Genomic DNA, 72,089 nt, shown 5'->3' with positions numbered 1-72,089 from the left:
ATAGGCCTTGCATTCTACCTCAGTATTTTCGTAAAAATATATTTCAATTAGAAAATTGGTTTTATATATATAAAGGAGTTTTTCCCTGCGTAGCATGGATGCATAGGCGTCAACATATGCAAAACTTTGTGGTTTCACATTTGCACACACTAGTCTGGTCTTCAATTTAGAGCTTGAGTGACATTTAATCTGAGCCCTGTTTTAGCCAGGCTTGTTGGTAAACACGTGTCGGCAGGCAGTCCCATGCACAAACACATTTTGCGAGATAGACAAACCTCCCGGGGTATACGGAATACGCGGCAAATATATGAAAAACTTTACATTTTCCTACATTAGCATTTTAATGGAGTCTGAGAGTGTGCCATAATTAATTTGCCTGCGGATGCATGTACAAACATGCTGCCAGCAGCTCTCTCATCACGCCGCCTCTCTCTCTCCCTCTCTCTCTCTCTCTCTCTCTCTCTTCCCCTCCCCCCCTCCCTCCCTCCCTCCCTCTCTCACTACATATTCTTACAAACCACACGCAAACTAGAGGGACTAACATACTTCGGATAAATAATGTACATTCCGTTGCCGTCCTCAAAGAAAGAGAGACATAGATGGAGGACAATGTATAGTGAAGATGAGAGACAGAGAAGAAAGGAAAGGAAGTCTGAGAGGGATGATGCAGCTCATTTCTGGAGGCTGGAGATCTGATTGGCTGCAAGTGAATAATCGTCGGCCCGATAATAGAGCTCTGAGGAGAGAAGCCTCTTCAGACGGTCATTACGCATGCTCATTAACTGCTGTTCACACCTTGAAGGCTGTCTGTCTGTCTGTCTGTCTGTCTGTCTGTCTGTCTGTCGGTCTGTCTCCTGAGCAGATTCTCTTCCCCCATCTGCTGATTATCTCTCTCTCTCTCTCTCTCTCTCTCTCTCTCTCTCTCTCTCTCTCTCTCTCTCTCTCACTCACACACACACACACACATTTTTATTACATACATTGGTACTTTCTTTATCTGTATTTCTCTCCACCTGCCTCCCTCCCGCGCTCACCCTCTCTCATCCCCTCCCCCATCTCTCCTGTTGCTTTGCCTCCGGTTCCCCTCTCACTCCACTCTCATTTTTTCTGCCTCCCTTCTCCCACGCATTTGCTCTTCCACTTTATCATTAGCTCACATTCCCCCTCCCTCCCCCCTCTCTCTCTCTCTCACCCTCTCTCCTGCTTGCCCAGTTCATCATTATCTTGCTTGCTCCCTCTCTCTCACTCTCATTCTTGTTCGCTCACCCATTTTATCATTATCTTGCTTGCCCCAATTCTCTCTCTCTCTCTTTCTCGCTCTCTCTCTCTCTCTCTCTCTCTTTTTCTAGTTTATCATTATATTGCCAACCTCCTCTCTCTCTTGCCATGCCCCACTCTCTCTCTCTCTCTCTCTCTCCTTATCTATTTCTCTCTTTCTCTCCTACCTGTGGTGAAGTCCTGCTGATTTTCCAGGTCAAAAAAGTGGTCAGCCTGCTTTTCCACAACACCTTTTTTACTTTACAGTGTTACAGTTGAATCACCTCTCATGATCCATCAGCCTCAGAGAACTCCGGCTCTGTATTCATTATGGACCTCAATGTGATGTACATACATTATACATGATTTAATCCCCACATCTTCAGCAGAATACGAATGTCAGGCCCATTCTAGTCGTCAATTCATACAAAAGAAGGAAACGTCATTTGGTGAAATGCTAGGTCTGGCATGTCATTACGGGTTTATGAATTTGGATACAATACTCGCTTAAGGGCTAATTCTAAGAAAAACAGCAACAAAGAAAAATGTGCGTTTTAGAATGAACTTTCATTTTCAGACATTGGGATTAGTATCTTTGGCAAAACTTTCTTTGATTTTGTTGAATATTTACCTGCCCCTTCTTGTGTTTGTGAACAGCTGTTCTCTTGAATGCTTTATCTATGATGATTTGCAGCTGTGTGAACCCCGCTTCCTGGCCATTTAGCAGGAAGCACTACAGGAAGCAGGTAGATCTACAGGAAGCAGGAAGGCCTGCAGGAAGCGGGTATGTCTGCAGGAAGTTGGGAGGTCTGCGGGAAGAGGGAAGTTCTACAGGAAGCATGAAGGTCTACAGAAATGTAGTAGGTCTGCAGGAAGCAGGTTTCTTTCCAATATGTCGGCACTGCCACAACCCTAGTCTGGAGTCAAACCTCTCATGATCTTCCAGAAGCTGTGATTTGTTGGCATACAAAATGCCAACAATTAATTCTGCATGTACAGTATGCGTAGCCTGGGCCCTACCTTCTGGTTTTGGTTTGTTTTTGCTCGTGGATTTCATTTCATGACCTGCCATTATTGTGGCAGACATCAAGGCTATAGAATTCACACAAATTGCAAAGTTGTGCAGACTTATTCCATTGTGTCATGAGTAGTAGTCCAACACCATGCATGCACCATGCTTCTTGTTGTGCTTTTAACGACAAAAACCTGTGATTGATACGTAAGTTCTGTCCTTTAATAACTGTCAGGGAAGAAATAAATAAGCATGGCTGACTCCCAGGATGTGTGTTGGCTCAGATTATTTGTCGACGGTGAAATTTCAACAAGGTTCAAAATGAATAGTTTTACAAGCATACAATACAGCATCAACATCAATAATTAAGAATCTTTGTCGAGGTGCATTTTGCAACACTTTCAATGCTACGCACCCAATGAAATGCAAAATTCGAAATTTGGGCAGAACACACATGAGTGAACATAAAAACCATGTGACAAATGTACTGGGATGTTGCTGAGCAGTTTTGGTAGAAGTGCCTTTTACTTAAGTAAAAATAAAAAATACCCTGACACAAAACTACTCTAGTAAACGTGAAAGTACCATATTGACATTCAACTTCAGTAAAAGTATGTAGGTACTTCGTCTCAAATGTACTTAAAGTATAAGAAGTCTGTGAGTAAACCTTACAAACACTACTATAGGTGGTGTGATAGTCAGGATATGAACCTAATGAATCATCAATGAGCAATTCAAAATCAGCAGTTTGATAGATGTAGCCTTTTATTTATTTCAAGGCTGAAATGTAGTACACTAAAAAGTATCGATATTTGCTTTGTAATATACTGGAGTAGAAGTTGTATGTCTCCAAAACTGAATATACTTACATAAGTACCAATACAGAAAAATCAATATAGATAAGAGAGTATTTGTTCTTTGTGATTGTACTCATACTTTACATGACTTTCCACCATTGTACTTGGGCTTGTCTGATCTATTTAAGCCTTTTTGTTTTTTTTGGCCGAATAATCAACAGCAATCCATATAGGGCCAGATTCTGTCTTATTGGCAAGGGTGTTGGAATTTGAAAAAAAATCTGTGTATCACTCAAACAGTTTGTTCTTTACATAGAAACAAAACAGATTGCGCAAAGCTAAAGAGTGTCTTTGTGCTATCCACTTAACCTGCAAACCTTTCAAAACGATGCCAAGATGTCTTGAGTTGTTACCATGCACCTCGCAGCCAATGAGAAGTTGGCTTGAGAGTCAATTGGTTCAATCAACTCTTCTATCGATAACCAATGAAGTAACTCTGAAGACAAGCAGGGAACTGCTCGGAAACCGACATTTACATAACTAGTCAGGCTTCAAAGCATGACGGCAGGGAGCCGAATAACCCCTCTCAACAAGGTTGAGGACCCTCAGATTATGAGTAGTCCAGTCTACTCAACCAAGGAAGGGGAAGGTCTACAGGACGGTAGTGAGACCAGCTATGTTGTAGGGTTAAGAGGCGGTGGCACTGACAAAAAGGCAGGTGGCTGAACTGGAGGTAGCAGAGTTGCGGATGTTGAGATTTTCATTGGGAGTGACAAGGGTGGACCGGATTAAGAAGGAGTACATTAGAGGGACAGCTCAGGTTGGACAGTTTTGTGGAAAAGTGAGAGAGGCCAGACTGAGATGGTTTGGACACGTGTGTAGGAGAGATGACAGTTACATTGGCAGAAGGATGCTGAGGATGGAGCTGCCAGGCAAGAGGAAAAGACGAAGGCCAAAGAGAAGGTCAATCGATGTGGTGAGGGAGGACATGCAGGTGGTTGGTGTAAGGGAGGAAGATGTGCAGAACAGAAGGTATTGGAGGCAGATGATCCGCTGCGGCGACCCGTAACGGGAGCAGCCGTAAGAAAAAGAAGAAGGAAAGAAGTCTACTCAACCAAAGTAGCACTTTGACCCCCCACTGCCAATTCCAACCGTGAAGCGATAAAAATGAAAAGATGGGTCCCGCCTTCGAAGGTTCATCAGAGAATGAGTACCACTGCGATATCTGTGAAAACCCACTTTTTTTTTTTCTCGACACCTGACATTTTCCAATCCTTACCTTGACGTCTGTGTGATCCCACACAAGGGCTTGATCTATCTTTAAACTTTCCAGGCTCCTCGCATCACAAGAGCATCAACAATTTGCCACGACGCTTTGCCGCTCTCCATACTCGCAACATAAAATGGTGTTTTTCTTCCTCTCAAACGCTACCCTCGTACGTAACCTCCTCACTTTGAAAGCACAAAGCAAAACGTGCAGAGTTCACAATGTTAGTGACAGCAGGGCCCGGGTCCAGACAGGGAAAAGCCTAACAATGCCAGGCTTACCACTCATAAGGGCACAGGAATTCCCTAATGAGCACCATCACAACATCGCAGGCTACAGCGCACTTATCTCCATTATAAACTCTAATTAACACAGTTGGGGGAAGGAAAAACATGAGGTTAGGGGTTGTTTTTTTGGGGGGGTTTTTTCGTGCGGGTGTGAGAGTGTGTTGTGCTTGTATGTGCGTGGGGGTTAGTGTTTACGAGGATGGGTTGACCTTTACTCGCGGAGCCTTCCGGCATAATAGTTTGGTGGGCAGAAAATGGTGAGAGGCCTTTGTAAATATGTTTTTCCTTGAAGGCCGAGTGTTGTGTGTGTGTGTGTGTGTGTGTGTGTGTGTGTGTGTGTGTGTGTGTGTGTGTGTGTGTGTGTGTGTGTGTGTGTGTGTGTGTGTGTGTGTGTGTGCGTGCGTGCGTGCGTGCGTGCGTGCGTGCGTGCGTGCGCGCGGCATGTACCAAACGGATAAAGTAACGGTTGTTCACACCTTGAAGGCTGTCTGACTGTCTGTCTGTCTGTCTGTCTGTCTGTCTGTCTGTCTGTCTGTGCGCTGTGCGCCATGTACCAAACGGATAAAGTAACGGAGCAATTAACACCATAACACACTCCAGCTGCCCTCTGTTGCAGTAAAGGAAATGATTTCTTGCCTAGCTCACACGTCTTTGAACCAGACCGTAGCCGCGTCCTAATCCACGGTGTATGTTTTGCTTCTGTTCTAGGTTAGCACATTGGAGCAGGGGGGAGGCTGGGTCGCTCCTGGGGCTCCACCTGGCAACAGGTGTCAAGGTGTCCTTGAGCAGTCGATGAAAACATTGTGAAAAAAATAAATGACAGTTTAAAGGTACAATAGGTCTTTTTTTATTTGTATTTTTTTTTTGCTTGGTGCGCAAACAGACCATGATATAAGCGCAGCGGTCTCTCAAATGTTGTGGATCAGTGTTTACATTTTAGCTTTTACAGTTTAGTGGAGTTGTTTCTGAGCGGTGTTGGTGGAAAGTCTGTATAATTTAATTGTTCGTTGGTTTTTTTTTTGAGTAATCGGTCTCGATCTGAACTTGCTGTGAATCGACATGATTCATTTCGGTACTTTTGAGTAGTTTGAGGTCAGGTGCTGGTAGATGTCTGATGTAAGAAATGGAACAAACGATTGAAAGAGATTGAATAGCAGGGTGTATTAGGAGAACTGGAAGCGCTTTGCCCAAATGGCTGCTTATTTACTTCAATGAAAGTTGCTGATCCCACTACAGAATATTCCCCACTATCCAGATTCAGGCATACACAGCATGTGCAATTGTGTATTTCTGTATCCCTGCAAGTGGTGACGCGTGAACATGAACGCTGGCTGTAGCACTGAGCAGCTTGTTGGAAAAAGGGAAAGGAATCGCCAGAAAGCATACACAACAATCCTCTCTTCATACTTCACTCTCGACATATAGATTGTTTTGTTTTTTTTCCTCCATTGAAATGTGTATTACATTGTTATTCAAATAATTTCACTCTTGACATATAGATTTTTTTTTTCCGCCATTGAAATGTGTATTACATTGTTATTCAAATAATTTCTATAATATTAGACTGCTGAACATTATTTGAATGAGTAACATTAGTAATAACTAAACCACTAACGATACGATACGTCATTTCATTGTCTGCTGATTTCTAAGAGCTGACTTTTTGTTCTCACCTGGCACGTTCTCAAGGCAAAGAGCAAATGCACGATCCTGTGAGGACGTGACACACACAAGATAAGCTTCAATGAGCTCCAGGAGGCTTTAAAAAAATATATAGAAATAAAAAAGATGAATCCAGTCATCAATTCAGCAAAGGCCCTCACTGCAACTTTAGTTTGATCATGACCAAAGATTTGTGTTTTTAAAGTGTACTTTCATGGGGTTACTAACTCTTGAGAGACATGGGACATCAGTATTTCCACATTTACATGCATCTATTTACAAACTAGTTAAAGATAAAGAGGCGCAGACTTTTCTATCTGTTCAAATGAGCAAGTCATTTACAATCACTGCATTTCATATCAACATCTCAGGCCTTTGTCATTGTCTGTACTTGTCTGTATTTCCTGCGTCTTCCTTTAATTTCCTTGCCCATATCCCAAATACAGAGTCAGTTGGTGAATCGTCTGACCGACCTGGACCTAGATATCGTGACCATTCATGGCGTCGTTGACGAAAAGCCAAAGGAATCTGCAAGACACGGGTTTCTTGAAAACATGCTTTGTACATGTGCTGTCATTTATGAAGCCAATAAGTCAGGAGTTGCACGCTGATGTTTTCAAAAGGCTTCGTGTCAAAATCAACCAATCAGCGATCAAGTTGCTTCTTTGCCAAGTAGCAAAGAAGCCAGCCAGAAAAAATTACATTCTTCAGAGTGCGCACACGCATACAGTATAATTCAGTGTTTCAGTGGAAAATCAGTCAGGGGAAAGGGTGCTAGACATGAAACGGCTCCCGTAGAGAAAACCCTTGTGTGTGTGTGTGTGTGTGTGTGTGTGTGTGTGTGTGTGTGTGTGTGTGTGTGTGTGTGTGTGTGTGTGTGTGTGTGTGTGTGTGTGTGTGTGTGTGTGTGTGTGTGTGTGTGTGTTTTTGTGTGTGTGCGTGTGCGCGCGCGCGTGCGACAGAGGCGATGCTGCTTCATCATCCCTCTTCAAGCCCCTCACAGCCAGATGCATTTTAATACTGGAGACACTCGCTGTCAGGAAGAGTGAGCTATATAGGGGGGGGGGGGGGGGGGGGGGGGGGGGGGAGAGAGAGCGAGAGAGAGAGAGAGAGAGAGCGAGAGCTTTCTATTTATAACGCATTTGCCCGGAGAGGAGAGGCGCTGTTGTTAGGAAGTATGCTCCAGGCGGACATGATTCTTCTGCAGTATAAAGACTCAGGAACACACAGACGTGTAGTTTTTAATCTCATCATTGGAATAAGTAATGGGTGTACACAGCTCCCGTATTAAGGGTGCAGGGTGGAGATGCTCATCCGTGGAACTTGAAGTGATTGAAGCATTTAGTAAAGATGCTCTAATTACACCCTAATTTGAGTATGCAACGTTTCGTATCTGACCCGAATCCCAAAGCTGATCAAAACGTGTGTTTAACAAAGTTATATCTGGAATAAGTTCATACCTTTTATCTCATTGCATTACATTATGTCATTTAGCAGACACTTTTGTCCAGAGCAACTTATAATCCATTTTCAGCCGCTACTACTCAAACCATCCGAGCGTCACAGTCTTCGTCATTAAAGCCTCCAATAAGAACAAGCGACCCCTCTTTAAGAATAACGAGGTGAGAGAGCTCTGCGCAGGTAGGATCCAGGTGCAACCCCGGAGAGACGGATCTTCACTTTGCCACTAAACATAGTCTGATTGTGCTCAATCCGAATTGTTTACCATCTTTGTTCTCCCTCAATATGCGTGTTATTGCTTCTGTGACCCCGCCGCTCGCAAGCTATCCCCGAGTAATTAGAGGGGCGTCGCTATTGCACTTTTGCACTGACGGAACGGATTTTATGGTAACAGATCCGTTTCCGCTTAGCACTCCGGGCTGAAACACCTCTGAGATCCCAGAGTAGTTGTTGTATCTTATATAAGACGATGTTCGAGGCTGTTGACAGGCTTTGGAGTATGTGCATTAAGTATTACGCCGTTAAAGGTTTCTTGTGCAAAACGGAACATATTCACCAACTTTGACTTTGAAAAGGTTATCAACATGTTCCGACATGGATCTGTATTTGATCTTATAGATGGCTGTGTTCATAACGGATTGTAAGCAAAATACATTTAGACATCTATTATTATACTATACATAGAGTGGCATAAAATGAAAAGTCCATTTAATCCTTAATTGCAATTATTTGTTTGACAGTTACTCATAATGACAGCTCTAGTTGTTGTAGAATTAAATTCATATGTGAATCCCTACAACTCATTATGCGGTGCATTTCTTTACTATTAGCGTTGAATTTTTATTCATCTAGATGCTTCTTAAGTGCCCCTATTTGAATTCATTGAGATTTTATTATCTGTTATTATTAGTATTAAAATGTGATAGGACTACTATACAGCCAAATATTTTTTATTTTTATTTCATGCAATACCCTCTTTGCGACAAAAAGTCAGATTTATGTCGATTTTGGGCCTATTGGACAGTCTCAGATCCTAATATAATACTAACTGAGCTCTACCTCGAGCAAGTGTGAGCAGTCTCGGAGATCATGTATTTGAATTCTGTGTGTGATTCCAGGAATGTGTTGCTTTTGATCGCTCATTAAACTGAGCACCCCAGGCCTCGACAACACACTCCGTAGGCCGCGACTCTGCTCCAGATCACGTGAGCACTTTTATTTTGGGACCGGTTGGCACTGAGGCGAGGCTGCATGTGTCCACACTTGTCCGTCTTGAAGCAGAGGACTACACGGGTAGCTCCTTGGACAAGGCATCATACCTGTTGCCTGGAGAGCCCTTCAGATCTCACAGTGAAAGCACCGACACACTGGTTTTCGCAACAAATTTTGGAACCGGCTACTTTGCTTACCCGCTGCCAGTAACTAAGCTGTGGAAGAAAAGTTTGACTGTTTTGTTTTGTTGACAGTAAGGGTCCTTCTGCCTGTGTATTAAATATCGAAGTAACTCTTTCACTATTTAGAAACTCCTTTGATGGCTTGCCTGCGTCAGAAGAATGCTTTGGATTTGGTATGCTTTTAACTGTTGACGTGATTTTATTTCGGTCATTTTGACCTTTTAGTTCTTTTTATCTTTTCAAATTTTCTTTGTCTTTTCAAATCATGGATGGAATTTTATTGCCTATTAATTTTACCCGTTCGTGATAAGCACTTTATATATAAATATTCCCCCTCAAACAGCAAAGAAACAGAGCAAAAGGTCTAAGGAAGTAGGATATTATCTTTGCTGTTCTTATTTGATTTACCAACCTCCCTCCCTTTTTCCATTTCTCTCCTCAGCTTCGGACAACAGCCAGCGCTTTCAGGAGACGTGTTTTGCCTTTGCATTAACTCCACAGCAGGTCCAACAGATCAGCAGCTCCATGTAAGAAGAGCAGAGCCTCCATTACTGACCATCCACGTCTAGCTCCTCAGCCATGCTTAGTGTGCTGGTCATTGTTGTTGTTATTTTTATGTTTTTATTATTACCATTCTCTTTTATGTTCATAATACTTTTGTAATACTAAGTCATTGCTGATCCACAGTTGTGAAAGATCATTTTTAGAGAAAAATGTGTCAGAAAAACAAGGCAACTATTTTTGTTTTGTTTTTTCCAATATTTGTTTTTATTATATATATAAAGTATATATTTTTTATATGAATATATAATATGTACACTCACTGAGCACTTTATTAGGAACACTACAGGTATACATATACTGCGTAGGGCCTCCCTTTGCTCTCAAATCAGCCTCAATTCTTCTTGGCATGGAATTCCACAAGATTATGGAAACATTCCTTTTAGATTCTGGTCCATGTTGACATTATTGCGTCACGCAATTCCTGCAAATTTGTCAGCTGCACATTCATGCTGCAAATCTCCCAAAGGTGTTCTGTTGGATTCAGATCTGGTGACTGGGAAGGCCAATGAAGAACATTGAATTCATGGTCATGTTTATGAAACCAGTTTGAGACGATCTCGACTTGGTGGCATGGTGCATTATCATGCTGGAAGTAGCCTTGAGAAGATTGGTAAATTGTTGCCATGAAGGGATGCATATGGTCAGCAACAATACTCAAATAGGCTGTGGCATTCGAGCGATGAACGATTGGTATGAACCGGCCTAAAGTGTGCCAAGAAAAAATTCCCTACACCCTTACACCACCGCCACCAGCCTGCACTGATGACACCAGGCAGATTGGGTCCATGGATTCATGCTGTTGCTGCCAAATTCTGACCGTACCATCTGTGTGCCTCAGCAGAAATTGAGATTCATCAGACCAGGCTACATTTATTCAGTCTTCAACTGTCCAGTTTTGGTGAGCCTGTGCCCACTGCAGCCTCAGCTTTCTGTTCTTGGCTGACAGAAGTGGAACCTGACGTGATCTTCTCCTGCTGCAGCCCATCCACCTCAAGGTTCCACGTGTTGTGCATTCTGATTTATCTGTAACCATAATTGTACAGAGTGGTTATCTGAGTTACTGCAGCCCTTCTGTCAGCTCAAACCAGTCTGGCCATTCTCCGTTGACCTCCCTCATCAACAAGGCGTTTCCGTCCACAGAACTGCCGCTCACTGGGTGTTTTTGGTTTTTCGCACCATTCTGAGCAAACTCTAGAGACTGTTGTGTGTGGAAATCCAAGGAGATCATCAGCAGTTACAGAAACACTCAAACCAGCCCGTCTGGCACCAGCTATCACGCCGCCGCGGTCCAAAACACTGAGATCACATTTTTTCCTTATTTTGATGTTTGATGTGAACATTAAGTGAAGCTGCTGAGCCGTATCTGCATGGTTTTATGCATTGCACTGCTGCCGCACGATTGGCTGATTATATAATTGCATGAATAAGTAGGTGTACTGGTGTTCCTCAAAAAGTGGTCAATGAGTGTATATAGTAACTGTGTGTGTGTGTACAATATAAAATACAATTTAAAAAAACATAAACCTCTAAATAATAAAATAAATGTATCACAAAAACTATTCATGAAAAAAAAAAATATATATATATAAAATCATGAAATATTTTATCAAATGTTTTATATGAAAATGGATAGGATATATATTCTATATATACAGTATATGCATATATCATGTAGTTTTGTCTGTGTATGTAATCCACCTCCCCTAAACTGCAGCAGCCCCACCATGCCACTACAGCCAGATTGCTCATAGTTTGGTTGTGCGTCTTGGCAGGGACATCTCGGGCGCCAAATGCGACTTCTCGGTCCAGGTCCAGCTGCGGTTCTGCCTGTCAGAAACGAGTTGTCCGCAGGAAGACCATTTCCCGCCCAACCTCTGCGTCAAAGTCAATGGGAAGCCTTGCAACCTGCCTGTGAGGATCGCCTACCTGTCTCTCACACACACACACACACACACACACACACACACACACACACACACACACACACACACACAATGATGATAGTCACAATTAGCCAACACTGACTGCAAACCCCTGTCTTGTTACAGCAGCCAAATATTAAAACAGCCCAAGCATCTCAACAATGTGCTGTGAAAAACACTTCATATATATATATAATGTTTTTTTTTTTTTTTTTTTTAATTCTCTCTCTGTCTTTCTCTCATCCTGCAGGGTTACCTTCCTCCAACCAAAAACGGTGTGGAGCCCAAGCGGCCCAGCCGACCCATCAATATTACCTCCCTGGTGCGGCTGTCCACCACGGTGCCCAACACCATCGTGGTCTCCTGGACCGCAGAGATCGGACGGGTAGGGCTGTTAAAGAGAGTATTGTCTTGTCAAACAATGTGCACCTGCCCTTACCTGGCTGTTCTCCATTGGCTGTGAGCTGATCTGCCGGCCCCCTGCTGGACGTGCAGCCACTTTGCCTGGGAGATTTCTGTTTTTCTTTTTATTCGAGTTTTTAGTTACATTGATTTGACCTTTGCGTTATTGTCACATGGATATTGTTATTTTTGGAAGGATCCTTGGTGCTTTCAAACAATATTTAATCTAAGAAATTTGACAACCTCTATATTAGTGTTCGTATGGACATAACTATTCACTATTAGTATTGTATTGTTAGTTGTATGTGTGTAGCTATTCACTCCAGACTTTCTAGACAAATTTAAGAAAAAAAAAAAAAAAAAATTATATATATATATATATATATATAAATAATGGTCATCGAACCAAGTAGCTCTTACATTAAGGATCGTATTTTCCACTACATGCAGCTGTGGGGGATTGACACCTCCGTTCAGTGTCCATTACACTTAAGGGTTAGGTTATGGTTAGGGTTGTATTTATATACGTGTGTGTGTGTGTGTGTGTGTGTGTGTGTGTGTGTGTGTGTGTGTGTGTGTGTGTGTGTGTGTGTGTGTGTGTGTGTGTGTGTGTGTGTGTGTGTGTGTGTGTGTGTGTGTGTGTGTGTGTGCGCGCATGCGTCCACAGAGCTACTCCATGGCGGTGTACCTGGTGAAGCAGCAGTCGTCCACAGTGTTACTACAGAGACTACGATCAAAGGGCATCAGGAACCCAGACCACTCCAGAGCACTCAGTAAGACCCCCATTGATGGAAAAGCCTATTACTCTCGGCAACACCGCGTCCGTCCTCATATACGGACCTGACAAATACCCATCGATTCACTAATTTTAATTAAAGATAAATTGTATGCAGGTCGTTATTTAACCACACATACTTCCTTGGCACGGGCCGAGAGCATTCCTCGAACATGAGCTCATGGAAGAGTCTTTTTTAGAAACTAGAAAAGAAAGAAAGGGCTGGATCTAACGCTCCAGGGGTATTATGGGACGGATGATGTAACCCGACTTTTAAACCGGATGCAACCGGCAAGCCGAGGGACGTAAAATAAGTAATTTGCCATCTTTGCAAACACGGCCTGGGACAGAGCACCGGGGTTTTACCGGCGGCAGTGTCGAGGTTCGGTTAAAACAATCGCTTAATTAGGCGTTTTAAAGGGATAGCAAAATAAAAAAAAATAAGAGGATCAAATCGTGTAATTATCCCGGAGAAAGTTTGTCCCGGTCTGCGTCTCTGCTCCCCGGAGGAGGCAGTGGCAGCTGCGGCTCCCCTGGGACTGGCCCTCCACCCCTGGTAACAGGTGTGTGTGTGTGTGTGTGTGTGTGTGTGTGTGTGTGTGTGTGTGTGTGTGTGTGGCGTGGGCGTGCGTGTGCGCGTGCTCTGCACTGCCGCGTTGCTTCTCCAGTATCTGAGCCAAACCAAAGAAAAAGACAAAAACCCATTTCAAAATGACCTGGAAACGGGGTTTATGGTGATTTTTTTCTTTTTGTGGATTTCTCCCAACGGGAAGAAACGCACCGGACGTAGATAAAGCGATGACGCGAAATACCAGTTCCTTCTCAGCGCGCTTTGAATTGCGCTTTGCGGGTCATTCAATTTTCAAAATAAAAGGACTAAAATCTCCAAAAAACAACTGCCAATGGCCAATCCCCAGTTTCCGATATATTCATCCTGTCACCCAAGCCTAGCTCACATCAAAAAACAAGGCAGTATTAAAACTATTACACAATAAAATAAAATAAATGGCAGGAGAAAAATTAAATTCTTTAGCCGTGTAAACCCGAATTACGAGTTTTCTGAGCAACTTACTGCCATATGCATCATATTAGCATCTAGGGCGGATGCTCTGGTGAAGGGATGAAATGACTCCCTTATTCTCAAAGTGCTTTATCTCGTTTGTTGTCGTTAATGACGCAGGAGTAATAGTGGGTCATTTTAGGCTAGAGGTTTTTTTTTTTTACATTTTTCATTCAGGACAGACATTAGTCATTTTAATGTATTGATGTAAATAATTGTGTTGAAGAATGTTTAATTATTTTTTTAATAGCAATTGTGAGAAATGAATGAATAGTTTTGAAAGCATCATGAAGTTCTAACAGCATCAGAAGGGAAGTGATGACGATGCTGCGGCCTGTATCTAATCTATACAAATCTCTGATGTTTTGCCGTTGACATCATCATTATATCATCTTTATGGATGGCACACACTGTGACATTTATCGCTGTGTGTACGGATTCATTTGAGTCATATGTTTGATATTTGGGAACTAGTGCTGTGTGATAATTCAATGCAATCTACTATCCTTCACCACAGGTTCTGAAATATCTGAGGGAGTTAAAATCACAGGGATTTGGTCCAGTAATCCTACTTCCCATACGCATATCAGTCACTGTGATGAAGCTTAGTGCCTCTTCAGCATGGGATATTGAATACATAAATAGTTTATGTGATTTTGACTTCTTCTCTCTCTGCCATGCAGTCAAAGAGAAGCTCACCGCCGACCCAGACAGCGAAATCGCCACTACCAGCCTTCGAGTGTCGCTGCTTTGTCCGGTAAACAAACCAACAAAAAGAACGAAAACTAAAAGCCTTCCCGGCTCCTGGTGGCTTGTAGTCAATGCGCACTGATCCAACAGTGGATGGTGTTCTGTCCCGACATGCCCTCACTCCCTTATCCTCCGTCTCTTCTGTCTCCGAACCCCCATCACCCTGTCCGTGTCCCCTTTGTCCCGCGCGGTGTCAGCTCGGTAAGATGCGTCTGATGATCCCGTGTCGAGCGCTGACATGCTCCCACCTCCAGTGCTTCGACGCCACGCTCTACATCCAGATGAACGAGAAGAAGCCCACCTGGGTGTGTCCCGTGTGCGACAAGAAGGCCCCCTACGAGCACCTCATCATCGACGGGTATGCAGGAAAACTCGTAACAGCACCATGTCAGTAAATGAATACACATTACTGTTGTCCAAAAAAAACACATCTGGAGGCATTTACATCTTTCTTGGAAATTGTTTTTGTTTTTTACTTGCATTTATGCCTCGAAGTTGGTCTCTGGTCCCGTTGACTGATTGATGTTATTCTGCAGCCGGCCAGCAGGGGGCCACAGTGAGCCTTACTTCCCATAAATCACTTCCAGATATGAGTCCTCTTCAACCCTATCAGACCTAAGATCACTATTATCCACTTAGGACCAAGAAATGTGGCTTCAACATCTTATCATATGATATGTTGTTGTTACATGTTCTGGGCAGTGTGATCTTATTTGACAATATTTATTTTTCTAATATAAATAAGACTTGGAAGAACATCGAAGAAGCAAATGTCCTCAACATCGGGCCAAGTCCCCCCCCTTCCGAAGATTCAGAACAGATTCATTACGCGCAGCTGTCTGAAATCTATCTGGGTCAGGAAATATCTCCAAAACAAAACATCCAGAGCCGTATTAAAAATGTCAAATATTAACAAGAAGCTATTTGTTTTGGGGTTTTTTTTGCTTTTTTTTTTTGCTTTTAGATCCACTGCAAACCAAAGAAATTGATTTGTGGATAACGAATGGTACTTTGAAATTGTCCATTTTTCAGGAAGAAACGGTGCATTTTTGAAAGGGAAAAAAAGCATTTTCGGCCACAACTGTAGCCGTGGCCTCATCTGAAACGTGGTCGGACATTGGAGAAAGGCGGGGGCCTTTATCGGAGGGTCTATCGCTTCCATTAACAGAGCGAGTGTAAAGGGAGTGTTGTGGCTCTGTCCCTGTACGTGGACAGAGCCTTGAAATGTAAACGAGTGGAACGTATAACGATGCTTATTGATGATGTGATGCACTAAGTCGGAATTCATATGCCAAGACCAACACAGGGTCCACAGAAACATGAAGGTGTGGCCGAATGGGACCGTGCCTGACCCGTGTGTTTATTCTTTGTTTTTGCACGACTAGTTTAATGAGAATAATGAATGCTGCTTTCCTTGCATTTTGAGATTTCAGAACACTGCCTCTTTAAGTGCCATTAGGGCTCCTTCTGCTCTTGTTAAGTTACGTTGTCATTTGCATTTTAATATGAGAACATTGAGACCTCGCCCCCACCCCTCTTCCTGTGCTGCCTGTTGCTGGCTGAATGTGACACACAGTTTAATGGAAACCTTCATTTATATGTACTGTTATGTGGATGTACGCTTTTTACATGTTTTCCTAACCCCTTGAAGAGGTCACTCTGTTGATTTCAAGGACATAATAAGGAGCCAGGCCACACTTTGCATTCAGAACAGTTGCAAACCTTTCGCCATGGGAACTTGCGCCACTCTGCAGGAAGAAAAGCCTCCGGTTCTTTGAGGGGTGACGGAGGTGGAGAGCTATTTTCGCTCTAGAGCTTCTCATAAAGGTCCTGTGATGTTGAGATCAGGGGACTGGGGAGTGTAGTGTCTCGTAATTCTGAAACGTAAGTTACTGTTTTCAACTCGAAGCCAGATATGGCATCCTCTTCCGTAGGGTGTGAGGGGTAAGTGAGGCAGTGAACGCTGTCTCTCACTGGGGTTCGCACTTTTTTTTGGAGTAAAAACACACATGGATGTAATCTTCTGCTGTCTGGTCATCAATCAGACTTAGGATGCCTTTTACTGCTTGGGATGGCATGGCTCATAGAGGCTCTAATTTCCCTCTGAAATGTCCCCATAGCTAATGCTAATTGCAAGATTTTAATTTGTCCGATAATTTCATGGGAGCCGATCATTTATATTATATTTACATTTTTATATTATATAATATTGAATATTTACCAATCTACTACTTGTGTCTAATATTCCAATTACGTGTAGTTAAAGATTGGCTGTGTCCTTATCTCCCAACTATTGTTCTTCCGAAAGCTAGGGCCACATTACGCCGTTTTTGGAGGCCGATTCGGCAACGATTTGAGATGGGGCTGAGTCTTGCTAGTCCGGGGTAGTTGCGCTATAGAGTCGTAGCTGTCATCTTTATGTGTGTGTTGGTAAAAGACTCAAATCTCTCTCTAGTCACTACTGTACTATACAATACTCACAATTCAATCAAAAATGTTTGATGTTATTGGGGCTTGTCTGTCCGAAATTATTTGGTGTGCGTGTTCCAAAGCCTCAAATCGCAATGGCAATTGCCAGTAGTTAGTTGGCATCAGAGGAAGGAGGAGGGTGGATGTTTACGAAAATGAAAGATCCACTCGCATGATGGCGAAGCCAAAGAAAGTGGAAAATGGGCGAGTGTGGACTTCTGAACTGGAGGAGCGACTTGTGGATTTGTGGCAGAGCTCCCTTCTCCATCCACCGACATATTCTGTGTTTCTGTCTTCTGCAGGTTAAGCTGTATGGCATCCATGTGCTCTTCAAAGACAGCAGTTGTTACGTGTGCGCACAGAGGAGACCGAAACTCTCCAAATGTCGGTCACTTTGTGCGCACTGCTCAATCTTTTCTTTGCCGCTCACAGTTGAATAAATAGCGATGCGATGGCAGCATGGAAACACTCACCATGTATTCGTGACATGGACATGACGACACTCTTCGAATGTGTTTGCCGTCGCTTGTTCACTTCTGGTCTCACTCTCCTTAGCGTAGTGTGACTTTAACGTTTCTTCTCCTTTCGGCTTCTCCTCCAGCCTCTTCATGGAGATCCTCAACAGCTGCATGGACTGCGACGAGATCCAGTTCAAGGAGGACGGCAGCTGGGCCCCAATGAGGTCAAAGAAGGAAGTGCAGGAGGTTTCCTCGGCCTCCTACAACAACGGACTGGACGGTGAGGGAGTGATTGGATTGGGGGAGAGCGGAAAAATCCCAAAAACAAAGCAATATAAAAGTCATCTGAGGAGTGTGAGAGGCTGTGAAAAATAGATGTTGTTTGCCGTTTCCCATCTCTTCCTGTGGCTGCAGGAAAGCACGTCCCAACATGTACCCTTGTGAGATTGAGCTACCCCCCCCCCCCCCCACACACACACACACACACACACACACATACACACACACTAGGGATGCACCGATTTTTCGGCCGTACATCGGTATCAGCTGATTATTTTCCTTGTTGACTGCCGTCAGCCTATCAGCCGATAAGATGGCTTTCACCGATGGCAGTGGCCCATGTTCATCCAGTGTTTCCCACATGTGGGAGCTGACGGTGGTTTTGATGGTGGTTGAAACAGTTGGTACTTGTGATTATCGCACTCTTCTTAGAAAATACATCCAGCGTAGATTACAGGAGCTCCTCGATGCCAAGGAGGAAACCATGTTTATTGTCCCTCAACAACTAATGCTGTGTTCAGGTGGAACGCGATAGACGGGATAACGGCTTTTTCTGAACGGCACGGGGGAAGGGGGGGAAAAAAAACCCCGGAGCAAGGGAGAGGTATGACGGTAAAAATGAAACAAGCGATATGTTGCTATGGTGCTGACTCCAATAAAATATATTAAACCAAATTATTTTGTGTCTGTCTATATGTAACAATTTTAGTGCTGTTTAGTTATTTTATTGGCGTCTCATTGTCCCTATCTGCATCAGACTACGTAACATCCAGTTCATTCCGTCACAAAGGAGGGCAAAAAGTTTAAATATTTAACTTGCGTCAAGACGGGTCGTAAATATTCCTGTATGCGCTAACCAGCTCAGGGAGTCTTGCCTTGAACTTCTCCCAAATGAAATGAAATGAGGAGAAACACTCCTCGTGCCCCACACGCAGAGTCACAAAACCTCAGAGGTGGGCGACGTCGGTGCGTCACAACTGGTGCAGCCCTCTCACGCACACACACGCGCACACACACACACAGATAACCCACTCTGTCCATGGCACCCCCCAGGTTCCTGTGGGTCGTCTGCGGGTGCTGAGCAGCGGAGCTCCTCCTCTGGCCACGGGGGGAGTAACGGGGGAGGCGGCGGCAAGAAAGTGGAGGTGATCGACCTGACGCTGGACAGCTCCTCGGAAGACGAAGGCCCAGACTCCCCTCCTCCTCCTCTGCCTCCGCCGCCGCTCCCGCCCCCCCCGAAGCGGTCGTGCCCCTCGCTGTCGCCCACCTCCCCCCCAGCCGTCAGCAAGGGGTGAGTTAGAACCTTCAACCTCCAAATACGTTCCTTGGCCATCAGTGTGACTGCCACTTTGTTTCTGGAGGCACAGTTAGTGAATATTTTATCTATTAAAAACAGTTGATCTTGTTAATAATAAGTATACATATGATAAGCTAATACTCCGGCTGATACAAGACAAATTCCTCATCCATGAAAAAACAATCGACACAATCTGATTCTGTTTCTAACTGAAATGACTAACTGCTAATTAAAGTGCCAATATGGAAGATTTTCATTGAAATAAATGTCTGTTAAGTCACTCTCGCCAAATGAGGTAACACAAAGGTGGTTGAGCCTTTGGCCCACTGGTGAAAGACCTTGCATTTGCAGTATCCTGAATATTAAGAACCTGTCTATGGTGTATGTCTGTGGCGGCTTTCCTGCCACACTACATTCACATGCATTCACCTGCAATTACTACGTTTCGCCATAAGAGCCGCCAAAAACAACGAAACTGAAATCTTCACGCTTGTCACTGAAATAACAAAATATGATATCACTTAGCGACGGGTTAATAAAAATATATAGCTATTAAAGACAGTTAATTACTAAAATGTAATTGGTACAATATGTAACCTCTCCGCATTAAACGTCTAAAAATGACTAGACCTCTGTTATACTGTATATTTTGTTGAGTTGTGTACTTTCATTATCCCAGATGTTTCCAACAATTTTTCGAACCCAGAGAAATCCGTTATTTTAATATGACAACGGTCCGTTTCATTAGTTCGTCTGTCATGGCGTCTATACCCTTTGCCCCCTCTACTTGCTATAAGTTCCGGCGCCACACAGGGAACTCTGGATCATACGTGAGAGAGTTAGGAGGGGTTTCGACGAAGCAACTAACCTTACCGAGCCCCTGTATTGTACTATTGTCTGTGTTGCTCTACTATTACTCTACCAACTATTGTTTGATGGAGCACCGTTATTCATTGCCGTTGGCTGCGCGTTCTGTCGCCGAAGCTGTCCCAGTAAAGCGTAAACGTACGGGTGAAGACAACAACTCCCGTGATCCCACGCTACCTCACGACGCCATCAAGCTCCGTCTTTTGTTGTTGATCTGATTGAGAGACCCCTAGCGGCAGAAATAACATATTGTACCTTTAATACAGTTTACAGTTTAATTTAAAAAAAATTACATTTTAATATTTTTTATAGACAGTGATTAATGACTTTGTGGAGAACATCCATAACAATACGTATATCCACTACCTCCTGGTCTACATGGGAAATGGATTTAGGTAGTAATTTTTTTTTTTTTATATATTTTTTTTGAGCAGTGGTAATTTGGACTTTCATAGTAATTCTAAGTCATAGTAGGCTGAATCATCTCCTAATTGCGCCACGTTCCACGGGTCTCCTTTGAAAAGATTTCCCTCCGCGGTTGTTAGCGGGGTTGTTAGCTCTTTGTTGATTTTCTCCTTTTCGTAACCATAGATGCCGCAATGGCTCCAATCATCATTATCTTCAAGCGACATCCTTGCCGAACGGCATCCTTATTTAACACGCCCTTGCCCTCGTATCACTGTTTTCCCTTTGTAATGGGTTGTTATTGTCGTTGTACTGAGGAATTCTTTATGTTTGGTTAAAATGATAATCAACGTGCCTCTCCAGAGTGTTGAACCTGCACCACCAGTCGCCCCCCGTGAGCCGGGCTCCCAGCATCCCCTGCGTGGACCCCAGCTACATCCCCCCCGTCCCCCCGCTCATCCAGGACTACCGGCCCTACTACCACACGCCCAACGACCTGTCGGGTAGGAGGATATAAGACTAGATGCTCCAGTTGCTCCTTCTTCATCTTCGCAGCCTTTTTTTTTATCAATACAAATTGTTGACTGTCTCATTTCCAGATCTGAACTTCTTTTCCTTTCTTCAAGGCGACAATCATCAGGTATGACTCCCATTAGAGGAAGTGTTGTTGCTATCTGACTTGCATATTAAATTAAAGGGACTCCATGTTACATATTCCACAAGTCGTTGTGCTGCATGTTTTGGCATCTTCGTCATTACCATCATCTTCATCACCTCCTGTTTCGTCGCCGCCCCCCCCCCCCCCCCCCCCGTGCAGCATTACAACATGGTGATGGCTGCGGCGGCCTCCGCCTCAGAGGACCACGAGCTGCTCCTTAATCGCTTCCTGCCGTACAGCGCCTCCTCCGCCTCGGCCGCCACCTCGCCCTCCTCCTCCTCGCAGCTGTTCCTCGACCAGTCGGGCGCTCCGTCGGCTGCCTCCCTGGTGGCAGCGGCGGCAGCGGCCAACGGAGGCAGCAGCTCGGGCAGCAGCAGCAGCCTGGTCTCCTCCGGCAGCCTCCGAGATGCCCACCCCTCCTCACACTCGCACTCGCACCCCGGGGTGGTTTCGAGCCGGAATGGCACCGAGGCCGCGGCGGCAATCTACGGCGGGATGCCGGATGTCATCTCGTTGGACTGACTGGGCGTGTGCGGTGGTGGGGGGTGGGGGGCTTCCCGGCAGCGCCGACCCTTGGGCGGACCCGATACAAAAAGCTTGACTGAGCTCCGGGATCCAGCTTTCTGACTTGCAGGGTAAACATCGGCGGCAAAGAGACAACGCCGACCGGAAAGGGGCGCAGGGCTGTGGAAGAGAGCGCTCGGCAGTGACTAGACTCTCTTCACCGTTAAGCGCCCATTTTGTACGCACGTCATGTTGCTAAACTGAACCTCAAATAAGAGACCTTGACCTCACCAGGCTTTATCCATGAAGTTGCGTCTCTGCAAAGCTGGTACCGACCTGGTACAACTGCTCCGGAACAAATATATAAACCGGGGGGGACTGTACCATCACAGGCCATAGACTACTATGAACTATTAAAAAACATTTTCCTTAAAAAAAAAAAGGCTGTTTTTTTTTGTTTTTGTTTTTTCCCAGGGCAAGGTTCATCGTTTTGTTTTGTCGTCAAATAAGGTACGACTGACTAAAAAAAATATATAAAATATAGTCTTTACCCAATCTAGGAAACAATGTTGCCTGGAGGGCCGCACTAGGCCCTGCGGGCGAGAGGTTTCCCACCCCTGACATAAAGGAAGGATGGCTCATTTTTTTATTGAGGAGATGGTGCGGTGGCGCTGTGTACAGAAATCAAAAGTCTATATCCCCTCTGTTATTTTGTACATTAAGTCCAGACACTTTTCCGTTGAGTGGGTTGCTTTAATTGAGCTATTTTGAAGGGGACCGAGGCCCTCACAGCTTCTACATATGCCAACATTGCCACGTAGCACACCTTTTTAACCCTTTGTGTCATGTTTAGATTTCAATTGCATTACTCCTCCGGTATTAAATGCTTTTTTAATTTGTCTTTAAAATTGTCTTGTTACTATTTTATATTACCACAAATTCAGGGTGTAATATTTTTGTCCCGGTGTCATGAGCTCCACAGAACCCGACTGTACTGTTTATTCATGTACTAATAATTTATATCATACTTAAAATAATGTATTATATTAAAAGCAAGTGTAATTGCATTCCCTTAGGCCTGGGAAAATGCTCACAGGTGTGATCCCATGGTTACGAGCAGTTTGTCTTCTGTTTTTTTTTTTTTGTTTTTTTTTTTTTCATTTTCTCCTCACTTTTTGATTTCAAAACACCTGAAAGTCGTGTTCTCCTGTTTTACAGTATTTACAGTTTATGGTTTTTAATCTTATTTTATTTATTATTTTCTGGCAAATTTGACCCAATTTTGTTGGGAGAACACTTTCTCTTATTTTTGTTTTATTTTGTATTATTATTCGTTTTTATTAATATTTATTTTATTTTGTTTTATTGTATTTTCTTTTCTTTTCAAATTTTATTTTATAAAAAAAAAAAAAAAAAAAAAAAAAAATTCTGAATGCCAAAAACAAAAAAATGAAGTCATGATGAGGCTCCTTCTGAATGCAGTTGTATCCGCGTGCCGCAGTGTTCGAGTCCCGCTTCTTTTTCCCTTTTTTTTTTTTTTTGTTTGTTTGTTTTTTTTGTTTTTTGGTCAGTCAGCCGCCACATGGGGAAGCTGAACTATTCCTGTCCGTATTATCACCTCACTGTTAAAAATGCGCGCGTGCGCGAGGAGCCGAGGAAGCCAGACGAGGGTCCAGCCAGGCCAGTGGGTCCACGGGGGCTTGGAGCTAGTTGACCAAATAAAACATGGAGTGCCTCTGTGTGTGCGTGCTCGCGGGCTTGTACAGGTATAACGCATTTCAAATTCGAAGAAAAAAAGAATGTCTTTTCTCTAGCGGGTCGTCCTTTTTGACACACTCGAGCGCTTGACTCGTTGGGACTGTTGATCGTGACCTTTTGGCAAAAAAAAAAAAAAGACAAAACATCCTGTACTTTGGTAGAAATCGGACTTGTAGCGGCACAAGAGAAAATTAGCCTTTTTAGCTGATACCTAAGCCTGATCCAAGGACTACTTCTGCAATAGACACATTGGATTGTACAAGAATTGAATTGGATGAGCGCAGATTAATCTCACCCTGACCCTGACCCTGAGGTGTGAAACGCCCCTTCTTCCAAATTACACAAAAAAAAACAAAAGCGGGAGAAGAACCCTCCGAGTGGGCAGCCGTTCCCCTTGAAGTTTGGAGCTTTTTTTCCGGGTCGCTGGGTCGTGGATGTAAAGTCACCTCTAGACAATGCAGCGGATTTTTAAATGAGTTTGATCTCGGGTCTGTGTCTCCTTCCTCCCTCCCGAAAGAAGGGAAGAAATCTCCCCCTCAGCGCTTGCGATGTTGAGCAAGAACCATTCCTCCCCCGCCCGCCCTGACCTCGGAGCTTCACTGTAGTCGCCTTTATTCCAGCCCACCTCCCCCACGGAGCTCCAGAACCGAGGCCCTAACGAGCATCCTCGTCATCCTGGCCCAAATAATAACGTCCAACGATCTTTCACCTTCTCGGGGGTCTCCACTTCAACCCTTTCTACCTTCCTTCACTTCATCTATACCTCTCTCTCTCTTTCTCTCTCTCTTTGCTCTTGGCCGCCAATCAGTCATAGTCTCTCCGTGGGTTGTGCAGTATTCTATTTATTTTGTGATCTATACTTGTATATTATATTTTTTACATTTTGTTTGATTCGGTGGATGAGTGTGTGAGCGCGTGGTCATTACTTAAGATATGGTTTTATTTAATGAGCTTTACACTTGTTTATCTTACACCGGGGTAGCATCAGAAGTGTTGCGAAGACCTCGCTGCAAAAGCAGCCCACGCTGCAAAAGCAGCCGAGCTGATTGCAGCGTGCGAACGCTCGCCATTCTATTTATTTGAACCAATTTCCTCCTCCCCTGTGCGGGCGGGCGACGAGGCGGCGCCGGCGGCGGCGGCGCCGCATTTCGTCGCAGATGAAGTGAGAGCGGACCGCGAGCAATGTGTTTTCGTTGACGTGGCTTCACGTGAAGCGGCCTTAAGGACCGATCCTCGGGACCAACCCTCTGGACTAAGGTTTCAAGGCTACGAGACGAGTCGTTTGACGGAGGAGACGCAGCCCTCATCTGTTCATCCAGATTGTTTGGACGCCACTGCGTCAGATGAGAAACGCGCTTATCCGCTGTACGCATCAACTTGCGTTGTTATTATTTTCGTTCCGCGTAGCGGTTACGTGCACAAGCGTAGGGGCAGTTGTCACCTCAACACCTCTTGAGTCACACGGTCTCACACAGGTCCGACCGCAGCAAGGCGTCATGGCGACCGTGTAGCACCTTCCACACTGTCCAAGACTCTGGGCCGAAGCCAATGTCTGTATGAGATCGTCTGTGGGATTGCGCCATCGTTATCAGCGGTCACGCAGCGTGTCCAAAATCCCTGCAGGCCATGTCGACAGGCACAACTCGGCTCAGCTCAGAAAACGCCATCTTCTCCTTATATAAGGGAATAGTCGATGATGTGCATATTGTGTTTGTATGGCACAAACGAACTTGTCCAAACGTGGGAGTTTGACGTCTGTTTGTCCGTATGCTCTTTGTGTGTGTCCATCCAGAACCAGAGAAGAAATTAATTTATATATTTTTTAGAAAACGAAAGCTGAACTTTAAAAAGAGAAAAAAAAAAAAAAAAAAAGAATACAAAATGCCTTTGTCCCTTGCAGAGTCCCATTTTACAGAAATAATCTCCCAAGTCAGATTCTCATCCGCATCTGCACTCACTGCCTTAAACCCATAGGTTCTCTTTTCGTAGTTCCGAGAAAAGCGAAAGGTTTTTTTTTCAAGGGAGACGAGGATAAAAGGGTGTGCAGAAGACACATTTCGGTTTGTATCAATATACTAAGTGAAAAAAATATTTATTACCTGCATTGGAAGAAATTGTTTACCTATTGAATGTTACCTGTTTATGTAGAAAGGTTTAGATGTAATAATAAAAAAAAAAATGCATTCTGTTAATTGCATCGTCTGTCATTTATTGAGCGTGGAAGTTCTATTTGTCGTGTTTTCGCCATTACGTTCGGGCCAATCAGCACTTACTGTTAGAAGTCGAGAAGCGCCCTGCAGTTCCCAGTCGTGACCACCGGGTGGCAGTAGCGTCCGCTGCTCGCCCGGCGCTACAGTTACGCACGGACGGCGCACGCTCCACCGCAATGCTGTCGAAAAACTGCGAAATATTCTTTATGTCACATACTTTCCACAAATAGAATCCTCATGTATTTAAAAAGACAACAGTGGGCGAAACATGAAACTGGAATAAAATATGAAAGATATGATTCTATCTTAACTTCATTGCATATAGTCATTTTTTTTCTATTTCATTCGAATTACTTTTTCAGTCATTATTGCCTCCTGCTGCTGGAACACAACAGTTTATATCAGTCTATCTATCTATCTATCTGTCTGTCTGTCTGTCTGTCTGTCTGTCTGTCTGTCTGTCTGTCTATCTGTCTATCTATCTATCTGTCCGTCTATCTATATATCTATCTATCTGTCTATCTATCTGTCTATCTGTCTATCTATCTATCTATCTATCTATCTGTCTGTCTGTCTGTCTATCTATCTATCTATCTATCTATCTATCTGTCTATCTATCCATCCGTATCTCTATCTATCTATCTATCTGTCTATCTATCTGTCTGTCTGTCTGTCTGTCTGTCTGTCTGTCTGTCTGTCTCTTTCCGTCCGTCTATTATGGAATGCCATACGAGTCAATATTAAATAAATAAATATGCCTATGAAATAAATCCTGAAAAAAAATAAATGAGGCAATAAATATATGAATACATGTAAATATAAATATATTCATGTAGTTACTTTTTTTTTTTAAAGGACATTTTTCAAAAGACTATTTTTAGATTTAGATTAGATTAGATTCAACTTTATTGTCACTAGCAGAGCACAGGTACAGAACCAATGAAATGCAGTGGACGTCCAACCAGAAGTGCAAAAGAAGCATTTAAATACCAAAGCGCTATTTGAGGACAGTGTTGTTGTGCAGTTAAGTTAAACTAGTTAAAAACACTATTTTTTTACTAATTTTAGTTAATTTAAGGGTGACTTTTATTTCGTAATGCAGACAGAAGCGGGCCTACGACTCCCGCTGCCGGGGAACGGACTTTCCACCCGCGACCCAGGTGTGGGTCTACTGTGTGTATTTGTTGCCTCGTTCATTTATTTTAGAATTTATTTCATAGGCATATTTATTTATTTAACATCGACTCAAATGGTATTCCATAACCGATAGATAGACAGACGGACAGACAGACAGACTGAACTTGCACTGCTTGCGTTGCTTTACGGTCATAAAGACATTTTCTCCTGGGGAGAGGATAGCTTCTCTTTAGCCATCTCTACAGGACAACCGATGCCGGAACCCATGAATGCCACCGCATTGTGCAACAGAGTGAGCGGCCCCTGCACTTTATGCCCAAAAAACAAGTTCATTTGGTGCTTTCATTCCACAACCTCCGTGGCAGCAAACAATCACTAGAGCAGCCCTTCTTCCCCGTCCTGCTTTAGGTCAACACAATAACCATGCAACACAGACTTCAGGGTCTGCTGAGAGCTTTCCACAGCTCCTTGACTTTGAGCATCGTATGCGGAAGCCTGGTGAGACAGACAGACAGACAGATAGATAGATAGACAGACAGATAGATAGATAGATAGATAGACAGACAGATAGATAGATAGACCGATAGATAGATAGATAGACAGACAGACAGACAGACAGACAGACAGATAGATAGATAGACCGATAGATAGATAGATAGATAGACCGATAGATAGATAGATAGACAGACAGACAGACAGACAGACAGACAGACAGACAGATAGATAGATAGATAGATAGACAATTTATTTATCTATTCAACTCTATTTACTAATTTATATATTTATATATATTTATATCATCATAATATTTGGAATTATTATTATATTAATTATCAGGAATTATTTTACCAGGTACACTTATTTATTCGTATATGTATTTCATATTGACTCAAATGGCGTTCCATAACCTGTCTATATACTCATCCATCCATCTAAACTAAGGTGTGCGCCAAGGAAGCCCATTGCGCGCAACCAAAGCTTGACGCGCCTTCTCCAAGTCCGACGTTCTTGACGTCATTCAAAGCCCGGCACCAATCCACGCGCACTCGGGGGTGCGCGGGTGGCTGGGGGTGCGGGGGGGTGCGGGTGGGTGCGGGTGGGTGCGGGTGGGTGCGGGGGGGTGCGGGGGGGTGCGGGTGGGTGCGGGGGGGTGCGGGGGGGTGCGGGGGTGAGCGGGTGGGTGCGGGGGGGGTGCGGGGGGGTGCGGGTGGCTGGGGGTGCGGGGGGGTGCGGGTGTCACTCAGCAGGGCGGCTGTCACGTCCTCGTCGCTCGCTGCTGCCCGCGACGAGGAGGACGCGCCTTGGGAAGGGGGAAGGAGCTGCTGCAGGACAGCGGCTCTCCGCGCGTCAGGGAGCGACTGGGGAGGCGCCGTCCGGGTGGAGGAGAGGTGTGAGTGCGTGCGCGCGTACGCAAAGAGTCACCATGGACGGGGAGAACCAGAGCATCTTCCTGAACAATTCGTCGCCTCACCTGCCGGACCGCTTCAGCAACCTGGAGGACATCGACGTGACGGCGGACGGCAGCCCGGTGCTGCGCTCCTTCATCTGCCTGGTGTACTCCGTGGTGTGCGCCGTGGGGCTGCTGGGCAACCTGCTGGTGCTCGTCTTCATCCGGGTCAGGCAGGAGAGGAAGACGTCCAGCATCAACTTCTTCGTGCTCAACCTGGCCGTGACGGACTTCCAGTTCGTGCTCACCCTTCCCTTCTGGGCGGTGGACACGGCGCTGGACTTCAGCTGGCCGTTTGGAGACGCCATGTGCAAGATCGTCCTCTCCGTCACGGTGATGAACATGTACGCCAGCGTCTTCTTCCTCACCGCCATGAGCGTCACCCGCTACTGGTCCGTGGCCTCGGCTCTGAAGGACCGGACCAGGCACAAGACCGTCTCGGCCAAGTGGGTCTGCGCCATCATTTGGATTTTGGCGACCGTGGCCACGGCGCCCACGTCCATCTTCGCGTCCGTGACCAACGTGACCGGGGAGAAGCTGTGTCTGCTGAGGTTCCCCGGTGGACAGTCCTGGCTGGCGGTCTACCACGTCCAGAAGATCCTGGTGGGCTTCGTGCTGCCCATGTCCGTGGTCTCCGTCAGCTACCTGATGCTGCTGCGCTTCATCCACACCCGGGGCATGAAGCCCAGGAACCCCAAGAGAAGGTCCAGGGTCACCAGGTCCGTCACCGTGGTGGTGCTGTCCTTCTTCCTCTGCTGGATGCCCAACCACGCCATCACCTTCTGGAGCGTCCTGGTCAAGTTCAACGCGGTGAACTGGGATAAGAGCTACTACCTGGTGCACACCTACGTGTTCCCGGTCACCGTGTGCCTGGCGCACGCCAACAGCTGCCTGAACCCCGTCATCTACTGCCTGATGCGGAGGGAGTTCAGGAAGAAGCTCAAGGACCTGGTCTACCGGGGATGACGGGGTCTTCTGGATCACCCACCTTGCCTCCAGTTGCGCATGGACGCACCGGGACGTGGCGGAGACGCACCGCGGCCACCGAGTGGGATTTGACGCAAAACCCCCTCAAAAGAGCACACGTATAAATGGCAAGCATTTTGAAAGATGCTTGTTTATTCGTAATGTTGTTCTGCACCCGTGCTTTTTGCATATTGTTGCCACTTAATGCGCACAGCTCGGCGTCCTTGCGCGTTGTTTAGTCTAGGCTTATAGACACTGGGTTATCATTGAATATTTTGTGGAAATATTGATCCATAACATGACATCGCATGCCACAGGCCTAAGGTTTTATGTAATGTGCTATAATTGTCATTAGGGTGCGGGGGGCACTTCCAGCACATAGACAGTGTTTATTATGCAGAGTTGTGTTGAATATTTAGAGTCGTGTTGAATAATGTACCAAGACTAAAAGGAAAGTGTGTACTGTATGTTTCTATCTCTAGCAGAGCTGTTGTTTCTTAATAAAAAATACGTTCACTCGTTGGCAGCCTGTAACTCTGTGCGTAAAATGGAACATTTCTCAGAACAGTTGCAACTACCCTCAGATCCACCAGACAAATTCAAGCATGTGACGTAAAAAATGTTGCATTAACATTAACACCTATTTATTTGCAATAATGTTCCATGCTGATCAAAAAGTGCAGACTAGAAATTGACATTAAAGCTAGAAAATAAATCCTTTGGGCTCATTATTATTATCATTATAATTATTATTATTCATAACAACAACAACAATATTATTATTAATAACAATATCAAATACAATTGATGTAACTGATTATTATTATTATAAGTTATCAACTTATGTAGAATATTTAGTTTTATATATAAATGTTTTATATGTAGGCCAATTCATTCTAAGAGCAGGGCCGGTTTGCGGTATGCATATTTTCAGAATCAAATCACAATGCTAAATTATTCAAGTCAGTCTTGGAAAATAGGTGAGAAATGGATCCCTGCACCCTTAACTCAAGTGGGTATAACAGTCTTTTCATAACATGCCAAAGGCCTTAAGTGTGTATATGCACAATGAAAAGCTGCAGGTTGGATAGAAACAGACCCGTTCCCAAGGCTGCAGCCATGCTGATGCAGTTTGCAGACAAAGAAATCCCCAATTAGATCGACAGCGCACATTTCCGCATAAGTAATTTTTCCATTTTTCAAAACCCACTTACATGTTTTGTAGAGTAATTGATCTGCACCTGTCCATGCATATAGTCACAGTGGCCTAATTGTCCATGCAGTAAAAAGGTCATGCACATCATCCTGGTCTTGTCTTGTCATTGTCATCGTGATCATGATCTCTTCCTTCCTGTGCATTTATAGCTTTATCAATCATTTCACTGTCTGTCCTGTAAAAAAACAGGTGGTATTCCTCATGCGTTACCTGTTGCACCGTCAAGCATATTTCCTATAAAATATTCACAGTACTCTCACTCATTGTATGTTGAAAGGGAAGGGGCATTTCTCATTGAAGTGGGCATAGACGCTATTGCAAGATGAGCAGGTTAGCCAATCTATCTTTATTAGCTTGATCTGCTGATAGCCCTTGATAAACCTCGCTCTCTTAGCAGAGCTCTCTGCTTTCTTCTGCCTTTCGGCTTCCTGATTCAAGTTTTCTGCCCGATAGGATGCTGGCCATATAAACAAATCTGATCCCTGGCTTCACTTTCTCCCTCCATCACAGAGGGGATAACTAAGCAGTTGTTAATAATAAACAGATAATCTGGAGAAGGAGTCTATCCTCTACACTCTTCAGACATGGGCAGACCCACTAGCCCACTCGGCCACGGTGGTTTGACATCTTATAGATGCCAGGCGGGGAGTGTTCTGCCCCAAGGTGGGGAGTGTCCTGCCCCCCCCAGTCTGTATTGTGACATTTTCATTAAAGATACCAAAAGTGAGATCCTGTCTCTGTGTACTTATTGGAAGAGTGTTTAGCTCACTGTATAGTAATGTACAGCTACATGTGGTGAGGGCAGAAGAGTAAAAAGATTAGCTTCACCTCAAGGCATAGCTGAGAGCAAGGATGTCAGAACACCCAGACCCATCGAAACCCCGAGGCTACACGGAACTCCTGGGCCCAAGCGGACAGCCTGCCTTAGAGGAAAATGGCAGAAGGCCTGGACCGCAGTGGGAGTGCAATGTTGACTGCAGGTCCTTCAAGTCGTCCAACAAGTCCATTAAGTCGGCCGATAAGTCCTGTAAATCGGCCAACGGGTCCAACATCAGTGCGATCGCAGCGGCCCACGCAAGAGCAGCAGTTACATGTACGGAGACCGTGTGAGCAAAGCGTTAAACATGGATATGGAATTGGAAATGGCACGCGCCTAAATGGAGAGGTCCTTTAAGAGAGCACGCATCGACGCGGAGAGGTCCGCGGAGAGAGCACGCATCTATGCGGTGAGAGCACGCATTGACGCCGAGAGGTCCGCAGAAAGAGCACGCGTTGAGGCCGCAGAGCAGGCTGAGAGAGCATGCTTTGCGGCTGAAGAAAAGGCGGAGGCGGCATGCATAGAGGCCACACTAAAGACCCTTCAGATGGAAGCAGAAGCGAAGGGTGCAATACAGCAGCAGAAGTGTTCGAAGCTGGCAGACGTTGATGCGCTGGGGAACAGCTCTCCGCTTGAGCACAGAGGCCAAAGCGGCGCACCGGGGAAGATGTCAGCGCACATTAAAGCGGCAGGGCCACTAAGCACACAAGGAACGTTCCGCAGCCCACGGAGACTCAACGCGGCGACACTCAATGCGGCAACACTCGCAACGGCGACCCCCCCCCCCCCCCTTCCGAGCCCGACTACCTACCACCCCGTACCAGCTCCCGGAACCCAGCAATACAGAGGCCCTCAGGATGGGAGCCCGGCTGTAGCACCTGCCGGAGTTCGGCTGTACGGAGGCCCCCAGGACGCAGGCTTGGCTGTACCACCCCCCAGAGCCCTTCTTCACGGAGGACCCTAAGTTGCAGGCCCCCCTTATGTTGACAAAGCTTTGTGGACTTTGTGAAGAAGATCTTTCGCAGTGGACACGCTGAACCGGCGCCCATGCTAAAAGATGGCGGGGAGCAATGGTATCTACCAAGCTCTGGAGTCTACCTGGGGGTCCTGGTTTGCTCTTAGGACTGAGCCAGCTGTGATCATGGCCGACATTCAGCAGATGTTCTCCGATGTTGAGGAACGGGCAGAAGACCTGGACTGCAGTGGCAGTACAACTGCAGAAAGCGGGCTCGACAAGTCATCCAGCAGGTCCTTTAGGGGGCCAACAAGTCCATTAAGTCGGCAAATAAGTCCTGTAAATCGGCCAACAGGTCCATCAAGTCCCGCGGGTCCAACATCAGTGCGATCGCAGCGGCCCACGCAGGCGCAGCAGTTAAATGAATGGAGGCCGTGTACGCAAAGCGTCAAATGGATATGGAATTGGAAATGGCACGTGCCGAAATGGGGAGGTCTGCAGAGAGAGCATGCATCCATGTGGAGAGAGCACACATCAACGCAGAAGTCTGCGGAGAGAGCGCGTGAGAGAGCATTATTGTGGCTGAAGAAAAGGCGGAGGTGGCACGCATGGCGGCCTCACTAAAGGCCCTTTAGAAGGAAGCAGAAGCGAAGGCTGCAATAGCAGCAGCAGAAGTGTTTGAAGCTGCTAGACACAGCCGCTCTGGGGAACAGCTTCCGCTTCAGCACAGAGGCCAAAGCAGGGCACCGGGGAAGATGTCAACACACATTTAAGCGGCGGGGCAAATAAGCACAGAAGGAACGTTGCACAGCCCACGGACACTCAACACGGCAACTCGCAACGGCTACTCCCCGCCTTCCGAGACTGACCACCTACCACCCCGTATCAGCTCCCAGAACCCGGTAATACAGAGGCACTCAGGATGGGGCCCGGCTGTAGCACCTCCAAGAGCCCGGCAGTACGGAGGCCACCAGACACAGGCATGGCCGTACCACCCCCCAGAGCCCTTCATCACGGAGGACCCCAAGTTGTGGGCCCCCCCTATCTTGAAAACGACCCACTCAGTCACGGCAGACCCGCGATCGATGGAACGGCACCGGCAGCCGTTGTCTACTGCACAGAGTGTGACAGCGATCATCACTTAGCAGCTCTTCATGCCGGTCTCTCGACCTGGGCAGCAGAGAGGTCAGACGCCGTACTTAGTGGAGAACAAGGCGCCACTGTGCATGGCGGGGAGCCTCGGCCAGAAAGGGTGCATCCCACTGTGTGTACAAGCAAGACTAGTGTCCTAGAGAACGGACAGCCCAGTAACCTCTGACCCTGTGAGAGTAGCATCTACGTGAAAGAGAAGTTCCCAGGGGGACAACAGGAATTATGCGAAGATCCACAGTTTTACACCACTTTCATTAAAGATACCAAAAGTGAGATGCTGTCTCCGGGTACTAATTGGAAGAGTAATTAGCTTGCTGTATAGTCATGTACGGCTACACGTGGTAAGGGCAGAAGGAGCCCCGAGAACATATACACCGGAATGGAATTTGGCTTGGTTCAAGGTACAAGGACTTGCCAAAAAATGTATCTTAAATCACATGAAAGTAATTCGGGAGAACACTACGTGAAAAACTGCACCCGAGCAGCAGCCATAGGCTCTGAGGGCCAATTCCCATTTTCTGGCACAAAGGTGTAGCTACAATTTGTTGGTCAATTGTTTTTCCATGTACCACAAGCCTCCTCTGTCTTCCCCTGTATCAAAGCCAAATGCATAAAATGAAAACAAATCCTAAATGACCTTCCCTTTTATCACTCAGATCTTTACTTCAAAACCGGGATCCCTCGGTGCCCTAATGATGAACGTGTGGTAGCCCTTAAAAAGGGCCATCTCCCTATGGTGCCACAGGTTTGACCCACTTGCCAACTTTTTCAATTTCTTGATTAAATACTTTTATGCTCTCAAAAAACAGGATTAAAGGCAAGTTTAAGAAACATTCTTCGAAGAGCCGAAAAGCTCTATCGATCACTGACTAGTCCAGTTCCCCGCACGGACTGTCAAGAAGAATTTAAATCTAAGTGGTTATTTCAGTAGGTGGTGCAAGCCTCTTCAATGGGTTTGCAAAATGGGGCTGAAACGATTGCTCCTGGAAGTCATTATAAAAATCTATATTTTTGCTGGAATGAATCAAATTCCTCAACAAAATAAAAGGAGAAAAAACAATTATATTATATTTTAATACGTACAAGTGGAAATGGAGAGGATAAAAGGGTGATGACTAATTTTCATCTTCATAATTAATTGTTTTGTTTGATTTTCAGTGAGTTTTGCATTTTTCATGAGCATGAAAGCCAAATTAAAGTTTGATGTATTTGGTTGATAATATACTCGTTACATTTCTAAGACTTTAATTAAGGCGGGCAGATCAACACACCATGGGCTCCTTTGCTAAAAATTTAATTTTTATGAAGCTCTGCGGCAAAGTTCATTGAAGGTTAGCCCCCCCCCCCCCCCCCCCCCCCCCCCCCCCCCCCCCCCCCGCCCCAACACATGCACGTGCGCACGTATGCACGCACGTACGCACGCACGCACGCAAGCTGACAGAATGAAATTGGATGAAGACTCCATGTCCTCCAATGAACCTCCAGGAGAAGAAATAAATGGCATCATGCACCTCCCTTCCTGACCAAGCCACCCCAAGACGACTTGCTTGTGAAATGGTGCATTATCATGCTGGAAGTAACCATTACAAGATGGGTAAATCTTGGCCATGAAGGGATGCATTATTTTCAGCAACACTACTCAAATAGGCTGTGGCATTACAAACAATGAATTATTGGTGTAAACGGTCTCAAAGTGTGCCGTTACACACTACGTTGTCTGTTCTGAGATGTTTTTCTGCTCACCACAATTGTACAGAGTGGTTATCCGAGTTACCGCAGCCCTTCTGTCAGCTCAAACCAGTCTGGCCATTCTCCGTTGACCTCCCTCATCAACAAGGCTTTTCCGTCCACAGAACTGCCGCTCACTGGGTGTTTCGGGTTTTTCGCACCATTCTGAGCAAACTCTAGAGACTGTTGTGTGTGGAAATCCCAGGAGATCATCAGCAGTTACAGAAACACTCAAACCAGCCCGAACTTGAACTTGAACTTGAACTTGAACTTTTCTGGCACCAACAATCACGCCACGGTCCAAAACACTGAGATCACATTTTTTCCATATTTTGATGTTTGATGTGAACATTAAATGAAGCTGCTGAGCCGTATCTGCTGCCGCACGATTGGCTGATTATATAATTGCATGAATAAGTAGGCATACTGGTGTTCCTCATTAAATGTTCAGTGAGTGTATTTACTAAGACATGCCCAGCCAGTAAGACCCCCCTGGAACCACCAGAATTAATGGTTCTCCCAAGATTTTAGCTGAGGGCCGACATGGACCATCTCAGAGTTACTCCCATGAGTTGTTCAAGCAATGTCTTAAAAATAAATAGAATTCAGCATTATACAATAATATTTCATCCACTGCGTTCCATGAAAACAGTCAAATTATTGTTATACATACTATGTATAACATAATCTGATTGTTTTCTATTTCAATTAATTGTACCAGTGTTACAGAAATTAAAGGGTCACTTTAATTTGCAGTTTGCCAGTCGATGGTTTTGAATAAAGAGGAAGACGGACGTTGGTCTTTACTTGGTCAAGGGTCGGATCAAAGATGTGCTAAAGAGCAGCTCTCTGAGACGAACAGTTTATTTTCAGGGAGGCAGAGAATATGTGGTCAGCTCGACGTCACAGATACAGAGAATATACAGTCAGCTTGACCTCACAGGTGCAGAAAGTAATTGGTTAGGCCAAGATAAGGCAAGCCTTGAGGATGGGGCAAACTTTCTGGCAGGAACCCTGTGAAAGAATTCACCCTGTGCTGAAAGAAAAGTGTGTGACTGGGAGCTACCTGAAGTTATGTTCTTCATTATGTGTGTGCATATATGTCTATGTGATGACGTGGATTTAGATGTATTGTTACACCAGTTTATTTGGAAATGTTCCATGAAAACAGTCAAATTATCTTACTGGGTACAATTAATTGTTGATTTATTTAACGATTCATCGTTTGGATAATTTCATAATTTCCAGCGGAATTTTGGTCTTGTATATTTTTCTATTGAAAAACGGCTATTGTGAAACACGTATAAGAATAATTTCAGTGTTTTTTGTGGAACATACAAAAATAAAGCCCTACATTTGAATTACTGATTTATTTCCTTCATTATTATTTTTGTCGAGTCTTTGTTTTAAATCGGTTCGTTTTGAGTATGTTGGTTCTTCATATTTGGCCAGTGTGAAAAATGTATGAAATCATTTGAACGTTTCCGCGTGCTATTTAACAATAAAACGGTGATACTTATTTGTTGATTTATTTACCTATTGATTTGTCGTTTGGAAATGTCAAAACGATTCCGTATACAAGATTCAAGATTCAAGATTCAAGATTTTTATTTGTCACATACATATACATACTTTCATACATATATGCAGTGAAATGTAATGCAACGCACCCGGTGATAGCACACAATATGTCCTAGGAAAAAGTACAAAAATAAAATAAAGTAAAAAGTAGAAAATTCCTTTCTAATAGACCGACTGACTGACTCCTAAAACGTAATACAGTAAGTGGAATACTTATAGAATAAGATAAAAAATATATAGAATAAAATACAATAAAAAATAAATTACATGCAGATTAATGGCAAATGACATAAGTTTGCGCCAGAGGTGAACGAGGTGTTTTTAACACGGAGATTTATTTTATTTCGATGTTATTCCGGAAACGCCATATTTGGTCACGGAAGACTGCGCGACAAAAGGAGAGAGAAAAAAAAAAAAAAGTTGGTTGACGTTGAACCGCCGGTCACGTGACCGACGCCGCCAGGAAGAAGCGTCGCTCTAATGACGAAGGTGGCGGCGGAGCCTCGGTGTCGTTGTATGTTTGGAAGAAATGGACTCTGGCAATGCGTGAACTTAAAATTCCAGATAGCAGATCAGTTGAGTCTGTGAATGGCGCCAAAACAGGACCCTAAACCTAAGTTTTCAGAAGGTTGGTACGGCGGGAAAATGGCGAATAATCCCCGTCCCGAACACGTCCTGTTGTGTGGAGGGGGCGGGTTTGTTGTTGTTGTTTCGAGCCGAGGCCTCTGTTTACAATGGTTAACATCTCAGATCAGACCCATATCACCCAAGTACAGATGACGGATGAAAATGTGTTTATTCGCCCTTGTGTGTTTAGTAAACCTTCAGCTAGCTTAGCATAGGCTACAGCTGTCTTTGTCGCAGGTTCACGATACAATGTCTCATGCTGCGTTCAGGGAAACTGGGAAATCTGTAATGCGAGTCTGAAATCCCTAATTCCAGAACTAAATGTGTTCCGTTGCTTCTGTTAGGAAAACATGGACGCTCGCAGGAAGCGTGCGTGTTCGCCAAACGTATACATTCTACAACCTACACAACATAAAATACGACAGTAGTAGTTTGGATCCAAGTTGGTCTGGATACACGTTCCCAGTACCCAATCACTTACATTGTTATCTGATGTAGAATAAACTGTTATAATAACAGTTAATATAACCATCTAGTTCACAATACTTCCCTTTGCCCTGTACCAAATATAGTGTACTTATCTTTATATTTAGCTGCAATACCTTATTGAATAAGATAATGAAAATTTGTCAAAAAAAGAACAGTCTCTAAAAGGTCTTAAGTATTACATGTACATACACTTATATGTATTAATCATACCTGCAGACACCCTGATTATGTATGTAATCTGATGCAATGCCAGTGCTCCAAGGATGCACAAAATCCCTATATATATCCCTATATTTCCAATCCCTACATTTTAAAGATAGTGTTATGTAAGTATGATTACAAGGCTTAGTGTCTGTGTATGTGTCGTTTCAGGGGAAAGAGTCCTGTGTTTTCATGGGCCATTGCTCTATGAGGCAAAGGTTTGTCAGATTATTGTTATCGTTTATTGATTTGTAACTTGGCAGCCACGGACATGTACCGAAAAACGAATGATTCTCTCTTGTGTTATTTCCTGTTTTACAGTGTGTAAAGAGCAATATAAAGGAAAAGCAGATAAAGTACTTTATTCATTACAGCGGATGGAACAAAAAGTAAGCTGTTTGAATTTAATACCAGCAAGTCTAAGTCTGTCTGTCTGAGAACTTTCCCTAAGGTTTTGCTAAAGTCTTAGTTAATCCATATAGCAATTGTGAGTGTGTCATTGAGTCATAACAAATTAAGAACGTGTCTCTTTCAGCTGGGATGAATGGGTTCCTGAAAGCAGAGTTCTCAAATATGTGGACAGCAACCTCGCGAAACAGAAAGAGCTTCAAAAGGCCAACCAGTAAGTCCAAGTTCCAGTGCGACACAATTGGAATAAAAGTAAAGTTGCATTGAATGTGTGTCAGTTAGTAATCAGCAATAGAAAATCTCCCAATTAATAATACTGATCCTCAGGCAATGGAATGTAAAATGACTGGGAGTTAAGCATTGTTTTTATATAGATTCATAATCCAATAATAGCCTTTAATCTTTTGGCAAAGTAGACATTTGATAATTAAAGAAGACATAAACATTCAAGGAATAAAAGAGTGATGATCAACTGAAAAGTTATGGAATATGTTTTCAAAATAATACGTTTTTTATTCTTTTTGACGTTGTGGTAATTTCATTTTCCTCCCCCAGGGATCATTATGTTGAGGGAAAGATGAGGGGTGCAGCACCAAATAAAAAGATTGCTGCAGTGCAGCAGAAAAATGTTGATCTGTGAGTGCAACCTGTCAATCATACCTCATTTTTCTAACATTCTGCGACAGTAGAATATGTTTAGCACTTAAACATCATATTCACCGACCATTGTAAGGTCACGTACACATGGTCTGTGATGTTTTTTCTTTGATTTACTATGTTTTATTTGAAACGTTAACTGTAACTATATTTTGCCAATACATTTGATCCTGATTCTGACTTGCAAATCGACACAATATTTTACCCTTTTCAGGAAAACAAAGAAGAACAAGCAGAAGAGTAAGCCGCCAACCTTTATTACGTGTAATTGCAGATTGAGTATCAGAATTCAAATCAATTCGTATTTACAGCAGTTTGAATTATATCAACGCGTTTTATTTTGCGCAGCCCCAGGCGCTGGGGAGGGCACGAGCACCGGAGAGATGCCGCAAGGCCCACGCAAGAAGAGGGCACGGGTAGATCCCACCGTAGAAAGTGTGAGTATCGCCTCCCTAAGCCTCCAGAACCAAAACCTTATACCTTACCCCAATATCTCAGCTGACTGAAGTGACTTCTCGTTAAGTGACGTTTATTTCTGGGTCTTTATATTAACATGTCTTTCAATGCTCGCCGGTACTGATGCAGCTTATATTTATTGTATGTGTTTTATTGTATTGACGTTATTTATTCTGTTGTGTATATGTTTTTAAGAACCACATGATGAAGCCAAAGGCAAATTTCCACTTAGTGGACAATAGCGTTTGTTCTATTTTGTTCGTGCTAGGTGATAATTCAGGAAAGAAATCAGTAGCGTTGTATCATAAAATTGTGATATTGTTGTTTCTAAACTAGAACTTTTGGGTGATATTTTACTTGACATTGCTATAAACTCGAACTCTGAGTTGGGTTTTTAAACATAGGATATTGTATTCAGATGTGTGTCTATATTTTCGGTGATTTCTATGATAATGCATATATTGGATTCCTACGTATAGTATTCCAAAAATGTTTATTCTCCCATCCATCACACCTTACTTGTCCACAGTGTTATTATCAGTTTATTTACAGTTTAAAAGGAAGGATCTCTTGCCTTTGAATCTTTTGCTTGCACTGAAATGATTTCAAATATGTTTTTTAAACAGATGTTTTTCCAGTTGATTTATTCCCCGTGTCCCTTTGATGTTTGTGTGGTATTTAACAATTTTTTTTGTAAGTTGAAATAAAATCCCATACTGTAATAACATATTGATTATCCACATTGAACAGGTCAATCTCAACATGTTTTCAGCACAGGATGTTAAAGTCATTCTGGTGTGCATCTTCCATGCCGCTTGTTTCTGATGTTGTGTTTGTTTGTTTTTGTTTACACTCAGGAAGAAATATTCACCAACCGCGTGGAAGTGAAGGTAAAGATTCCAGAGGAGTTGAAGCCCTGGCTGGTGGACGACTGGGACCTGATCACCCGACAGAAACAGGTAAACACACACACACACACACACACACACACACACACACACACACACACACACACACACACACACACACACACACACACACACACACACACACACACACACACACACACACACACATATATTTTGAGCATATTTGAGCATGTGCTTCAAATTCAAAATAAACCAAACATTCCTCATCCATCACACTGTGTTGTGGCCACGTTGTGAAACAAGTAGAACTCGGCTGCTGTGATTATAAGCGGCTGCTACTTCTGCGGCAGGGCTCCGTACAGCGCAGAGGCATGGAGCCGGGAAATGATGAGCCAAAGTAGAATTAAAATAAAAATGCTTCCTGGAGTTGGGGCACATTTTACTTGAATAGCGTAACGTGGTCGTGGACCGAATGTAGACCGCTTTTGGTGTAAGCTTGACGTTTCAATTCCAGCGTGCAGATGATTTAATTTGCCATTTTAGCGGAATGACTTTCTAATCCAATTTGTGGACTCACATGGTTGTGAAGCTGTACGCAACTACATCAGTCTCTATATTCTGATTCACGTCGAATGCCTTTCCGCCTGCGACAGTTGATCCTTGCCCGTAGTGGCTGTCCGGTGAACTGCGTCTGGGTTTCGCATTACAAAATATGTCAGGGAAAATGGGAGAGCTAGTTTTTTTCAGTACAATAGTGACTAGTTTGCCCAGCTGGACATTTGCCATGTTCCATGAATGAGAGTCTAAAATGTACTTCATGCCGTGTTTGCAAAGTGCAAATTATTTATTATTTTATATTCGTGACTTATATACTTAATTTTAAGCCCAGTTTCAATAAAAAACTTGACCGACGTCACTTCCCATCATGGTCATTGGACCTTGGACCGAATAATGTCACATCAGTTTGCGGAATGAACGAACGAATTTGAACGAATCCTGTAGCCTCTAGGAAAGAATGGACTGACTTTGATAACAGAATGTTTTTTGAATGGGAAAATTCAAGCTTTCTCACTCGCTTTAAACCGTGATGTGCCGTTTTACTCTCGGGGGCATCACTGAGTAAAAGCTTTTCTTATTTTTCAACAGTTGTTTCACCTGCCAGCGAAGAAGAACATTGAGACGGTACTGGAGGACTATGCAAACTACAAGAAGTCAAAAGGAAACTCGCAGGATAATAAGTAAGCACAATCTCTAAAGTGCTCAAACACAAGCAGGTTTGCAAGCTCTTCTCAAATGAGGAGCTGCGTTTCTTTTCTTCTTTTTCTGATATGGTATGATTGTTCTTGTTCCCCGTGGCCACCCCAGGGAGTATGCGGTGAGCGAGGTGGTGGCAGGGATCAGGGAGTACTTCAACGTGATGCTGGGCACTCAGCTGCTCTACAAGTTCGAGAGGCCACAGTACGCCGAGATCCTGGCCGACCACCCTGACACGCCCATGTCCCAGGTCTACGGGGCGCCGCACCTACTGCGCCTTTTTGGTAGGAGACGCCGTAAAACACACACTCATACACACATATGCTGCATGTCTCCAGTGACCGCTTTTCACTCCTCCTTTTTAATTTGTCACTAAACAAGCACATTCTTTCCCCTGGTAATGTTTAGTTGTCTGGCGGAGGGGGAATGTGGGGGGCTCGCTGCTTTCACTTTCACACATAATCATCTTGTTTTTTTGTGGTAATTAAAAAAAAGATATCGCCGGTTTGAAATAATACATAGATAGGTAGGTACTTTATTCATCCCCGGAAGGAAAGTACAGTTTAATCGCTGCTCGCATCAAAATAGGCAGTCATGATAGAATAAAAATTCAAAAAAGAAAATGGCAATATACAATAAACCTCAAAGTTAATAGTCGGATTGTCTCATCCCAAAATGTACTCCTAGTCGCCTTACAACTCGTGACAACTTTGAAACAAGAATGTAAAGTTATTATCAGGGGAAATTAATCTCTGACTGAGGAACATCAGATGTTGTCGCCACTGCGTCATAAGCTGCCTGCGGCGCTCTGCTGGAACATCAAATACCAGACTGGGCTGAACAACACGCTGTCCATAGACCTGCAACACTCCTGGAGGGATTTATTGAGATATGAAGTCACTTCTCACAGACAAAAATAACATACAGTGAGGGAGCGTCAGATTACGTGCCTTGTTTTACGGCATCTGTTTTTCTGCCTTAATTTGTTTTTAAGAGGGTAATGCCCTTCATTCAAGAACGGGCATGTCTTGCTCTTGAAGCAGGATGTTGCTTGGACTCTCATTTGTCCCTCACACAGTCCAAAGTGAAGATTTGGACTGGTGGGAACGTTGCATAGCTGCCTTTTTATTAATAGCCACAGCCTATATTAACCAATTTAAAGTGCTTTGGTGGATTAAAACAAGATATACATTATATTCACATTGTTAATGTAAGTTACAATAATTTTGCTCAAGTATAATTAATCTATTACACATTAAGAGATTGCCTCAAATGTAAATGCGAGAAGTCAAGAGTACTTTTCTTTCAAAGTTACGTTTCTTTGTCATCTTGTGCTTTTGTCCTTGTCCAATTATTTAACTTCAGTTTGCAGAGCATCTTCATTCTCATCAGGAAATACCTAAAAATGTACTCCTATCTTTAACTGGAATATTGAACAAACCCCATTGAATACCTGGTTTTAAGTCAAATCTTGATGTTGTTCCAATTTTTGGACTATTTAATCTGATGTAGTTGTCCGATAGATTTGGATCTATTTAAAAAATCTGCCAGACCAATTTGTTTTATTCGTTGTTATCATAACTTGTATAAATTGCTCTGGGTTTTCAAAATCATGTGACAGAAACAAAAAATCAATTAAGTCTAAAACAAACCTCATTTGATTGGAGCCTGTATATTTCCTCATGGAGCCTGGTCGGTCACGAATTGGATAAAGCACAGTTTTCATTCATTTAGCAACTACTGAGGGAAATATTTTCTCATCATTATCTGTCAACATGCGAGGACCAGTTTTTCTTTCAGATTTTTCCCATACATTGATATATTTGCGGCAGCCCGCCGATACACAATGTCCATCCACATTGACCACCACATATTCATTTTCAATTATTTTTTTTTTTGTATTTAAAATGGGTAAAATCTTATTTCATTGTAGAGCTGCACGCAAAGCATTGATTCTCTCAGCCCCTCCTTGCTCCTCTCACTCGCACACACGCACAACTGACCCTTCTGTGAAAAGCCCCTCCTCTCCATGCACACTCTGAATCAAAACATGATCATGCGCGGGATGTTTCGGTTGGATACCGAAACCTGGTACCACTATGGCACCGGTTCCTATACGATCGGTATCGACCAGACCGAATCAAAACGCAGATTTCGGTGCCATGCCCGAGCTGCCGACTGAAATATCCGCAATCCGGTTCTTCGAAACCTCCATACGCACCAGACCGCAGCGGCACTCGTCAATGTCACATTATGGTTGCTTACCCAGTCAGATAAAAAGGTCGTAAAAGTTCTCACTACCGACAACGTCCAGTTCATACAAACTGTCAGTTATTTGTTAACATATATCATGTGAAAAGTATATGGAAAGTAATTAAGGACAAATGGGTTTAGTTCATTAGTCTCTAAAATGGCCCTGATCTAAATTCTTCTTCTTATTCTTCTTCTTCTTCTTCTTCTTCTTCTTTATTATTATTATTATTATTATTATTTTTATTATTATTATTATTATTATAAAAATAAATAAATAATAATGAAAAAATAGCCTCAGTTCTATTTATCTGTCGTTCCAATCAAGAATTAAAGCCCTCGAAAATAATATGATATCGTTGATCAATAACGCAAGTACATTTTGGGTCCTTTGAGGGATCGATCAGGGCGCAATTTAAGCCTCTGACTCCCTCTCCATGTGTAATGGAGTCATTGGAGAGAGCGAGTGATTGCAAGAAGCACCGTGCGTAACAGGGACACTGTCTGAGTCACTCCCTGACGCTCCCCACAGCTACTACCACAAATCCCACAGAATCTTAATTCTGTGGGACACACTGCTTTCCATCCATTCTACAAAGTCCTGCAGCAGAACGGGATCTAAATCATGAAGGGGGAAGCCTAATTGAGTTCTGTGCAAAGGCAGTCCACGCCAGGGGATTTATGACTTTGGAGATATTCAGTTGCATACATTTAGTCCTGGAAATGTATTAATCATTTTGCCCTTTCTCGTTAGAATTTATTTTGCGTGACGTGGTGTGCTCAGGGTTATCCTGAAATGAGCTGTAACCTCTTGGAAAGGCTTTGATTTTCTTAGATTGCTGTAGAAATTAAGAGCAATAATTCATTTTCATCATCAGTCATAGCCATTAACTTCAAACTGTTATATTATTCTATCATTGTTTTATTACGATGGTATTTTTCTTAATTCACCGTTTCTATCCATATTTCACTGTTATAACACCTCCCCGTCTTATTTGTATCTATTTGAAGTCAGATTTTCTTATATTTACAGTTTGAATGACCAAATTTACACAATTTATTTCCCAAATGTAACAAAAGAATAGTTCTGATTAGTTATTTATGATTGTACAGTCCATTATTAAGATGTGTCTTATGGTCTACTGTTATTTGAAGGTTGTAATCATATTGAGTGAGGTTTTATCAATGTTGAAATCTTTATAGACCAATATAAATCTAGACATGAACTGGTGGCACTTCTGTTATAGCTGTAAGCTGATATGTTGGGATGTGTCTTGATAATGTATGTCAAGGAGGATACATTTGTCAGTGAATAACTTAAAATGACCATTTATCGAGCTAGCACCACAAAGAGCCCAGCAGGCTAGATGATCATTTGAATTCGTAGAGTTGTAGTTGTATACATTATTAGTTATTATTGTGCAGTAACACATGCAGTGTCGCAAACATACTGGGTTTTTTTTTTTTTTTTTTTTTTTTTTAATGACCGCACCTGCAGAGCGTGCACAGCCCCGCGTCCATGTACCATTCCCCCACTATGTTTTTTTTTTTTTATTATCTGCTGTTGTTGGAATTCCACTGAAAACACATCTGCTTTACGCTGCCAATACTTCTCAACCCTCTGGCATTGAGATATATTTATTAACAGCAATGAATAATGAATATCCAATTGGATTTAATTGGTTTGTGACAGATTAATCTCACAGTTGTGAGTAGCACCATGAGAATTCTTGCATAAGGTTTAAAAGTCCTCTTAATTTGAAGACTAATTGCAACGGCTTTTCTTTTCAAGGCCAAAAAAACCACGCAATTATGAAATAAGAAACCTGTTCACAGGGTCACCATAAGTAATGTTAAAAAATATATTGTGCTCTAAAAGGACTAAATATTTTCAGGAATAGATCATTATAAAATGAATAATCAAATATTAAAGCCATTAGTTTTCCCATAGACAGTGTTACATGATTTGCAACCCGTGGATAGACATGAAACTCTCCTGGTTCAATGATGATGAAAGAATCTTGGTCAATACAGTTGTGGGAGTCTCTGCCAACAGGTAGGGGATTAGGGAGGGAGATGCAGTTGCCGACATGGCCAGAGTTTTTATTAAACAGACTGAACAAAAAGGCTTGCTGGCAAAAAGGATAAATAATAAAGAATAATGAGTTTGGGTGCGGGAGGAATGGTGTTCTCCTCTGGTTCCTGGTCGGCTGACGAGCCCGTGTGCTGATCTCCTCTGCAAGACAGACAAACATTAAGAAAGCTCCCTGCCTCGGATCGGACCAATCAGTGCCACGCGGGCACTGATTCGGCCGACTCGGGGCAGCTGTGTGGTTGCAGAGAAGGAAGCCATGCTGCCGTCTGCAGTCGTGTCTTAACCATGTCCCTTGGTCCGCTACAACAGTCTTGTACCTTTTAGATTTTTTTCAAAGCATTTGCTTATTGTTTGTACTGATGACTCGATCTCTATGGGGGAAAAAAAAGGAATGGCTTTTTTACTTCCTGATACAACCTAGCCCTTCGGTGCATCCTTCTTTTCCTTCTTACCCTGGTGTGGGATAAGTCTTGGCAAAGTGAATCGCGTAGGAAAGTGGGTTTTTCCGCTGCTTTCCATACTGCATCCTGATAACTAAGCGTTGCAGACTGGAGGATGGTCCCTTGCCCTTCGTCTTATTTGTGTCCTGTAGGCCAAGGCAATGTACTGTGACTCTTGCTTCTGGCAGTGTTGCCAGGTCTGTGTTTTTCCGCGGCCTACTGTTGAAGTGTTGCCGCAGGTTTAATTTGTTGTCCGTGGATTGGGTAGACCTATTTTGCTTGCAAATTAATGATTATTCTGTATGAATGGGAATAATGAAAATGGTGGTGCTGGGGATGATGTATGGAACGGTATGGAACAAAAGTGTGCGTAATTGGGACACATTCTCCGTGAGTGTCCCTTTCCCTCCCCCTGGATGGCTTTCTGCTGGTTTTCAGTGGGTATTGTCACACAGACTTTGCAACCCTGGCTTTTGGAAACTTGGTCTTGTGCTCTGCTATGACTGACTGTCAAATCTGTTTGATTTTTTTTTTTTTCATTTTGATCCTTTAAGTCAGGAACACCGTGAAGTCAGAATTTCCAAGAGCTGTTCTTGAGATCTGCCAAAAGTTGCTACCGTACATCATGTTTCCTTTTATCTCCTCCTTGCTGGCACAGTGTTCTTACTTTTGCAACTCAAATCTCAACCTATAAAAATTGTATTATTATTATTTTTTGCATTCTGTTGCCAGAAATCAATCTTATGTACAAAAGCCATCTTCGTTTCCCAAGCATCAATTCTAGTATTATTCAGTCATTCATAATTATAGGATAATCTAGATCAGCGGTTCCCAACCTTTTCGGACTCGCAGCCCACTTGAAAATCTCAAAAGTGTTTGTGGCCCACATCTGACCAGAAGTAATACAGGAGCCAAACAGTGCGTTCTCAGAGGACACACAGTACAGTACTGTATATTTTAACAATCATAAGCATTGTCATACATACAGTGCAGTAGTGGTAAGACAAAATAAGAGGTGGGTTAAAAATAACCTTATATCTATGGAACTTTTGCATTTACGTTTGTAACATAAAACTAAAAATAACAGGAGCACATTAATATTAACTCACCTCATGAGAAGGCTGATGTTGCCTGGCAGACACCAAATGCTTGATGTCTGCTTTAAGGGACGACAGCCTCAGGCGGAGATCTGGAGCAACATTCAGTTTATTCCTGTATTTTGTCTTTACACTACATTTAGCAGACGCTTTTATCCAAAGCGACTTACAATTATTCAAACACCGACGGACGCAGCCATCAGGAGCAATTAGGGGTTTATTAAGTGTCTTGCTCAAGGACACTACAGCATGCCAGCAGGAGGAGCCTGGTATCAAACCAGCAACCTTTAGATTACTAGACTACCAGACTCTCTGTTGGACAGATCAGGATTTGTGTTCTCGGTGCCCATACATGACGTTTCAATGACTTTCTTCTTGCCTTGATACTCCTTGAGTGGGGTTTGAGCATGACTTCTGGGTTCCGTTGTATTTAGTCTGTAAATTTTCACTGATTTCACCTGATCAAACACCAAAATCTGTTCCTGAATAAATTTTAGGCGAAAAATAAGCAATCCAGTTTCTGAATCTTCACTTATATCTCCAAGGCCTCATTTCAAAGTTTGTTCCGACCTCCGTTGCGGTGCTTCAAGCTTGTGGGGGACACTGCACGGGGGAATTTTTTGTTTCATTACATTTGTAAATGTCGGAAAATAAAATAAAATATATACATCTACTATAAGAACACACTATTTTTTATTGGTTTTGTTTGGAGAAATGCACAGTGGATTGCGCGCCGCAGCCTGCAGTCAACCTACCGCATCCTTTGTTTTATTTATTTTGAAACACGCTGCAGAATTATTTTTTAAATACTTACATTGCCCCTATCTGCAGTTTTTTGCGTGGAGAGGTGATATTAATTCCTTTTTCTTTTAAAGGATTTTTGCTGGTCTGTGAAACCAACAGAGTAGTTTGCGACAGCGCTTGTTGTTCTCCAGCCATCGATGGAGTTGCTCAGATGCGGGGTTGGTTGTAATTCTACCGAGGCCCCATGTGACGTAGGAAGGCGTCGCAAATCTGAATGGCTTGTTTCATCACCTGTTTTATGACCGAGGTAGAAAAACTGAAAGAAAAGGAAAAACTGGCTGGGTTGTCTTATTTCACAGTTTGTGTGTTAGTAGGTCCATCAGAGGCCCAAATATACAGTATGTGAACAAGCACTGAAAAAGTGAGTTTTTCAGAATAGGTCCCCTTTAAGTTCGACTGGGGCCTTTTTGCGTGGAGTTTGCATGTTCTTCCCATGTTCATCTGGATTTCCTCCGGGTGCTGCGGTTTCCCTCACACTAAAGACACGTCTGTCAAGGGTAGCGCCACCTGCCGATGCCCCTGACCAAGGCTTTTGCTCTAGATCTGGAGGTGAACTGCTGTCAAAAACGTTCTGTGATTACCCCGCCGTCTTGGTCCCAGTCTCTTGTTGAGGGAAGTTAGAGGCTATTGAAGCAGCCACTGATAGGCTGGCAGTAGATAATGTTCAGGCCTTTCCAATGAGACCCTGGTGCCTCAGTCCGCTACTTTCTCTTCTTGGTGGGCAACTCATACTGCTTGGCCAGTGACATAATCTCCTTTAGCGGCAATTGGCTTGTTTGACTACTCGCTAGCCTAGTTACAGAGGCTTCAAGGCAAGAACCTCACTCTTCTTGACCGGCACTTTATACTGTATAGGTACTCCTCACTTAACGACTGAGTTCAGCCGACCGAGTATTGCACAGCGTACAATACCGACTGGTGGGAGAGCTAGTCGTAAGTCCGAATGGTCGTTAAACAGGTAGTTCGTTAAGTGAGGAGTATCTGTACTTGTTATGTTGTTTGACAACTTGTGCAGTCCAAACCTATACTCTGCTGGCAATTGTGGGCTTGACATGAAATGTCTTGAGGAAAAACATTGTCTTCAAAAATAGAAAGGTATATATAATGGTCTTTTTTATGTGCCACTGAAGCCAATCTTGCCAACAAAACAAAAATCTATCCTTGTGAATTTAGACTGCATTTGTTCTTTACATTTTTCTTTTTTTTTTCCCTTTCTGACTAAGTCAACAAGTCATTCAATTTGCTAATCCTTGGTGGTTTCTGGAGATCAAATGAGAGGAAGAAAACATAATGGAGTTTTAGTAGGGCACTCAATCTGCCACCCGCGGCGGAGTTAATGCTAATATATCCACCCAGCACTGTGTGCCTGGCTCACAAATCTCAGGTCCAATTTTCTGAATTCCCCCCCGAGGATTAATAGTGTTATCTCATCTTATCAAAATGTGAAGCTAGGCTCTGCATGTAGAATATGAATCTAAAGTGGACTGTTTAGGTGGAAGAAGTGAAAGTTAACGAACAGGTCACCGTGTTTTTTCAGTTTTAAAAACAGGAAGCCTGAACCAAGGACCACCCAACTTGGAGGGTGTTTTTCCAGTCTGCTGCTGGCCGCGATTCAGCACTAGGCATCATCCCTTGTTTGGGGGAAAAAAAACATGTACTGTCATAGAGGAAAAGTAACCACCCAAAAAAATATTTTTCTCTCAATGCATTCTTGCTGCATTAAGTGAGTAACAAGTGGTTACATGCGTTCTTGACCTTCTCCGAATACGGCTTTGGTGATCAGATTCTCAATGTGTCACACCTGAATTCATAGCTGTCTGGTTGGAATCACCTCACCTTTCATGTGAATGTTTGCCGTCTAATCTGTTTCTGAACATGAAAAAGGTTGACCACAAGCCCTGAAACCGAAGACCAAATTATGCCGTCAAACCACTTCAAACCTTGACTGCTACCTCACTGATTTGTGTCACAGCGAGAGCTTGTGCGAAATTTACATTTTAATGCACATCCACACAAAGCAGCTCCAAGCAAAATACACCATTTAAGTTGTTCTGCAAGCATGTGGGGAAATGACAGAGTGCAGCTCCCTAGTTATATTTACACATTGTGCTTGGGATCTTCGTGAATTTTAATTTGAATTAAATTCAGATTTGATCAAAAAGTGAAGTGAAGGGAATGGCTTTTATTTCAGGTAAATAAATATCATTCTTTTCAGCACTGAAATGCGTTGATGGAAAACAACGTCAAGGGCTTTGTTGAACATTTTTGTTGGAGTGGCACGACAGTCTTGAAAATATTGCTGACCATGAGTAAGGAAATATTATGAAAATGCCAGATAACCAAATCAGTAACTGCCAAATGACAAACTTTAGATAAACTTTATTCAGCCCCGGAGGGAAATTACAGCATCACAGCAGCTCACAACAAAATAGGCAATAATAATATTAAGAATAATATAGCAATGCAAAATATAACAAGAAAATCCCAATTTATAGAAAAAATAAAATTAAATATACAATAACACCTAACAGTTTACTGCACTCTTATAATATGGCAATAACACTAAACATAATGATAAACAACAAATATAACCAAAAAAAACAAAAGAACGTATCAATTAAAAAAAAAGATGCATCTAAAATGAACCAAAAAACGTGGCCATATAGAAAAACAAGTTAAATAAACCTGACAGTGAACCAGTAAGGAAAAACCTAAAGATATGGGAGAAAAAAAAGTAATGATAAGCAGTAATACAAGCTTGAAAATAGGCTATCTGTGTTGATTGGGGTTGAAGATGCAAAAGTTGATGGAAGTGTGAGACCAAGCTGATATATACACAATAAATTCATGTATTTATGTTTTCTCATTCTCAGGGAGAGACAGACAGGCTTTGATTTAGAAAGACCCCGCCACCGCTAATTTGTGTGTGTGAAGGTCACAACGCCAGGCTAAGAGCCAGGATTGTGTTCAGAACTCTTCAGCTGGAGGTTAGCTGAGGTAAAAGTTCAATACAGTTTTCTCACTCTGTAATTAAGATAAGATTACACTTCATTAAGCACTTCCAGCAGCAGATTAAAAAACCCTGAGGAGGTGTCACAACATCACGAGTGGTGTCTGGTGAACCCAAATGCAGGACACAATGGAGGCTCAGGAGTAGGTGCAAAGGATCAAGGGTTTATTGCAAAAAAAAAAAAAAAACGGGCCGGGTCAAACCAAGGAGGTCAGTCCTGGAGCTAACAATCCGAAAGGGGCAGGTGAAGGGATAATTCCAGAATCCAGAAGGCCGGAACCCGGTCAGGACCAGGCAGGCAAGGACACTGGACAGCTGTGGGGAAGAGACTAGACAATCTGACACCGCGAGAGTGAACCGGACCGGTGTATATATAGACGGCCGAGACTGACATGTTGTTACAATGCTATGATGTCACAGTGCTGACTGGGGGGAGGCCGATGGGAGGGGCAGAACTCTAGGGAAGACCGAATCAGAAATGGCTGGAGAAATAAACAGGATAAGTGACAGAATAACACATAGCAACCTAAGTTGTGACAGAACATTAACAAAACAGTGCAAAACAAGGTACAGAAGTAATAACAAAACAGGGCAAAAAGCATGACAGGTGGAGGTGAATAGTATACTGAGGAAGGGCAGGGTTCTAGCACAGACGGTTTTTAAGGGGATGGGAAAAGGATGGAGAGGGACAGAGTCGGCGGCTCTGTCGGATCTGATAAACGTTATTACCAGTTGAGGGGAGAGAAAGATGTGAGTCTGGAGATGGGGAGAGGCTCAGGAAGCAGCTTCAGGACGGGGTAAAGGATTGTTGGTGTCAGAATGAGGGCGAAGAGCAGCTGGTCTCATCCACTTCCTGAGGAGGCGGGATGAGAAGGAGGGCGAAAAGTGTTGGATTGTCGCGTTTGTCAGGGACGGTCCATGGCCTGCACAGGGCTCCAATAGCAAAATAAATGTACTCGAATGAGGTGAATTGTAAATGAGGTGGAATAAACGTTATCGCGCTGCTGATGTGACCGGCGTGAGTACCACACTCCAAGAATACCATATGATGAACACGTTCAGTGCGCATTGATGACCTAACATCCGTGCAATTGCTGTAGTCACAATAAGAGTCAATCACTTGAGTGTGTGCACATATTCTTCATGTACTCTCTTCAAGCCCCATGATTGATTGCTCTTATTTGAGGTGAGATTTTCTTTTTCTTGTGCAGTGAGGTGACGCAAAGTGTTGAAGTGGTCCACTTAAATGCAAGCGGTGCGTCAACAATTCTTTGCTTCATGTTTTTGGAAAGGACTGTTAAACTGTTTTGCTAAAACCAATTCTTCATGCGTGTCGGTCTGTCTCCCACCTGGTGTTGGGCAACAAGAAAATGTTTATTTCAAGACATTTACCAGACACATTGCAGAGTGTGACTTGTATTTTTTTTCAGCAAAGATAGATGTTGATTGGATTAGCTTGGGTATTGTTATGGATCCCCTCAGGAAAATGCTGTTGCAACAAGTCTGACAGTATTTCAAGAGTAGTATTTCAGGTATTTCTCTCACACTCCAGGTACTAAGAATAGGCCAAAAAGGAGTAAAGAAAATATTATCAAATAAAGGCAACATCATCGTCAAAGGTCATAATATAGGGAGCAGTGTTGAGAACTGTTGTGTCCCTCTGGTTTATACAGAAGGTATTCTAATAATAATGTTAATAGTCTTATGTGTTCATGTTATATTTACTATAAAGTCATAACGTTTTCTATAGCACAGTTCTTGCAGAATAATTACTCCCTAATCCCCCTGGATTCTCAACAAGCCAAACATCGATTTCAGAAAGCCCAGATTGAACTTTGAAACATTGATCCAATGGCAATTGTAGCTTAATACTCTTGTAACTTGTAAATAGCCACAGGAATGGGTTTTCCTAGTCATCCAGGTTACACCTGGTTTCCTGTACAGCCAGGTTAGCCACAAGCAGGTCAGAAGCTGTTGATTCTGATTTGCATAGGATGGGTTTTATAGGTGCGAATCCATCTAAAAACAGATGAACAAATAAAGTAAAAACCAAACCTGTCAAACAATCTGGCCTTACTATAAGTAGGATTTTTCTAAGGATGTCTCGGGGATCCGGGGTTGTGTTGTCATGGACGAGACGGATAGGACCCAAACGCAGTGCATACCACGGGCAGAGTATGAAAGGTTTATTTACAAAGGGGGAATATAATGATCTGGGAATGGGATGAAGGGCAGGTGGGTCGTTTGGGGGTCCAAGCGGGCAGGCTCAGGGCACAGTTAGGGCTTGGGAGTGTGAACAGGCTGGTAGTGAGGGGTAGGCGGGTGGGTAGGCGAGGTAGTGCAAGAGAGGGTTTCTGGAGACGAGGGGAGGACGTTGTCAGACCAGGCAAGGAGCAACAGAGTCTTGACATGTGCAAAGAATACACTAGAATTCACGGAAAGAGGTCTGAAGAATACCAGGCTAGGTGACGGTACGATTAGACAAGGTTTGGATGAGGAGCCGGGGTTCTTAGGGTGGGTGGTGATGAGTGTGACGAGGATCAGCTCTGCCAGCCAGACCTGGAACCAAGAGCCACGCCCACGCTGAACTATCAGGCATGGACATAGACATACGAGACACAAGAGGAAACGGGAGGAAAGACACATGAAGAGACCAGGGAACCGAAGGGCACGGCCGGGCCCGTGACATGTGACACATCTAAGTCTTGTTTCTTGTGCTTCGCAGTTCGTATTGGAGCCATGCTGGCCTACACTCCTCTGGATGAGAAAAGCTTGGCTCTCCTGCTAAATTACCTCCAGGACTTCCTCAAGTAGGTATCGCTCTCAAGCACCACTTAAGACAAATCTTTAAAATTAATGGTTACTTTTAGCGGACTATTCCAAATGTCGACCTTTTTGCATTATGATTAACCCCAATTGTATTCAGCTCTTGTACAGGTATCACCCCCTTCGAGTGATAAAACACTGATCAAAGGGTTGTTGGAGGCCATTTTCTGATAATGACTGGTTGGCTGCATATAATTCCGCTTATTATACAGCGACTTATACTAATAATACATTTAAATGGAATATTGATTTGAAATTATTTTATAACTAGTATGCCTAGGTTAAGAGCTTCTGCTAAGAAAAATAGTCCACCACAGTGTAGATAATAACCACGTAGCCAGCTATTTGGCCTACAGGAAAAATTTTGCCCTACATATTACTAATATATTAACTGTTAATTAATGTGAAATTGGACATATCTGCAATTATTTGTTCAAGTTTTCCATTGTAGTTTCTAGGTAGCGTCACAAGATGGCGCCACTAGCTAGTGTGAGCATGTAGCTCAGTAGGTAGATGTAGGCTCAGGTAGGTAGGTAGGACGGAGGATGTGAGCCCAGGCGGAGACATTGGTCGTTATCAACAGACAGCGGTCATTATTCTGAAATAACCACGGACTGCCGCTAGTGACTAATCACCTAATCACAATCCAGTATTCCACGGGGGGGGGGGGGGGGGGGGGGGGGGGGGGGGGGTGTGTGTTTGTGTGTGTTTGTGTGTGTGTGTGTGTATGAGAGACCCTTAGCCATCAGGCAGCAAGCGTCAACATTGAGCTGGCATTTGACACCTGATCTGTCCTTGTTTTCAGGTATCTAGTCAAGAATTTGTCCACGCTTCTCAGCGCCAGCGACTACGAGGTGGCGCCTCCAGAGTACCACCGCAAGGCTGTGTGAGCGCCAGGCAGGAACACAATGTCTTTTCTTGAGAGGCTTCCTGTCCTCTCCGCCGCACCTCACGTACAACGGCCATTAACAACCCCTTTTCAGTGCGCAGACCGCGCAAGTGCGGACTGGATTTTTCACTTGAACTCACCCTACATCTTCCGCCGAGGTCTCAGGAGCCTGGAGTCACATTTCTAGAAAGTACCAGAAGACAAACGGGGCAGCTCTGAAGCTGTTACATGTACACCCTGCCTCACTCCTCTTCTTTCTTCCTCTTTTTTAAATTTGATTTTTTTTTTTTTTTTACCTTCCCGTCAGCGAGAGGAAAACATTGACACACACACTGCCGATCCATCACTAGTCTTATAGCGTCTCTTAAGCTTGGATGTTTTTTTTCTATATTCCATTTATACGGTTGAATTTTTTTTTATTCGCTGTCGATGTCGCATGTCCATGCTAGTGAGTGTTATCACACCTTATAGCAGTTTTATGCTTAAACATTATGTGTGGTTAGCAGTCAAACCGTTTTGTATCTTGGTCTTGATGATTTGTCGTGTATTATCAGTTTGTAATACTGTTTTAACGAATAAATGTTTTTACACTTTTTCTTCACATGCTTTATTCCCTTTTGCAGACGCTGTGTTTGTCAGCATGTATTGAGTTACCTGATGGGCCAGAGCATAATTGAAGCTAGCCAGTGACCTTTCGTGGGAAAAACAATAAATAAAAAAAAAAAAAAAAAAAAACAGTCGCTGAGGGTGATTCCCCCCTCAAATAGATAGAACCTGATCAAATATTTATTTATTTGCCCTTTTTGCATGTTTTTCATAAAAGGTATTCAATTCAGTTCATCGTTTCCAATGTCCAAACTTGTCGGGGGGCAGGGGTGGAGCAAACACCTGCACCTCTGAACAATATTTATCCATCATTTCATGAAGGCTTTTGTCTGATTAACCTATAGCTGCAAAAACAACAACAAAAAAAACAAACAAACGTGTACGATTCCAACTCCCTATGTTTTCATAGTGTCTTGACAGCAGTGGCCGTGTGGAATTCATGGCGACACTGTTGCAACGGAGCCTGAGACAGTTCAATCCACATTGACTAAAGTTATGAATGTCGGCGATAATCGAAGCTTCCAATCCAGTGGTTATCCAATCCAAAAGAGTCTTATAGCCGATGACACAAAGAAAAAAATATATACATAAAACTCTTAATTTTGACTTACGCTTACTTCCATAATTACTCCTAAACCACCTAGGAAGATCCGCAGTCTGGATCTGCTTGGCCCCCATTCAGCGCCCGGTAGGAGGTGTTCCTGACAGGCTCTTCAATAGCAAGCCCGCCTCGAAGTGTCGGAGACATTTTTGATGATCGCTAGCGCAGACGTTTTTATATTTCTTGAACCGCTCCAAGGAATGTTTACACATCTGTGTCTGACAGTGATTTAAAAAAAAAAAAAAAAAAAGTTTTTTTGATCAACCTTGAGATCGGGGCCCGCCGGTCAAATTCCACGGCAACTTTCCAAACAGCTTCTGATTCAGGCCAAGCACGCAACTGTCCCGTCGCAGCAGTATACAGTAGTTTTATACCAAATGCATGATCAGTTGCCCCATATGTTTATTTATTGACTTGTTTCGATTGACTTGGTAATGTATTTACTTTGATTTCCAATTGCGGTTGTATATTTATTTGTTTGTTTGTTTGGTTCGATTTCCAAAATGTTTTGACGTGTTACCCCCCCCCCCGCTGCTTCAGGTGAGGGTGACGTCACGCCCCGGCGCCCCACACGTCCCAGGACGTTCCCACTGAACCGATGGGATACTACAACTAGGAAGTCCCGCCCCCCCCCCCTCCGCGGACTCCGATTGGTCTAAAAGTAACACGCTCTATTCCTATTGGTCGAAACGACCGCTTGTCGACAATCGCCACCAGTTCGCGGCGAGGCGTCAGGTGAAACCAGCCCAGAGAGGGGAAGAAACCTCGTTTTTTGGACTTTTGAAGTTTAACCGAGTAAAACAAAAAAAAACAAATAGAAAGATTTCCCTCTCCCAGCCTCGTAGGCGTTCAACGGCATAACGTAAACATGAAGAGTCTCAAGTATCGACTGAAAAAGCATGAGGTCACCATTACAGTAAGTTGTGCGTTTGGCTTCGTCAGATTTGTTTTGGGGGAGAAACAGCGCGTTTTTCGTTCATTTGTGGCTTCGTTCGTCTCGGATCCGACCGCTGAAGCCGTATAAAATGTATCCCCTGGTCGCGTCGCTTCCGACATGCATTTAAAACTTAATACGGAGAAGCACCTGCTCCGATACTGGACGGAGGCGGTCATAAGTGTCCCGTAAAAACTAGTCGAACCACGGGAGTTCGTTCAGGGCTCCCCAACGACAACATGTCGGGGGCCACATTTTCAGCTTCGTACCAGCTCAGGCTCCGTGGTGTTGTTTTTGGGTGAAACAGTGTGGCGAGACTTGTAAAAACAATGACAAGGAAAATGCTCGAAGAGAAGGAACTTCAAATCTTTAATTTGCGTCCAGGCATCAGGCGTTTCTCACGTGAATCTCGCTATGAACAGCAAACATTGTTGTTTAGGATATTTACGAAATTTACAGTAGACTTGATTGAGATACCAACGGGGGAAAACCGCCTCTTTATATTTATTGACGTTTGTGGTGGGTTGTTTTGTAGTTTAGTGCTGATTTATCTTACTCAAAGGGCTGATCTACATTGATAGGCTGGACACATTTGGCCCCCGGGCCGCCAGTTGAAGGACCCCGGCCTTAAGTTTGATAAATCAGCTTTGTTGTTCAGCAGCTCCTCATGATTGTGCCTCAGAAAATCAGTGCAACCGAGACACAAATCTTTTCTTGTTTTTTTCCCTTCCATCACTGGGGCTGTAAATACTAGAATGTGCTTTCCCTGTGAGGTTTTTGTGATCAGAGCTTACACACTAAAGCACATATGTGAGAGTGTGACGAAACTTTCAAATTTCCTCCATTGAAGTGGTAATCCGTAACATTATTTAGTTAAAAAATTGGCATGATAGCAAAGATTGGGCGCAAGCTGGAAGTGGAAGGCAGCTTTGGGGAATTTGATAAGGAAGCGGTGCTTGTTGTTGTCAGTATAACTGTCAATATGGATGAACGTTTAAGAAGAAAAACGAAAATATCCCGGCCACCCCAATTGACAAAGAAAAAACAGACAGACAACAAATCAATTGATCATAAGACGACAAACTTTAAAGATAAGAAAGTGACCGCCTTACAGTGGAGACTAGGATAAGCACAGATTTTGGGGAAAAATAAACATTGGAGTTCCAAATGTAATTGTACTACGTGTACTTTTATCTTCCCAACACAGACGATCTGAGGGATTTCCACTTTAAGCGTGTCTAAGCCAGTCATTCTCAACATGGGGTCCTTCAAGACCTTCCAGGGGCTCCCCAGAAAAATGATTAATTGCATAATGATTAACTTCACCATTATTTCCTTTACTACTGTTGGAGAACAAACAATAATGACTTTTTTGATCATAGTTTCACTGTTATGTCTGTAACTATAGTATAACAGGTATGTGACTTTGGGCTTATTCATATCCAACAATAAAAATCTTCTCGGATTGGAGGCCTGGAGACTTGGTGTCTGTGAACGAATGCATTATCAGTTGAGGGTCCTTGACATGAAAAAGATTAAGAAGCAGCCGTCTAGATGGTATGAGCACATCATTCTCTGACATTTGTTTCTTTGTATTTTGGGCTGGAATACAGTTTCAAAATAAATCCTAGAGCTGGCCTATAACCCTTGCTTGTATATAGTCATTGCAATTCAGCTCAGGCCTTCAGCAATTTAATGTGAACGGCAACAAGCCAAAGGAGCTGCCTCTGGCCTTCTCTGAAAGAAAGACCTGGTCAATTAATGGTTCTTACATTTGCATAGACACCATAGACATGGGCTCTTCCCAGTATCAGCAACTGAACTGCTTTTAATTTCTGGCTTGGTGGAACAAGTTAATTTTGGCTTTGTTTCTTCAGACTGTTTCTAATCCAGTCATTAGATGAGAGATGGCTGCTTATTGTGCCAAGATTCTTTGGCATTATGACTGTTTAGAAATTCCAAACATGGTCCTTGGGGGAGCTCTGTTGAAATATGACAAATAAGTCATACTTAACTTTCTTATTGTGAGTGTTAAAGGTGTTAGGCTTAGTTATCAGTTTAGTACAGATTCGATCGTCCGCCACACGTTCAATAACAAACTTTCCTAGTCCAGTCATCTAAATTTAGATCAATTTGTGTGTTTGCGTGTTTATGACCATAAAACCTGGGGGTTATGCTTAATCTTACGCTCTGGCTACTATACATAATTGAGAAGTAATATTGTAAATTACAACTTTCACAACTTATAATTTGTACAGTTAAAAGTGGAATGGAGAAGGGAGGGAGAAGGGGATTCAAAAACTCACTTTGGAATGTGAACAAAAATGAATTCCGTTCAAACTCGGTAACATGAGAGTATCTTATTGCATTGCATGCTTTTTTTCCCTTCATGTTCCTTGCCCCCCTCCCTCGCATACTCTTTCTTATGTAAGATTTTAGTGGTTTTACCTCTGTTTTTGACTTGAATAATAATGAAGACAATTTCCTCTTCCACAGTCGCCCATCATCAATGTATCCATTACGTGATCAGAATAGTGTGGACTTTCATTAGCCTGCATACTACACCTTAATGACATTTAGTTATTTTTTCACCATTAGAGATGCATTATACAATTAAGCAGAAAATCAAAATGCTTTGCTTCAACATCTGGCATATTGGGGTTTGCCCTTGTTATTGGATTTATCTTTTTGACTTCGCTGTGGACTGCAGTAGCCTATTGTGAGTTAAGTTACTTGCAAAATACTGCTCTACTGCATTTTATTCACATGTCTGTTCTATTTTTATTTATATTGTTCTGTAGAAGGGGGCAAGGGAGTTTAGCCAAAGTCTTGTCAATTCATATTTTATCAAGTTTCCCTGACCCAACCCTCAAGAGGTTTGCTTGTGCTCTGCTTGCTTTGCCATGAGAATGTTGTTCTACATGCAGTTTTGACTGCAATATTGATTTTTTATGTTTGGACGCTTGACTTTATATTCTAGTGTCTCGGACTGTCAAATATCATTACATCAGGCCAACAGGTCTTCTTTTTTTCCTCTTCATATTCTTAGGGTTTTGGGTGTTTATAAAAGTCCATGAAATGAGGTTGGAGCTGCCACACCTAGATTTGACCCTCTGGCATTTTGGTTAATCATCAAAACATGCCTCAGCACTGAAGCTGCACACTCATGGCGCAGCCCTTTTAAAAATTGTTACAGTATGGTATATCAGCTCAGGGTAAATTCTTCCACTTGTTTAGTGTAACCTGGTCTGTGTTATCATAACTCGATTAAATCTGACACTGGTGGTCAAACAATGGGACTATGCCTCTTCTTGCCCGGATGGGACGGGTTTGTAAATGTCTGAGCTTGCAAATACACTTTCATTGCAGGAATTTTTGTCCGCAGATGTTTTCACTGTGGTTCTTCAAACATAGACTACCCTGGTAACACAATCCAAAAACAGTTTTCTATCTTTATCTTTGTTCTCTAAACATTCTTGATATCTTGATGTATTCTTCTATTGCTTCTATGTTTTCCACTCTCCCCAGTATAAGGCTGTCTATTTGTAAACAAATATGTTGCTGTTTTGGTTCTCATGACACACCTTCTCACTTTTTTCCACTTTCTCCCCCCTACTCACTACTTCCATGTCATTTTACCCCTCCACTATCCATCAAATATCAGACAGAATGGACATGGGATAGGCCATAGTTAAGACCTAAGCATTATTTCAGTTTGAAACGGCTGCTTTTTCTATAGCCAGATACTGTATGTTCCATGTAACATTTGCAATGGCAAAGTCCTAAATTACCTCAAGCTAACCATACTTTGTGGTAGGCCACCGTCAAGTATCTCATCAAAATTTGCCTTTCATATAAATATTTCCTGTCAGATCTCTCAACCATGTTAGTAGACTTTCACTACATGGTATGTTGAGTTTACTAAATTCCAGCATTTATGTATTTGATTGGTTAACATGACAATAAAATTGGTAAATTTCAAATAATCTGTATAAGTGAACTGGAGGCTTGGTCAACTTGTATTTTGTTTGAAATTTCTCGTCCTCATGTCCTTTGCAATGTTTACTCATTTTCAATGGCTACAATGAGGAAACGCATTAATCAGATGAATCCATTAATTAATTGGAATATAATTTGGATAAATGCAAGGGCAATCAACGGATGAAAGTCTTCAATTTAATGCCCTCACAGTAAGAATAGGAGGATTTTGAGTATTATCTAATATTTGCAAATGATCTTGTAGCCCAGATGAGCAGAAGGTACACAATTGATTCTGTCAACTCCTTTTCTTTTTTTTTATACTACCAAAAAACAGATTATTTGGGCTGATGCCTCACATGACTTCATTATAGTTAATGCTATTTTTTCTGAGGGACATTGTCACATACAATGAATAAATACAATGTTGCATATAAACTAAAAAGAAAAATGTCTGTTCACTGTACAGTATTGATCTGCATCATTGTTGCATCCGTGTGGATGAACATCCGTTTCAAATTCATATTTCTGTGCGGGGTGGTGCTGTAGAATGCAAGATAACATGAATCCTCATATTGTCATGGGAATGACGCCTATTTAAGACCTATAAGCACTTTTAGACATACTGGTACTCATCACTTAACGACCTACATGTTTAACGACTGTTTGGACTATCGACCAGTTCTCTGACCAGTCTGTACTGAACAATACCGTGGCGTGCGCGGCATCTCAGTGCAAGCATCTCATTGCGCATCACCCTTTATATACACGATATGTACTATAATACACTATACTGTATACACTGTATACATCTCATATCATTACCGTTCTCTGTCTTGTCTCGTTCCGCAGTCTGTCAGTATTTACTACACTAGCGTTCGCAATGGCCACGCCCCCTTACAGTGAAATAACACGGGTCCTCGCTTATCGACCAATTCGCTTAACAACCTGGCCCTAGGAACGGAACTCGGTCGTTAAGTGAGGAGTACCTGTATTGGTTCAGCAGGGTGAAAAATATTTGCTCAAGAAATATGATTTTTTACAAATGGGCATTTTGTACATTCCAGTCGGTCAGCGGTAGCAATATCATTATTCCAAGTTCTCATCCAGATTTCTACTGAAACACAATGAACTTAATTTATTCCTCATTCCTTGTCATAGCAGAAGGCAGCCTAGCTCCTGTGAATCCTTAATTTGATCCTTAAGATAAAAAGTCCTAATATTTTTAGACACTAAATAGGTTATTACAGGTTTTATCAGTAACCTTTAAGTTAACTGTTGCATTTTTTTTCATTCTTCAAACATACACATTACATTTCTAGTCTTAAAGGGGACCTATTATGAAAAAATCACATTTTCAGTGCTTGTGCTCATACATTTGGGTCTCTGATGGGCCTACTAACACACAAATTGTGAAATAAGACAACCAAGTCAGCTTTTTGTGGGTTCCCTATTTCAGTAAACATGTGAATTAACAAGCTGTTAAGGTTTCCATCTCCTTCCTATGTCACTTGGAGACTCATTAGAATTAGAACCACCCCCCATCTGAGTATCTCCGCCCACAGCTGGAGAAATACCTTTGCAAAGGTGCGCCATTTTTTTTGCGTATGTGCTGGACATGCTAGCATTATGTCAAAGCTAAGAATGCGAACTGCCCTGTTGTTTGTAGGGATGCAACGGTACAGTGGGCTTCAGTTGGTTGTGTATCACAGTTTTGCGGCCACGGTTACAATACGGTTTCAGTATCTTTATATTGAAGAAAAATTTAAAAAGTTAAAAGGCATAAACATTTTTTTTTATAGTAGTCGGCCACAAATAATTAGTGTAATGCTCTGTGTGTATGACTGTGGGGGGAGACGAGGGTTCAAGTTCTTCGATGGGCTGTTATAATTTGCATAAGTTCATCTGATTGTAGGGGAGGTATAAGATTCAAGAGGTTTATTTGTCACATACATATACATATGTTTATAAATATGCAGTGAAATGTTGTTGCAACACACCAGGAGATTATGCACAATAAGTTCTAAACTGAACACAATAGCTAACCTTATTATTACCTAACTAACTAACTGAACTAACCGATTCCTAAAACATAATGCAGTTAGTAAATAGAATAATGTAAAATAAAATAAGGCTTAAAAACGGTAATACAGAGTGATGGTACAAAATAGAAATAAAGGAATAGACTTATGTATATGGGATAGGCTATTAGTATAAACAGATATGTGCAGTAAAGTGGCATGTGAATAAAGTGAGGTAGTGTGTGTTGAGATATACAGTACAGTATGCAACAGTATGACACAGCAATACAGTAACAAATAGCAGAACAGCAATACAGCACAGTATGCAGTAACCCAGTGCAGTGATACATTATGCAGTACAGTATGCAACATACAGTACAGTAATGCAGTGGGGCCTATGTGATTGTCTCAGTGAGGGCCCCTGGTGAGTTCAGCATTGACAGTCCTTATGGCTTGCGGGAGGAAACTCCGTCTCCGTCTCTCTGTTCTCACTGTGTGACTGCGGAGGCGCTTGCCCGACCGCAGCAGCTGGAACAATCCGTTGTTGGGGTGGTGAGGATTCTTCATGATGCTGCGGGATCTGCTACTACACCTCCTGGTGTATAAGTCCTGCAGGGAGAGGAGGGTAGTTCCAGTGGTACGTTTGGCTGAACACACCACCCTCTGCAGGGCCCGCCTGACCTGAGCAGTAGAGTTCCCAAACCAGGCAGTGGTGTTGCCTGTCAGGATGCTCACCACTGCTCCACAGTAGAAGGACTTGAGGATCCTCACCGAGACACTGAATTTATTCAACTGCCTGCAGTGGTAAAGACGCTGCCTCGCCATTCTCACCAGTGTCTGTGTGTATAGTCCATGTTAAGTCCTCCGTGATTTGGTCACCCAGGTACTTGAAGGTTCTCACCCTGTTGACAGAAGTCCCATTAATCAACAATAATCCTGAAGAGGAGAATAAAGAGGGACACAGCCATCACAGGTTTTTTTTTTTTAGACTGGACATCTTGATTGATTGCACTCTTTACTTCAACATTACTATTAAGTTTTATCTCGGGTTTCTATTGAGAAGGCTGCGTAGCCGTTAAAAATCCACCTCTCGCCCCCCCCCCCAAAAAAAAATAGAGTGTGTGTGTGTGTGAGAGCAGGGCGCAAAAGGCGCACATTATCTTTTTATTTTTTAAGTAATTTATTTTTATAAATTTCCTTATTGAACAAAATTAAAAAGCACCTTGCCCCTGCCTGCATTTAAAGATTTCATCCGCGAACTTCAGCCGAAGTACATGTGCCATGAGTACTTCCGTACGACAGCGCGCTGTGTGTGTGTCGTCTTTGTTTCAACTGTGCATGCGGGTCAGTTCAGGGTTGGACCAGTTCACACTGGAATCGGATATTGAGAACATTAAAATAATAATGGGAACAGCCAAACAACAAAATATGATCTGTGCAATAACTCCCATATGAGCACTAAGGCTTGCAGTGTGAATGTAGCCTCAGAGGTTATTAAGTGCACAGTGGCCTGTATATGAGTTAGCTTTAACACGCATTGGCAGATATTTTTCATCGTGTCATCAGAATTAGTGTGTGATTAAACAAACCTTTCAGTCAGGCAGGCAATACCATGAGTTGTTTGCAATGTCATGTCACTTCATGCAAAAACTTTCATCAACCTTAAAAAATAGATAAATAAAAAAAAACCAAAAAAAAAAAACATCAACTGCTGCTCGCTATTGAATTGCAAAGAATTATGTGAACTCATGGCAGGGGGGGAATATATCTGGAAAACATGCAGCAGTCATAAGCCCCTTTCCCACTTGCACTGAAAGCCGTACATCTACTGGCAATGTTCTGTATTGGCTTCATGTGGGAAAGGGAGTCGGTCTCAATGTTCCATGAAAGTCGTTCTGAAAATTTCTCAACTCTTGAAGTAGTATAAATTCCGGAAAAATTGCCGGTACGGCTGTGAATGGGGAACGTGTGTGGAAATGGGAGCAGTAACATTAACGTAAACTAGGGGTGGAGCTCTTCCTATATGCGAGAAAGGCGGCTGCCGAGGGCGACATCCTCAGAGGGGGCGTGGAGAGGGAGCAATTGGGGCAATTTTCTGCACCTGTCTGCCTCTCTGACAGTACCGATGACGCTTGCGCCAGCGATGGGGTGCCCGCAATCGTTGTGCTAAAAAAAATGTGTTTTTATTTTAGAGGCAGGTTATTTTATTTTACGTCTGCTTATTGAACGAAACAATTGCGTATGGACTCTGACTCTCTCATCGATCACCCCCTCTCCATGCGTTATGCGCAGAATATAATCTTAATGACTCTACAAGTTGTGCCCCGTTCCTCCGTGCCCTGTCCCCACACTGTTTTTAATTGTTTTATTTGGAAGAACAGGGCACGACGATCAGGATGCACGGAGAGCTCTGTGCCCAGATGCGGATGATTAACACATAAATATATAGTCATGATTCCCCTTATTTAAAATTCCCTATTGAAGGTTTGTCGACTTTCAGGGGGCAGCCCTAGTTAGGGTTATTGTCTCCGGGGACGGGGGCTCTGTTGGCGGAGGGCGCCGTCCGGGAGGGGCGGAGGGCGCCGTCCGGGAGGGGAGGGGAGGGGAGAGAGCGAGCAAAAGCGCTAGTTTAAAAACCAAACTGATTATTTTGCCTTGTCTCGCGTTGTATCCACAACAGTCATTTAATGTGGGAACACATTCCATATAGAACTTTTTGTAAAGGAGGTCTATGTGGGGATGACTACCTTCTGCCTTTGCTGGAGATATATATATATATATATATATATATATATATATATATATATATATATATATATATATATATATATATATATATATATATATATATATATCCAGTTACAGATTACATGTAGGAATGATAGTTAGCCATTGCTGTGTTTGGACTTGAAACCACTCACTTAAAGTACAATAAACTTCCACCCTACACTCACTCTTACCGTTTTTACATAAAAATGTGTGGTATTACCCACAACCTGCTAATTTTAGGCGATTGACGCCTTGCCCATCGCCAAGAGAAATGCGTTTTTATCTATCTATTTATTTATTTATTTATTTATTTATTTATTTATTCATTTATTTATTTATTTATTTATTTTTTTTTTTTTATCCTGGTGTTCGACGTCACTAACAAGCCGGAAAAGGGGTTGTCCAGGTTCCAGTGTGATTAGGAACAAAACAGTAGAGGAGACAGCAACCTAATCAAACAATGACATAAAACTGTAAAACATGGTAAAAAAAGGGTTTTGAGCCGTTCAAAAGAATTTGATTGTTCGTGAACTACCCAACCCTACAGTAGAAGCAGCATGGAGTATCCGGTGCGCCCACCGGTCCTTCAGTGCCGGGGAGTGGAGATGCTTCTCTCGTTCGGAGACCGGAGCAGAATGGATTCAACAAGCGGCTTGAACCATTCCTATGGATTTTGCAGACTCAATATTGTCGAGCAGTTCTTGGTGATTTTGGGGCACGCATGTTCCAAATCTCCTGTTCAAGATGATGCTCTGTTGAGCTGAGTGCTGCATTGGAGTAAACTGAAGTCACTGTCATGTTAGTGGAACCACATTGAGATTATGCTTTGTTGCATGCTGCATTATCTTGCTGATTAATTAATTATTCATTATCCTGTCGGACTGTAGCCATGAAGGGATGCACATGGTCAGCAACATGCTTAAGTATGATGCTTGGTTTGTATTAAGAAGCCAAATGTGTGCCAACATTCCCCACACCATTACAGCCCCACCAGCTCACTACACTATTGACACAAGACAAAGTGGATCCATGGTTTGACATTGTTCACGTCACATTATGACCCTACCATTTGCATGTCAGCAGAAATCAAAATTTGTCTGACCCGCCAACGTTTTTCCAATCTTCAACGGTGTTTCCCATGACATTGGCTTCTGTGGCTGTGCTGGAACACAGGTTGAAGCAAAGCCAATTTTTATCTGTAAACCCATTAACAAGATCTTAATCCAACTGATTATAACAAATAACTAACTTCTAAAAATGCAATATTTACAAAAAATGTGTATAAAAATGTGACCTTCTCTGAAGCAGGTTAACTTTAATATTAAGGATTTGAAACAGCTCTTCATCAGTTGTCAGAAAATGTCATTTAGTCCTGCTTCCGTATTCAGAAATTGAAAAATATGTATTATATTTGAAAACGCATTTGAATGTATTGACAGGCTGCATACATTTTGAAACAAATATTTTAATTCCTCTTCAAAAATATAAAACTCTGTATAATACAACTATGAATCACCTAGTTTCCTCATGTCTTAATAAGAGCATGTATTACTAAATCAATTTTTGATCTAATATGATTGAAGATTTTTATGTGCACTCCCTTGGGCATTTACAGTATCACAACCTCACTGGGAAAATCTGGACACACAGAGGAAGCTGTCAATCATTGTTGTGATAAAATTTACAACATTTACAACAAACTCATAGCAATGAGGTTTGATATAGAAAAGCTCTGACTTTTGTCCGGTGGCTGAGGAGTAGCTGAAAATGAATCAATTGGGATACACAAGGGAAAGCATAATAACCTGTAATGTCTCGTGCATATACCAGACAGTATTTAGCAACCCTTCACATTACAGGCAATCTTCTGACTCAGTTTGATTAGCAGAAATATTGTTTAATGCAGCTTACACTATGATTGTGTTTATGTTCTGTGAACTGACACATCATCAGGAAGCCCAACAATGTTCTATGCTTCGTGAGAGAGAACCCAGGTGCATTCTTTCCTTACTGGTTACTTCACTTATGTTATTTAAAGCCTTCTTTTATTTCAGCCTATTCTCCTATTCTACAATGAGCCCCCGTTAAGGTTTTCACTAGGATTTCAGGTTTTGGGATGTACTCCCATAGATCTTTTCTATGGGAGGCTACTGTTTGTGTGCAGTTTTCAGTTTCTGCTTTCATTCTGTTCCCATCACACCCTCCTCTCCCCTTCTTAGGGGCAAGTGTTGGACGATCAAATAGTTTGGATCGTCTTTTCCCTTCAAGTGGTGTCATTTTACAAAACCTAGAGCAGCCCTGGGAACTGTTGATGAGAGCCGGATGGGATAGGGGCGTAAGAATGGGTGGTTTTGTGCTGAGATGCATTGTTGGTAAGTGAAAGCTTATCTGGTTTTTGAGGTAGCATCGGATTCAGAAGTTTGCATGATTGGCGCTGAGGTCAGCTTTAAGCCAGCGACCATGAACTCTTTCTGATGTCCTTGTCCCGTGTGTGTGTGTTTGATGATGACAATAAGATTTTGAAAGCTTCTGCTCAACACCAAATGGTGAGAAAATGTTATGTGATAACATGAGCTGCTCTTTGTAAGATTTTTTTTATCAGAGGGTTTTTTCTATTCTGGGTTTTCAACACTCCAATGTGTCCTTGAAAACCCTGAAAACCTAAAATTAGAAGGTATTTTTCTAGTAATGGAAAAGTAATGAAATATGCCTAAATTGTGAGAAAGAATCTCTATATAATTCCATATTTTTTCCTAAAATTTAAACTTTCTTCTCCGGGAACTTTCTGTTAAGTGGAAGTGGAAACAGTTGTTTGGCTGATTAGACTTCTTCTCAGGTTGAAGTTGGGCAGAGCTACACTTAAAATAACTGAGGTCAGAAATTTGGAAGTCAGCAAAGTAGAGGAGGGCATAAATCGTCCCGCCCTAACATGAAGGGCGGTGCAACAAAACTGACATAGGAGTCAGGGAGCTGCCAGTCATGCGTGTGTATACACCCAGTTTCTGCTGAGAAGAAATGAGTTATATTACCTGTGTGAGTAGTTGGGGTCTTTAATATAAATACATGCACGGCTCATTAAAAATGTTGTGGAAAAGGATTTCTTGAAGAAAGTGGGAACCCTGATCTTTCTATTCGAAAGATGCATGTTGTGGGAATTCTTGATGGGGCTTCAAAAATTGCGGCAAAAGTGTATTTATTTATGTTTTTAGGTAATTATGTTCTGTGATAGAAATGCATAGATCCATCCGAGCTAAAGGTGCTTATTCAGGTCAGGTTTGTGAAATACGCAGGTAGTGGAAATAAATGTTGTTTGACACAGTTTTATCAGTGTGCTGATACAACTGAGAACGGTATAAACCTCAAAGTCCAATGCATTTCTGATGAAGATTAAAACATTGAAAAATACATTGGCCAACGGTATCAATCTCTATAAATAATTGTATGTATGGTTCGGGTTTAAAATACCATATGGGTCACAGTTGGGGTACACTTTATTGAGTGTTCCTAATGTTTTAGCGTTGCGCACCATCACAGAGAATGACTTTGAGATTGACTGTAAAGATACCTTTGACTTTGAGGATGATTACATTTCATTTTATAAAAGATATAAGTTAAGCTAACTTCCACTCTTGACATTTTGAAATGACGCCTAGTATTTACCAAATTATGATCACATTCATTAGGTTGCATTAGTGTTTATGAGGAGAATTTACTGTCTCCCAAAGCAATTCTACAATCAGTTTATGTTGTAAATTGGTTATTTGTTTTCCTTCTAACAATCGAATTTCTCTGCAAATTTAAGTGCAAATCTAATCTAATAGAAGTAACAACATTGAGAACTTGGGCAGTTTTTTTCAAGGCACAGAATAACCCATGTTATTCTGACATTGTTCACGGTGTTCCTCCATATTCTATTCTATTCTACATGTTGTACTCTTTCTAATCAGACCTTGAAGGGGAGTAACTCTTCAAGTTACTTCAGCCTGGAAAATGGATGTCAGAGGATCTATTTCTATTTTTTTAGCTGTCCAGACTAGAGCCCCTTCATTCAAAAGCACCCATTTCAAATCAGTTGGACGCCCCTTTTGGTAGGTGTCTAAGACAATTTTCTCCTTTCATAAAAAAAAAATGTCTGTCCTCTTTCAATTGACTAACCTTCAAACAAATAACAGTATACTGTCCCTTGATTTTTATTAAAATTAAAAAAAAAGAGAGTAGGACTTAAAAAAACGTTCTCTCAATGCCTCAAAATGCTCTCAATGCCCTTGTACATCTAACATGTATTCTGTAAATTTTGTACTTTCTCCGGAGGTTTGTAAAACCTGTTCCTTACCTCATGTTCCCTTTGATACATTTTCCTTACCTCAGTTCAAGTGTGTATGCCACCACTTATCAGTACCCTCTGTGATCTTGGAAACTGAACGTTTTCATGTTTTTTTTGTTTTTTTTTGCAAAACCTCAAAGGATATCAAAAAATGACTCTGCATTGAGTACAACTCGAGGTGCTTCTTGGTGGTTCCACTACCACTGCAGATCTCAGTTCTATCAAATCAGAAAATGGTTGATTGTATTTGCCCTGACTGCAGATATTAGTACTGTATTTGTGGTTGATAGCTATTAGCCGCCCTAAATTAGCTCCAATTACACCATTAGAATGTCTACAGCAGCCATGCATAGGAGGAAGCATCAGGTATGTGGCCAAGATTTTCAGCTCAGTAATCTCAAAAATATGTTTTCGGAGTTCGGGGATCAATGAAATTCAGTGGAGAGCATTAAAAAATGATCTAAACTCTCCTCACTGCACCCACAGAAGCTGGTCAAAGCAACTGGTAGTATGGACTATAGTATGCACTGGATTATATTGAGGGAAGGAACATAAAGTGTTCTGCAAAACGTCCATTTGGATTCTCACTTTCTTACTTGTGGTGGCACGGTGGCACAGTGCATTGCACTGCTGCCTCACAGCAAGAAGGTTCTGGGTTCGATTCCCACCACCTGGTGCAGAAGTGGGTTAAACCTCATTTCACCGGCCACCATCCAAAGCGTGTGTATGTGTTGTAGTGTGGTGTGCTGTGTGACGATCAAAGATTGTTCTACTTAGGATAATTCAATATTTGCAATGTAAAAAAAAAAAAGTCAAAACAACTTATGTGATCATGCTTGAATAAAGTATTGTTAAAAATCATAGCGATGTGCTTCATAATCAAAATCCCTTTTTATCAATTAAGAGCCAAACCAGAGTAAAGGCGAAAAAGGAGCTGGTCACTGGTTTTGGTAGTACTAATCTATACTTACTCTGGAAACGGAGTCATCCTAAACCCTTGGGGCCATTTTAGTTATAAATTTGATTGCAGTTTACCTTTCATGATAAAGATGGCACCATGATTTGAAAGTCGTATCAAGTGATTCATAATGAACTGTCATTAAAAATCCATGTATAATTACACCACAAATGCATGCACGATATGGCTTGGAATGGAAAACAAAAGCAGATGTGTTTATTCCAAGGCCTCCTATAGCTAGGAGCTGTGACACAAAATGACAACCCAAAGCCATTTGAGAGATGGTCGGAACAGCAAAAGCTGAAAAGAGGTAACGCAGCAGGTCTGATTTTACTGAAAATGTAAAAACTATACACCTAAAAGACCCTCTTTAACCGACTCCAATTGAGAATCGTTTTCTCAAACCACTCAGCAACTCTACTAAGAGTGCCAAAATACATTTGCTGTAAGGTTAAAGTGTAAAAAAGATGACGTTTGAAACTTGCATTGCAGTTTATTAAACTAGTGACGTGTGGACATTTATTTTCTTAAATAAATTCAGCACCAAAATGATTGCCCTATTCTCTTCAGAATCTGTGCAATGTCTTTTTTGTTTTCTTTTAACTACTTGAAAGAAATTTTGTTTTTGATAATGTTAAATTCATCAGTTGCCTTGTGGTCAATAATTTATGTAAAGATTTGGATGGGGAGTGCTAGGCTGTTACTAATTAGTTATCAAGGTTGTACTTTTTGCACCCGATTTGTATTAACTATATTATGATATACATTTGTAGGTGTCTACAAAGATGGAGACATGACTTTTCGTCCATAGTGCCCACCCCATATGTGAAACTAAAGCATAAGTTTCAAGATGTGAGTGGGACGGTAGCTCAGGCGGTAGAGCTGGTCGTCTAGTAATCTAAAGGTTGCTGGTTCGATCCCAGGCTCCTCCTGCTAGCATGCTGTAGTGTCCTTGAGCAAGACACTTAACCCCTCATTGCTCCTGATGGCTGCGTCCGTCGGTGTTTGAATA

The 72,089-nt window shown here is 42.7% G+C and overlaps 3 protein-coding genes across 3 annotated transcripts in view; all 3 read left to right on the top strand.

Moving 5' to 3' along the window:
- LOC307227656 (E3 SUMO-protein ligase PIAS1-like) overlaps positions 1 to 21,565 on the top strand; it is a gene marked incomplete at its 3' end in the record, with an annotated part of 50,387 nt that extends 28,822 nt beyond the window's left edge. Inside the window, exons 3-13 of the mRNA XM_079997045.1 lie at positions 9,580 to 9,664; positions 11,474 to 11,612; positions 11,874 to 12,008; positions 12,693 to 12,798; positions 14,544 to 14,617; positions 14,808 to 14,968; positions 17,681 to 17,817; positions 18,870 to 19,107; positions 20,749 to 20,888; positions 20,985 to 21,025; positions 21,203 to 21,565. Of these exons, the coding sequence (XP_079853171.1) occupies positions 9,580 to 9,664; positions 11,474 to 11,612; positions 11,874 to 12,008; positions 12,693 to 12,798; positions 14,544 to 14,617; positions 14,808 to 14,968; positions 17,681 to 17,817; positions 18,870 to 19,107; positions 20,749 to 20,888; positions 20,985 to 21,025; positions 21,203 to 21,565 (1,619 nt within the window). The remainder of the gene's footprint in view (positions 1 to 9,579; positions 9,665 to 11,473; positions 11,613 to 11,873; positions 12,009 to 12,692; positions 12,799 to 14,543; positions 14,618 to 14,807; positions 14,969 to 17,680; positions 17,818 to 18,869; positions 19,108 to 20,748; positions 20,889 to 20,984; positions 21,026 to 21,202) is intronic.
- A 6,510-nt stretch (positions 21,566 to 28,075) lies between these two features.
- Positions 28,076 to 29,065, top strand: rxfp3.3a1 (relaxin family peptide receptor 3.3a1; the record flags this gene model as incomplete). Its single annotated transcript, XM_079997309.1, has 1 exon — positions 28,076 to 29,065. One exon carries the CDS (start codon positions 28,076 to 28,078, stop codon positions 29,063 to 29,065), a length of 990 nt encoding a protein of 329 aa, XP_079853435.1.
- Positions 29,066 to 37,002: 7,937 nt separating this feature from the next.
- LOC307228600 (mortality factor 4-like protein 1) lies at positions 37,003 to 55,479 on the top strand. The gene is made up of 12 exons (XM_079998309.1): positions 37,003 to 37,142; positions 38,003 to 38,049; positions 38,153 to 38,220; positions 38,367 to 38,453; positions 38,795 to 38,875; positions 39,111 to 39,136; positions 39,245 to 39,333; positions 40,210 to 40,311; positions 41,368 to 41,459; positions 41,587 to 41,759; positions 53,897 to 53,981; positions 54,803 to 55,479. Exons 1-12 carry the CDS (start codon positions 37,103 to 37,105, stop codon positions 54,885 to 54,887), a joined length of 975 nt encoding a protein of 324 aa, XP_079854435.1. The 5' UTR covers positions 37,003 to 37,102; the 3' UTR covers positions 54,888 to 55,479.
- The last annotated feature ends 16,610 nt before the right edge of the window (positions 55,480 to 72,089 follow it).

This window comes from Zeus faber (assembly GCF_960531495.2).
Source record: "Zeus faber genome assembly, chromosome: 3".
Classification (NCBI taxonomy): Eukaryota; Metazoa; Chordata; class Actinopteri; order Zeiformes; family Zeidae; genus Zeus; species Zeus faber.
The sequence above is the reverse complement of the archived record's forward strand: the minus strand, read 5'-3'. Positions and strand labels throughout refer to the sequence as shown.

Coding starts and splice junctions, on each gene's coding strand:
- LOC307228600 (XM_079998309.1), top strand. CDS start 37,103: ATGGCGCCAAAACAGGACCCTAAACCTAAGTTTTCAGAAG. Junction 40,312..41,367: donor TGATCACCCGACAGAAACAG/GTAAACACACAC, acceptor ATTTTTCAACAG/TTGTTTCACCTGCCAGCGAA. Junction 41,760..53,896: donor GCACCTACTGCGCCTTTTTG/GTAGGAGACGCC, acceptor TGTGCTTCGCAG/TTCGTATTGGAGCCATGCTG.